This window comes from Phyllobates terribilis, unplaced genomic scaffold, assembly GCF_046119375.1.
Source record: "Phyllobates terribilis strain yellow unplaced genomic scaffold, ASM4611937v1 Scaffold_7__3_contigs__length_470593459, whole genome shotgun sequence".
Taxonomy (NCBI): domain Eukaryota; kingdom Metazoa; phylum Chordata; class Amphibia; order Anura; family Dendrobatidae; genus Phyllobates; species Phyllobates terribilis.
Window position 1 is genome coordinate 311135484 of NW_027362767.1, and position 72089 is coordinate 311207572.

A 72089-nucleotide genomic window follows, 5' to 3' on the forward strand; every position below is an offset into this window, starting at 1 on the left:
GGGTGAATCAATTACCTAAGGAAAAGAAGGCACCAGGAATCACTATAGAAAGAAGGCAATGTTATGCTCTGACAATATTTTGCTGAAAAAGCTTGGTTTTTGACATCTATGTGGATGTTGCTATGACAAGAATCATTGTTGTAGGCCCAGTGAATTAAGGTCAAAAGTATTCCCTAATAATGGTGACATCTTTTAGTACGTTAATGCACCCTGTGACACTGAAAAGAAACAGATCAATAATGATTTGAGTGAGTTCAAAAGTGTTCACTTGGTCCTCAAATTCTCCAGCTTTTGATCAGAAGTCTCATTTGTTGAATATGCCAGAAAAACAAGTCAGATCCATGAAGACCACACTTCTCAGAAGTTCTCAAAGGATCTGCTTTCAAAGTCTTGATGCCAGATATGGAAGCAGGACACCTTCAAAGATATCGGGAAATTCATGTCTCAACAGGTCTGTGCTTTTTTGGTGACACAGTAAAACCACTTCTCCATGTGCATTGTCTTTCACAGGTGCGGTTACATGCTCTTCCATCAACTACCATTTTGAGATAGAGAAAGCTGTACAGTCTATAGTGAGATAGGCTGCAATAACAAGTAGAATTAAAGAGCCCATAAATTAGTAAGTGCCACAAAGTCTTGTTATCACATTTGTTAAATATGTTATTTGTTAAAATCATGGCAAATCTCTTTAAATTAGTTTTCATGGCTGAGGTTCTCCAGTTTCAAGGCGAAAATCATATTGCAACAAAGAATAAAGTAAATGTGGCCTTAGTTAACCCCTTCCAAATTTTTCATTTAATTATTTATGATTGTTATTAAAATGGAGCCAAATACCAATATACAATTCTGCTGTAATAATTATTCTGTAAAACAATTTCATGTGCAATTATGATTACCAGGTAGGAAGCCTTTTTGGAGATGTATGTACAGTAGGTGAGAAGTGACAGTCTAATTTGGCTTAAGATAGACTTCTAGTAAACTAATTAAATGTGGTAATTTCATTGTGAAGGGGGATGACATTAATGCAAATCCAATTTAAAAGCCTAGAAGAAACATGCCTTGTTTTCTGATAGGAAATCCTAAAACTTATAATTTTCACATAAATAATTAAACCGCATCATCAATTTGATAAGTGCGAATTTTATGCTAGTTAACATGATTAGTTATGCAACTCATCTTGAAAAGATAGGTACTGAGAAACCTATTTATATGACAGAAAGACAAAAATGACGATAATTATTTTTAATCAATGCTATACAAGCAAACAGAAGGGGGATTACAAGCATTTCGAAAATTACCACTGGACCATATAAAGAACAGTTGTAGTGCCACTCTGGCTTCTTTACACAGAGCAATACAGTTGGAATTTTTTAAGATATTTACTACTATTACTTCACATCATTTCATAGAATCATAGAATGGTAGAGTTGGAAGGGACCTCCTGGGTCATCTGGTCCAACCCCCTGCTCAAAGCAGGATTCACTAAATCATCTCAGACAGATGTTTGTCCAGCCTCTGTTTGAAGACGTCCATTGAAGGGGAACTCACCACCTCTCGTGGCAGCCTGTTCCACTCATTAATCACCCTAACTGTCAAAAAGTTTTTTCTAATATCTAATCTGTGTCTCCTCCCATTTAGTTTCATCCCATTGCTTCTAGTCGTTCCTTGTGCAAATGAGAATAAAGATGATCCTTCTACAATGTGACAGCCCTTGACATATTTGTAGACAGCTATTAAGTCTCCTCTCAGTCTTCTTTTTTGCAAGCTAAACATTCCCAAATCCTGCAACCGTTCCTCATAGGACATGGTTTGCAGACCAGTCACCATTCTGGTCGCTCTTCTCTGAACTTGCTCCAGTTTGTCTATGTCTTTTTTAAAATGTGGTGCCCAAAACTGTACACAGTATTCCAGATGAGGTCTGACCAAAGAGGAGTAAAGACCGATAATGACTTCACGTGATCTAGACTGTATGCTTCTGTTAATACATCCCAGAATTGTATTTGCCTTTTTTGCTGCTGCATCACACTGTTGACTCATGTTCAGTCTATGATCTATTAGTATACCTAAGTTTTTTTCACATGTACTGTTGCTTAGCTCTATTCCTCCCATTCTGTATATGCTTTTTTCATTTTTATTGCCCAGATGTAGTACTTTGCATTTTTCCCTGTTAAAAACCATTCTGTTGGTTGCTGCCCACTGCTCCAGTTTATTTAGGTCTTTTTGAATCCTCTCTCTCTCTTCTCTAGTATTAGCTATCCCTCCTAGCTTTGTGTCATCAGCAAATTTAATCAGTTTACCCTCAATTCCTTCATCTAAATCATTGATAAATATGTTGAACAATACAGGTCCCAGGACAGAGCCCTGTGGTACCCCACTTGAGACATTCATCCAGCTGGATGTGAAGCCATTTACAACCACCCTTTGAGTCCGATCACTAAGCCAGTTATGAATCCACCTAACAGTTGCCTGGTCCATTGCATACTTGGTCATTTTTTCAATAAGGATGGTGTGAGATACTTTGTCAAATGCTTTGCTGAAGTCAAGATATACTATATCTACAGCATTTCCCTGATCCACCCATTCAGTGATTCTGTCATAGAAGGAAATTAAGTTAGTCTGACATGACTTGTTAGTTACAAACCCATGCTGACTCTGGTTAATCACTTCATTCTTATCCATGTACTTAGATACATATTGTTTAATAATTTGTTCAAAGATCTTTCCTGGTATAGAAGTCAGACTCACCGGCCTATAGTTCCCTGGGTCCACCTTCTTCCCCTTTTTGAAGATAGGAACAACATTTGCTCTTCTCCAGTCTTCTGGGACTTCTCCTGTTCTCCAAGAATTTTCAAAGATTATGGAGAGTGGTTCTAAAATTTCTTCTACGATCTCCTTCAGTACTCTGGGGTGTAATTCATCTGGACCTGGAGACTTGAACTCATTTATGTTAGCTAAATATTCCCTCACAATCTTTCTGTTTACAGATAACTTGGATTCCTCTATTCCTTTAAAAGGACAGTGAAGATCAGTTGATGTTACATTTTCTTTCTGAGAGAAAACAGATGCAAAATAGGAGTTAAAAAATTCGGCCTTCTCAACATCCTCTCTTACCATTTCTCCATTTTCATCCTGTAAAAATCCTATAGCATCTTTGACTTTTTTTTTACTTTTGACATACCCCCAAAATCCTTTTTTATTGCTTTTTACATCTCTTGCAAGCCTTAATTCATTGTCAGCTTTAGCTAACCTGATACGTGCCCTGCAGGATCTGCAGACTGCATTATAATCTTCTTTAGATATGCCTCCCTCTTTCCATTTAATAAACATTTCTTTCTTTCTTTTTAGCATGTGTTTAAGTTCTGTGTTCATCCATCCTGGTTTCCTTAAATGCTTCCCATTCTTCCTACTTTTCGGGATTGTTAACGATTGTGCTTTGAGAATCTCATTTTTAAAAATTTCCCATCCTTCCTGGACATTTTTGTCCTTAAAGACATCCAGCCATTGGATCCCTCCTATTCTCTTTCTGAGTCTCTTAAAATCTGCCTTTCTAAAATCTAACCTTGAGGTTTGAGTCTTCACATGTCTTCCTCCTCTAGTTATCCAAAATTCTATAATAGCATGATCGCTGCCTCCTAGGGTCCCAGCCACCTTTACCTCCTCAACCATTTCCTCCCTGTTTATAAGGATTAGATCCAAAGTAGCAGATCCCCTTGTTTTCTCCCCTACCTTTTGGAAGATAAAGTTGTCAGCAAGAGAGGATAAGAATTTGCTTGACCTGTTAGTTTTACTTGAGAGAGATTCCCAACAAATGTCTGGATAGTTGAAATCTCCCATGACCACTACGTCATATTTTTTGGAGAACTTGGTCATTTGATACATAAAGAGTTCATCCATATCTTCAGCTTGCCCAGGTGGCCTGCAGTAAATGCCTACAATGGTGTCCTTTCCGTTGTTCTCTCCTTGTATTCTTACCCAAACAGTTTCCACAGAACTCCCAGTCTCTGAAGCTTCAATCTCTGTGCAGATATACGCTTTTCTAACATACAATGCGACACCTCCTCCTCGTTTATCAAGTCTGTTTCTTGCAAATAAGTTGTATCCTTTTAGCCTTTTATTCCAATCATGTGTATCGTCCCACCAAGTTTCAGTGATTCCAATGACATCATATTTCTTTTCCTGCATTAGTAGTTCCAATTCTCCTTGTTTGTTGCCCATGCTTTGTGCATTTGTATAAAAACATTTTAGTTTGTGATTGGTTTCTCTTCCTCCCATATTTTTATTATTTAAATTGTTTTGTCTTTGTTCTTCCTTTCCACTTCCAGTAGCAGAAATCTCAATAGTATTTGTCAGCTGTATGGCTTTTTCTGGCCTTTTGCTTCCCTTCCCACATTGTTCTAGTTTAAAGCTCTCCTGATGAGTGTAGCAAGGCAACTTCCAAATACATGTTTTCCAGTCTTCGTAAGGTGCACCCCATCTCTAGCAAGTAGTCCATCGTATAGGTAATTCATTCCGTGATCCAGAAATCCAAATCCTTGTTGACGGCACCATCGACGTAGCCATTTGTTCACCTGTAGAATCTTATTCCACCTCATTGTTCCATGGCCATCCATTGGGAGGTGTAACAAAAAGTATAAACTTTTTGTTACACAGTTGGCAATCCTCTTTTTTACATAAACTACATTGTTTATAAGTGGGATCCATAATCCAATGTTTTTATTTTAAGTAGTAACGATACAGCCATAAAATCTGACCAATATATTATTTTAAGATCAGGCATAACATTTATTGCACAATTTTGGATGGATAACATGAAAGCATTACTACTTGAAAGAGGTTGAATGCTTTCTACAATCCACACTTCTTACTGTAGAATGGTGTTAGGCATCAGGCGTTTGCTGGATTTGAAATGGGTTCAGAACTATCAGTAGATTCTGTGGTCTCCCATTCCAGTCCAGCAAGGGATGATGCTGCTCAACATTGTCAGCAGTCCCAACGCCTTGCTGGTGCACGAGATGTACAAGTTGTCTCTCGGGGGTTTGTTCCTAGCAACATGAAGCATAGGTTGCGGAGGGAAACAGGGCTGCTACAGCTTAAGTCCAGGATTCTCTGTACTGAGCATGCCCGTGACATGGCGGACCGTGATTGGTGGTTTGGGAGTCAGCTGATCCGGTGACCTGGCACCGCCTGATTGGTCACTGGTGACGTCAACAATAGTGCGATGGTGGGCAGGGCTTAATCTTTAAATAGCCTGCCCACAAACATGGCGGTGCGCTGTGATCATTGAGCTGTGATGGTGTTGTTGTGTGGACGCTTGGTCATTTGGGCTCCATGTGTGCTTTAGCTTCAGTCAGGCATTTTTAGCGGGGGATAGGCAGCCTTAGTTGGAGGGAGGCAGGTAGCTTCGTCTGACAGTCTGGCTCCAACAAAGGGGTCGCCATACACCCCGAGCAGTCTGCAGACACCGTATTCCCGGCACCGCCTGTAAGCCACATGGAGAGATACTCCTCAGTCCGATAGCACATTGGCTGGGAGCACGTATATGCCGGCGTGTATCACACACGCATCCTAGCGCCTGCTGTGTAGTCCCTGTGCTGTAAACAGGGCTACAAATACATTGTTTATCGCACATCTCTCGTGCAGTTAACGGAGATAGTGCAAATCCCTATTCCCGTTCCGGTGTGCAGTAACACGGAAGGGATTGTTGTTTCAGTTTGTTGTTTTACCTTCTTACTGGGAAGGTGTTCGGCCGCAGTCCTCCAGGCTGCATCGCGGACCCCGGGTTCGGTTGCTTTCCATTATTTAATAAAGTTGTTTGCAACCGTCCCCTTAACAAAGGGTCTCTAGACAATAAAAAAAATTGCAAAATGTCTTTCCAAGGTAGGACCCTTAGTAAATAGTTACCTAGAAAAAAGCTGTATTACCATCACAGAGGAAACTAAGCATTACACAATGGTTATTCAAATTAAAAGGTCATCTGTGGAATGAAAAAGAGGTCCTCCAGAGTGAGTAAGGTTCATTTTAACTATTCTATATTCTGGCCACGACATGAGGATCACCCTCACTTAGCTGAAAATTCCAAATATGGTATATGAAAAGGAATTTCCTTGAAACCTTTTGAATAAAAAAAACGATTACAATTGTAAGTTAACCTCTTTCCTGCAAATAAACATACCATTAATAATTAAAGGGGTTATCTGAGACATTGCTTATTTTTGGCTATCGGGCTAAGAACTTACAGGCAAATAATTGCTAACTACCTGCCTGTTCTGCCCACAGACCATTCCTGCAGATGATTCTGTCATGGTGACAGAGGAGCTTCTTCTTTCCCACTCTGCTATGTTTACACAGCTCTTCTGGTGATTCGATGCTGTTTGCCTAACTGCAAGGAGCCTCCTGTCAATCAGCATGACATCCACAGTGACTCCCTTTTGCATAACAGACTGGAAGAGTAAAGGCCCCGTCACACATAACGAGATCGCTAGCAACGATCAGGTCCCTGCTGTGAGATTGCTGATCGTTACAAAGCTTCCTGGACCATTCCTGGGTCGTTGCGCTCCCGCTGGGCAGTGTGCATCGCTGTATTTGACACCTTATCAACGACCTCGTTAGCGACTCAGAACTGAGACACGTAGGCTTGCATAAATTGGACTTTTCCGCGCCCCTCGTCCCCGATTAGTGGTCGCTACTGCGTCCTTGTTTTTCAGATCCCACCAGCGTTCTCCGGCTGTGACTCCACTTTGAAGAAATCAGACATCTTTAGCGAGGTATGTATTGTTTGGGGTCTCAAATGAGTTTCCATTTTTACTTCATTTATAGGACATCTACCAATTATCTGCTATCATTGCTCTTCAGGGAGGGAGGGCTTGGCTTCTATCTGTATATATATGCTTTTGCATGGGCAGATATTTTATGGGTCTCGTGCACACACACCCACACAGCACGTTTTCTGACACGCTGTCCTGGCCAACCGCTTCAGAGTTTTTCACACGCCAATTAACATGAAGCTTAAATCAATAGACTCTGTTGTTTTGGCCTGTTGCACGCTTCACAACTTTCTTCGTCGACGTGATGCAATTATGTACTGTCCGCCTGGCTTCGTGGACTCTGTGGACCTAGCCAATGGGGAAGTGGAGCTCGGTGAATGGCGTGCAAACGATCCTGCAATTGCAGGCCTTCAACCAGTGGGACATGGCAGAAACACCCATGATGCGAAGACCTGCCGCGACAACTACTGCCAGTATTTTAACGGTCCTGGTGCTGTTCCTTGGCAGCATCAGAACCTATAGTGGGAAACTATTCATGTTTCTACACTACTGACATTTCTGTACTGATGTGTCTAATAAACTGTGTGTTCTACTATGCAAAAGCTTTGTTTCTCATTCTTTCAGTAGTAGCAGTAGTCACCGCAGTAAGCAGTCCATATATATATATATATATATATACATATGTATACACATGCTTATACAGATACATACATACACACATACATACACGCATATACATTCGTGTACTCGTATGTAAACAGATTCATCCATGTACTCATATATATTTTTAAGTACATAAATATATACACGCACACTCATATACACATACGTATACAGATAACTATATATACACATACAAACATCTCAAATATACAGATATGCATACACATAAATGGCCATTTACATCTCTCTATATATATTCATATAAATATATGGACATCCATACATCTGTACAGGAACAATGCACACACCAGTGTTCCCGTCTGACCGGAGACGCAGTAGCGATATTAAACCAAGGCCACCCAATCAGAATGCAGTAGCGTCCACCAATCGGACATGAGGGGGTGCAGAAAAGTGATTTTATGCACGCCTTTGTGACACAGTACAGTCCCTATCAAGGTGAGGATCGTTGAAATAGCTGCTGTGTGAAAGAGTCCCAACGACCGCCGAGATCGTTAGTTAGATCGCTGGGGCGGCCGAAATCGTTGGGAAGTTCTGCATGTTTGACAGCTCCCCAGCGATCACGAAACGACTCTCCAGCGATCCCAAAACCGTGACACACTAACGATCTCGCTAGCGATCTCGTTATGTGTGACAAGGCCTTAAGAGCTGCTCTGTTGACCTTTGCTCAAATGAAACAATAGAATTATCAGCAAGAGTGATCCATGTCAGCAAAGGTCATCACCGAACAGAATATGCTGGTAGTTTGCAACAGCCTTTAAGATTTTAGACCCATAGCAAATGAAAGCAAAGTTTTGGATTTGCGTATCTAGTGGTTTGCACATGCATGCGAGATATTAGCAATATGTGCCATCCTTAATCAATAGTTATCATTGTGTTTAAAAAGCCATTTCCAATCCCAGCCATTTAACATTTTATATTTTGTGGTCAATACTAACTACAGCACCTAAGAAGTTTAACAGAGGGAGGGACAACTTCTGCTAGTGCATCGACAAGCCCAGAACATTATTGTAGACTATTAGTGGTTTCCATTACAGTCAAAGGATTGAAAAAGTTAAAAGCCATGGCTTAAAATTTGTCCTGTTAGTATATTAAACCGATAAGCAAAATGCATGAAAATGACAAATGTTGCAAAGATTTATGTGAGTGATCAAACTGCCTATCCCAATATGTAGTCGGTGTAATAATAATAATATTAGCAAATACCTCCAATTATAAATATAGTATAGTTCTTCTGATTCGCTATGACGCTTACCCCATATGCAGGGCATTGTAGTAGCTGAGGTATCCATGGTTATGACGACTCATATAGTGACAGTTAGTTAGTTAGCTGTTAGTGGTCGCAACCATGGATACCTAACCCACTGCAAGGCTCTGTGACGCGCCCCCTGGGACATATTCCTTTTTGAGGGGAATACCCGGCACCGGATCAGATGGGGGGTTGTAGTCTCCGAGCGGCTGTGACCCGGCCCGTGCCCAGGGCGTCAAGCTCAGTGTTATGTGGCAGTCCTACAGATGTTATTAAGAGTTCTTTTGTGTCGACTACGCCACCCGTTGTGATGCGGTCACTGTGGCCGCCGCTGCAGCAGGGTCCGCTGAGGCTGATGGTGCAGGTGCAGCTTGAGATGGTATAACCCCCAACGGGTGGGGTATAGCCTCAGGGGGGACAGGTGCAGAGGATGGGGGTTGTGGTGGTGCAGTGCAGACGGCAGTGAAGACAGAGTCGGGTTGTGCAGTTAAGGGTGTTTACTTACTGCAGATGTTGTACTGGTCACTCCAGCTTCGAGTGACCACCCGAGCCGTGCTGCGTCCACCAGGTCCTGGATCCAGCCAACCCCCAAACAAGTCCGGAGCGTGGCCCTGAGCCCTCCTTCTGTCCCGTTCTCTGGCCGTCCCCACCAGTGATCCACCTAGGTCCAGCTCCCTCGGGCCTTCTGTTGGGACACCCTTGGCCTTGGGTTCCCTGACCCTTCATGTGGTGTGCCTTCGGGGTGGATGTGGTGGGTGACCGTGGCAAACGCTGCCCACGGTCTCCGGTCTCTGGCTGGGGAATGTTTTTACCCCCACCAGCTTGGGTTCCGGTACCCTGATGCCGACTCTTCACCTGGGGTTTTAATTTGGGATCTTAGAGTCCTTTTCTTCTGTGCCTCTGGGTCTCTCTCTCTCCTCTCTCACTCTGGGTCTTTCCTTCTCCTCTGCTCGCTGACTTGTTCTCTGCATCTGACCCTGTTCTTAGTTGGTGCCCACCTTATATACACCCTCTATGTGTGAGCTCAGGTGACCAGCACCCAATGAGCTCCTAACTTTACCCAGGCTGCTCCCCCTATCTGCCCCTACACTACTTGGGATGTACCACCCCCCTCCCACTCCAGCCAGGAACAGACTCGGTCGTACCTGCACATTTCTAAGTGGGAGTACCGTCGGTCTGCTCCTCGGAAATGGGATGTGTGTAGTGCATGCAGCCTACCGAGCTCAGTTCCACACTCCATCCTTACCCGGGAGTGGAATATCACACCTCTGGGTTGAGGTGCAATACCCCTGTAGCAGCCGAATCCTCAGGGTGCTACATTCCCCCCTGGTAAATCACAGCACGTCCTCGGGCTGTAAGACATAAAACATCACCAAAACATACAAATTTTTATAAACATATAAAACATATAAAACATTATATAAATAACATATCTTAGCAGATAAAACTTTCTCGTCGTCTCAGGCTCCTGGTTCCTCCTCCTCCGGACACTGTGCAACGTGTGTCCGGGAAAAGTGCGACAGTCTCTTAGAAAAACTGGTTTTCTATAAAACCGGTAGGGGGCGCTTTAGGAAGCGCAACTATATACAGGGGAAGTTGGCCGCTCTCAGTCCTCGGCCAGGTAAGGAGGGAAAGGGAATGGCTGCTCACAGTCCTCAGCCTGTGGGATTTAGGGGTTAAACGGGTGAACAGTTCACTCAGCTGGTCCCAACGGGGACTATATTAGCAACAACAGTTTCAGTTTCTTTATACCCCGATCGGGTAACTATTTACAGCACCTGCTCCGCTGTACTCAACAACGGCGTCCTCCTGCTCTTGCTTTGGGGATCTCAGCTTCAGACCCGTCCGGATCCTCTTGCTCTTCCTCCTCACATCGCAGCTCCTCCTCTGTCAGGCGATGCACATGGAGGGCGTAAGGTCCTTTGGCACACTTGTGCCGGGTAAAGGTGACCTCGTCCCCGATATAAAGGTCACGACCTCTGTGCCCCTCCGGCAGATGGGACTCAACGTCTCTGCGCGTTACAAAAACGTCGCCGGGGGTGTTGTGGTCTCTGATGAAGCCCCACCCATGCTGCATATTGAACTTAATTACAGTCCCGGTGGTGCGGGGACTGTGCGCTGCACGGGGGTCCCTCCTGGTTCGGCTCTTCTGCTCGGCGCTCCTTATTTGGGCCTGTTGTTCCCAGACCCGCCTCTCTCTCCGCTCCCTCGCAAACTCTTCGAGCTGCTGTCGGCAACACTCAGCACGCTCTGCTGCAGCTGCCCTGGTTTCCTGAGTGAACCCCATTAGGTCTTCTCCGGTGGGGTCCCACTCAAATTGGGCTTCTTCCAGAGGAGGCGAGATCCTTATCACGGGCTTCGGAGCCGGAATCAGGGGTGCACACATGGCCCCAACTCTCCTCTGGTGCTCCAGTTCATAATATTTCTGGGGCCAGATGAAAGGCTGCCCGTCCGGCCACGTGTGCTGGGCAAACAAGTCCTCTCCCAGACGCGGCACCCTTGGTTTTACGGGTGCGGGCGCGGTGGTGGTGGCGCCCGGGTTGCCCAGGCCTTGCGGCCAGGCCTGGGGCACCTGGAAGGTGAAGGGCACCGTTAGTACGGCGGCACCCTGGGCTACCTGGCCTTGCGGCCAGGCCGGAGGCTCCGCGGAGGTAGGGGGCGCTGTTGGTGATGCGGCGCCCGGGGGTACTGGGCCTTGCGACCAGGCTGGTGGTACTTCCTGCCTGGTCACGCTCGGGGTCGAGGCGTGTGACGTCACAGGGGTCGCGGCGGCGGCTTCCGGTTGGGGCCCAGTCTGCGTCGGTGACATGGCGTTTTCGGGCACAGCAGGGGGACTTTCGGGCTCTGCGACGGGGAGCTGGGGCAGGTGGGCGGTGTCCCGGCTTGGGGTATAGGCGTCCCCTTTACCTGCCTCCATGCGTTCGGCTCCCTTCTCGGCGCCGTCTCCGGCCTTTGGTCCTCCCGCGCCATCCTCAGAGGCGGTCTGTCTCCTCATCTTGGCTGGCGTGCTCCGGGTCTTGGTTTCAGCTTGCTGGGCCATCTCCCGGCTCCATTCCGCCAATATCTCGCGCTGTACCCGGGCCATCCTCCGTGCGAGGCCCTCCAGGGCAGTCTGTGCACACTCCCGGTCTCGGGGGAGCTGTGCAAGGACCTCCACTAGGCCTAGTGGGGTCGTGGTGTCTAGCAGGCTCCTGACCAACGGGTCGGTGCTGCTCTGCTCTTCTTCCAGCAGGCTCCTGGCCAGCGGGCCGGTGCTGCTCTGCTCTCTGGACATCTCCGGGTGAGCTTCTCTGCTACTCCTCTCCAGGCTTCTTGCCTCCGGGTGCGCTCGCTCCAGACTGCTCCAGGCGGCACCCATCTTCGTTCTTTTCTTTCGTCTCCTCCCACTTCGAGGGCGGTCCCGGGGCAACTCGGTGACTGTCAGCTCCAGGGGTAGTTCTTTCACGCTGACAGACACCTCCAGCATCACAGTCTCTGTTGGTGGGGGCGGTTTCCACTTTTGGCGCCATTTTCTGTCCCGGCCCACGATGGGAGGCGGCCTCTTGCCCTCCTTTGGCACGCCCATAATGGCGTCCGCTGCTCTTCCAAGGCGGGAAATCTTCGGATTTGGCGGGAAGCGTCGCCCAGTGGCGGGAAACTCTGCAGATGGCGGGAACAAGCTGGAAATGGCGGACAATCGGCGGGAAACGACCTGTGATGGGGTCCGATGGCGGGGACCCTCCGGAACCGGCAGGAGACTTCTTTTTGAGGTAAACTCGTTCTTTTCTTCAGGCACGCAGTACCCGGGTGTTGCGGGCACGTAATCCTGCCGACTACGCCAAAGTTGACGCGCCCCCTGGGACATATTCCTTTTTGAGGGGAATACCCGGCACCGGATCAGATGGGGGGTTGTAGTCTCCGAGCGGCTGTGACCCGTCCCGTGCCCAGGGCGTCAAGCTCAGTGTTATGTGGCAGTCCTACAGATGTTATTAAGAGTTCTTTTGTGTCGACTACGCCACCCGTTGTGATGCGGTCACTGTGGCCGCCGCTGCAGCAGGGTCCGCTGAGGCTGATGGTGCAGGTGCAGCTTGAGATGGTATAACCCCCAACGGGTGGGGTATAGCCTCAGGGGGGACAGGTGCAGAGGATGGGGGTTGTGGTGGTGCAGTGCAGACGGCAGTGAAGACAGAGTCGGGTTGTGCAGTTAAGGGTGTTTACTTACTGCAGATGTTGTACTGGTCACTCCAGCTTCGAGTGACCACCCGAGCCGTGCTGCGTCCACCAGGTCCTGGATCCAGCCAACCCCCAAACAAGTCCGGAGCGTGGCCCTGAGCCCTCCTTCTGTCCCGTTCTCTGGCCGTCCCCACCAGTGATCCACCTAGGTCCAGCTCCCTCGGGCCTTCTGTTGGGACACCCTTGGCCTTGGGTTCCCTGACCCTTCATGTGGTGTGCCTTCGGGGTGGATGTGGTGGGTGACCGTGGCAAACGCTGCCCACGGTCTCCGGTCTCTGGCTGGGGAATGTTTTTACCCCCACCAGCTTGGGTTCCGGTACCCTGATGCCGACTCTTCACCCGGGGTTTTAATTTGGGATCTTAGAGTCCTTTTCTTCTGTGCCTCTGGGTCTCTCTCTCTCCTCTCTCACTCTGGGTCTTTCCTTCTCCTCTGCTCGCTGACTTGTTCTCTGCATCTGACCCTGTTCTTAGTTGGTGCCCACCTTATATACACCCTCTATGTGTGAGCTCAGGTGACCAGCACCCAAAGAGCTCCTAACTTTACCCAGGCTGCTCCCCCTATCTGCCCCTACACTACTTGGGATGTACCACCCCCCTCCCACTCCAGCCAGGAACAGACTCGGTCGTACCTGCACATTTCTAAGTGGGAGTACCGTCGGTCTGCTCCTCGGAAATGGGATGTGTGTAGTGCATGCAGCCTACCGAGCTCAGTTCCACACTCCATCCTTACCCGGGAGTGGAATATCACACCTCTGGGTTGAGGTGCAATACCCCTGTAGCAGCCGAATCCTCAGGGTGCTACATCTGCATATGAGGTAAGCGACCTAGCGAATCAAAAGAACTATACTACATTTCTAATTGGAGGTATTTGTTAATATTATTTTTTACACCTACTACATATTGGGATAGGATCTTGGAGATGGAAATACCCCTTTAAGGTTTAATAAAGTCATGTAAAGGAAGAGATTGTAGTTTCATGCGTTAGCCATTTTGAACATACTTGTACTTCTATCATCCAGAATCATGAATATACGAGAGATGGCTGTTTGCCTGAAATGTCAGCTGCTTCCACTGTTTGAATTTATAACACTCTTTTGACTCTGGATTCAGATAAAGGGACATTTGTTTCTGCAGCTACTTGTTATGTGTATTTTTTTGGATGTTACTATTAAGAATGCTATTTTTGAACTAGCAAACTATCATATTAGCAAATGCATTACTGGCTGGCTTGTACTGAAATATGCATCCATAGGGAAACAAAGCTTTGGAAATGTGGGTTGGGTTATTTTCTGTTTCCATTTGGTGGATTAAGTTTAATAAAGACATGTAAAATAAAAAAAGTTTTCCCCAAAATAATGAGACATAAAATAGTGTATTCATATTTTCTTCCACCTAACTTTTAGATGTAGACAATCAAACCCTGCAATGCATTCTTCACTTTCTCATAGCAAAAGTAAAATAGATATAATTTTAGTTTGAATAACTGGATAAACGAGTAGTCAATGGCATAACTAGAGTGCGATAGGCACCAGTGCTAGATTTGGACTCAGGCCTCCTTACCATCCTGGCATATACACTGCTCAAAAAAATAAAGGGAACACTAAAACAACAGAATTTAACTCTAAGTGAATCAAACTTCTGTGAAATCAAACTGTCCACTTAGGAACCAACACTGATTGACAATCAATTTCACATTCTGTTGTGCAAATGGAATAGACAATAGATGGAAATTATTGGCAATTATCAAGACACCCTCAATAAAGGAGTGGTTCTGCAGGTGGGGACCACAGACCACATCTCAGTACAAATGCTTTCTGGTTGTTGTTTTGGTCAATTTTGAATGTTAATTGTGCTTTCACACTCGTGGTAGCATGAAAAGGACTCTACAACCCACAGAAGTTGCTCAGGTAGTGCAGCTCATCCAGGATGGCACATCAATGCGAGCTGTGGCAAGAAGATTTGCTGTGTCTGCCAGCATAGTGTCCAGAGGATCTACCAGGAGACAGGCCAGTACACCAGGAGACGTGGAGGGGGCCGTAGGAGGGCAACAACCCCGCAGCAGGACCGCTACCTCTGCCTTTGTGCAAGGAGGAACAGGAGGAGCTCTGCCAGAGCCCTGCAAAATGACCTCCAGCAGGCCAAAAATGTGCATGAGTCTGCACAAACGATTAGAAACTGACTGCATGAGGGTGGTATGAGGGCCCAACGTCCACAGATGGGGGTTGTGCTCACAACCCAACACCATGCAGGACGCTTGGCATTTGCCACAGAACACCAGGATGGGCAAAGTCACCACTGGCGCCCTGTGCTCTTCACAGATGAAAGCAGGTTCACCCGGAGCACATGTGACAGATGTGACACAGTCTGGAAACTCCATGGAGAGCGATCTGCTGCCTGCAACATCCTTCAGCATGATTGGTTTGGCAGTGGGTCAGTAATGGTGTGGGGTGGCATTTCTTTAGAGGGCTGCACAGCCCTCCATGTGCTCACCAGAGGTAGCCTGACTGCCATTAGGTACCGAGATGAGATCCTCAGACCCCTTGTGAGACCATATGCTGGTGATGTTGGCCCTGGGTTCCTCCTAATGCAGGACAATGCCAGACCTCATGTGGCTGAAGTGTGTCAACAGTTCCTGCAAGATGAAGGCATTGAAGCTATGGACTAACCCCCCTCCATTCCCCAGACATGAATCCGGTTGAGCACATCTGGGACATCATGTCTCACTCCATCCATGCACCACACACTGTCCAGGAGTTGGCAGATGTGTTATGATCTGCAACATGTACTAAGGAAAAATAGGGGAAAGCTGTCCCTTCAGTAAGACTAAGCTGAATCCCTACGATGTAGCGGGCTGCCTGTTCCTAGCGAACAGACCCATCTTAGTTCTCGGTTAGTCTGAACGAAGACCTATAGCATAAGGGGAGGGGTCTCTAAAAGAACTAAGGACTGGGACAAAAATGGGACACCTCCTGAACAGAGAAGTTGTTGCAGAACACAAAAAGACAAACTGACAAAAAAGTACTAGAGGTCCCAGAAGGACCAAGCAAACTGACAGAGAAAGGCACCGAAGCACCTGGCTAGAGAGACAGTCAAACACTGAAGTCCAGCTCAGCCAAAAGGGTGGAGCTGGAATATAAGGCAGATGGTCACGTGACCGCAAAACACAAGATGGAAAAAAACAAACAGGAGGGTTCTAACAGGATGCTTTAGTCCAGGTCTGGGAGGAGATCCTACAGGAGACCATCCGCAACCTCATCAGGAGCATGCCCAGGCGTTGTAGGGAGGTCATACAGGCATGTGGAGGCCACACACAATACTGAGCCTCATTTTGACTTGTTTTAAGGGCATTTCATCAAAGTTAGATCAGCCTCTAGTGTGTTTTTCCACTTTAATTTTGGGGGTGACTCCAAATCCAGGCCTTTATTGGTTAATAAATTTGATTTCCATTGATGATATTTGTGTGATTTTGTTGTCAGCACATTCAACTTTGTACAGAACAAAGTATTCAATGAGAATATTTAATTCATTCAGATCTAGGATGTGTTATTTGAGTGTTCCTTTTATTTTTTTGAGCAGTGTATATATATATATGTCCTCTATCCTGGTATAAATGTCCCTAATCCTGGCCCTATCCTAGTATGTATGTCCCTCATCCTGGCCCTATACTGGTATATATGTCCCTCATCCTGGCCCTATCCTGGTATACAGTGCTGGCCAAAAGTATTGGCACCCCTGCAATTCTGTCAGATAGTACTCAGTTTCTTCCTGAAAATGATTGCAATCACAAATTCTTTGGTATTATTCTCTTCATTTAATTTGTCTTCAATGAAAAAAACACAAAAAGAATTGTCCTAAAGCCAAATTGGATATAATTCCACACCAAACCTAAAAAAGGGGGTGGGCAAAAGTATTGGCACACTTTGAAAAATCATGTGATGCTTCTCTAATTCGTGTAATTAACAGCACCTGTAACTTACCTGTGGCACCTAACAGGTGTTGGCAATAACTAAATCACACTTGCAGCCAGTTAACATGGATTAAAGTAGACTCAACCTCTGTCCTGTGTCCTTGTGTGTACCACATTGAGCATGGAGAAAAGAAAGAAGACCAAAGAACTGCCTGAGGACTTGAGAAACCAAATTGTGAGGAAGCATGAGCAATCTCAAGGCTACAAGTCCATCTCCAAAGACCTGAATGTTCCTGTGTCTTCCGTGCGCAGTGTCATCAAGAAGTTTAAAGCCCATGGCACTGTGGCTAACCTCCCTAGATGTGGACGGAAAAGAAAAATTGACGAGAGATTTCAACGCAAGATTGTGCGGATGGTGGATAAAGAATCTCGACTAACATCCAAACAAGTTCAAGCTGCCCTGCAGTCCGAGTGTACGACAGTGTCAACCCGTACTATCCGTCGACATCTGAATGAAAAGGGACTGTATGGTAGGATACCCAGAAGACCTCACTTGTTACCCCGAGACATAAAAAAGCCAGGCTGGAGTTTACCAAAACTTACCTGAGAAAGCCTAAAATGTTTTGGAAGAATGTTCTCTGGTCAGATGAGACAAAAGTAGAGCTTCTTTGGAAAAAGCATCAACATAGAGTGTACAGGAAAAAAAAAAGAGGCATTCAAAGAAAAGAACGCGGTCCCTACAGTCAAACATGGCGGAGGTTCCCTGATGTTTTGGGGTTGCATTGCTGCCTCTGGCACTGGACTGCTTGACCGTGTGCATGGCATTATGAAGTCTGAAGACTACCAACAAATTTTGCAGCATAATGTAGGGCCCAGTGTGAGAAAGCTGGGTCTCCCTCAGAAGTCATGGGTCTTCCAGCAGAACAATAACCCAAAACACACTTCCAAAAGCACTATAAAATGGTTTGAGAGAAAGCACTGGAGACTTCTAAGGTGGCCAGCAATGAGTCCAGACCTGAATCCTATAGAACACCTGTGGAGAGATCTCAAAATGGCAGTTTGGAGAAGGCACCCTTCAAATATCAGGGACCTGGAGCAGTTTGCCAAAGAAGAATGGTCTACAATTCCAGCAGAGCATTGTAAGAAACTCATTGATGGTTACCGGAAGCGGTTGTTCGCAGTTATTTTGGCTAAAGGTTGTGCAACCAAGTATTAGGCTGAGGGTGCCAATACTTTTGTCCGGCCCTTTTTTGGAGTTTTGTGTGAAATGATCAATGATTGATTTTTGCTTCATTCTCTTTTGTGTTTTTTCCTTGCAAGCAAATTAAATGAAGAGAATAATACCAAAGAATTTGTGATTGCAATTAGTTTCAGGAAGAAACTGAGTATTATCTGACAGAATTGCAGGGGTGCCAATACTTTTGGCCAGCACTGTATATGTCCCTCATCCTGGCCCCATCCTGGTAAATACTGTATATATGACCTCTGCAAACATGATTGTTACGTCCCTGCCAGTGGTAGAAGTTGGTAAAATTCTGGCTTTAAAACTCCCTATATACTTTTAGTACAATACTGTCAAATTTATTTTTAGTCTGAAAAATACCTAAAACTGCAGTTATTAAGAACACACGGTTTGCAAGGTTTTTGTGTTTTACGCCTTCCTTTTTTGCATGAAATCTATCTTTCCATTTGCATTTTTTTAAAGTCTATTTTACAGGTGTTCACCTGTTTCTTTTTCTTTTTTCTTTTTTTTGCCACTGTGGGCATGTTTCAGATTTCCTATTTTTTTTGGTCTAAATCACCATTTGCAACTTTTCATTTGCAAAGTTTGTTGCAAATGAAGCAAATGTACTCCAGTCTCCTCCAAAAAAATTTTTGTGTACACCAGAATTTTAAAGCAATTTTTGTTATATTTTGTAAAACATGGGACTTTTTGATATAGAAAGTTGCAAAAATGATTAAAGACAGAAAAAAAGACCATTTTTGACTTTGTACAAAATTATTGAACAAATCAAAAAATAATATAGGTAGAAGGGGAAGGGAAAATCATCAGCTCACCTGAGTAGGAGGAATGCCAGACAGGGTGCAGTGCACGGATAACTTTGGTCAAATATGTAGGAAAAAAAACTAGTTGATCCAGCAACCGCGTTATGTTAATAGAAAAGCCTTTTGAGGCTACGTTCCAACGATGAGATTTTTGGTGAGTTTTAGAAAATTTGCAGCATCAAAAACTCTTCGAAAGCTTATTGTGGGAACATACCCTAAAACTTCACATTTAATCAATTATAAGTTAAAACTGGGATATGAATAAAACATGAAACTGGATATCAAGACACCGAGCCTATGCGTTTCGAGCAGGAGCTTTTAATCATGACCAATGTGCGCCATGTTGATTAATTTAACGCAAAAAAATGTCAGAGAATGCAAGATATTAAAAGAAAAATTATTTAAAATAATAGCAAATATTGAATCAGGACCACAATGTTTTAGCAAACATACAGCATCATAAAATCTTTAGTAAATGCCTCGATAACATATTTCCAATTTACTATATGACTTTGTATCCATAATTTCTACATGTAGTAATTAAGGTATTATGTAAAAGATTTTTCCTACATGACCTGCAATGATAGCCTAAATTATCATTTATTTTATTTTCCATTTCATTTGTACACAAAACAACACATAATGGAAATATTTGGTAACTTCTGACCTGATAGCACTGAATCCAGTTAAATGCAGGTGAAGCTTGAAAACAAGATCCAGATCTCTGTCAGGCTGTGTCTAGTTTAGACACTGAACCATATAATATATTCTCACAGTAGACTGCACAGAAGACTGTGATGTCCATTTGTATGGAATAAGAACTTACAGATTGTGCATTGCATGAGGCATGATTCAATTGTGTCATATCTCTGATATATTTTGCAGTTTCATAATGTTACTGGTGTATATATTCCTAACATTATATGTCGCACTTGCCATGATTTATTTCTGTACAGAACTATTGATATTGAGAATATAGTTATTATGTGCTTTTATACTACATGTACACAATAATTACACTTATATTCTTATCTGGAATCCATATGCTTATTCAGTATAACTCAACTATACATGTAACACTCTCTTCAAAATATAAATCGACTTTTTGAAAAACCTATGAGCATTAAACCACAAAACTTTATTAAAAAAAAAAATAAAGAAACAATTAAAACTTGTATTTAAATGAAGTGCTTCCAAGAAGGCGAGACAAAGGACATGCATACTAAATTTAAATTGAACTGTGCAATAAAAGACACCTTTATCTTTAATGGCAATTTCATCTGATTAGTATATAACTCAAAAAATAAGTTTTATAAAAGTGTATGATGAAATACATCATTCCCTACACTTCATAGGATTCTGACCACTTCATATGAGAAAAGTGCAATGTGCCATATAAAAGTGCAACACCAGTGCTTGTGAATTCACAAAGTCATTCAGTCAGACATAGAAATCAATAGTAAAGGAGAATAGGGTTAAATGATACTTCTAATCATAATACATGAGTAACTACCTATATTCTCAAAAAGTCTATTTATTTTTTGAAGAGATTGTTACATGTACACAATAATGTATAACTAGAAGGAAGTTCACAAAATTCTGTAAATATTCTAGATGAGTAAAGTAAAGTTGGTGCAAATTAGAGACGCACAGATCGATCCTCAGAGAATCGAGTTTGAGTCCATTTACCAGAAATTCTCTGACCAATGTTTTTCAATGGGTTACATCTCATCTGAGATTTTTTTCTCAGCTGAAATCGGCCTGATGAAAAAATTGCAGCATGTTGCGTATTGCCGCGTATCTTGGATGAGACGCACCAATGCAAGTCAATGGGTGCAAGAAAAAAAATCGCACGGCACTCGAACCATGCGAGTGCCATCCGATTTTTACGCACCTGTTTCCTTGAAAACCCGAGAATTCATCAGCCTTGTACAGTAAAATCACAGAAGGACTGACATTATGGAATAGAGAGAAGAATAGATATATACATAGAATAGATAGTTTGAAAGATGTCAGTGACATATATAATTAGTTCAGTGACTGTGTAATTTACTATACATTTATTTTAGCATTAAATGAATAAATTTCTTACAAAAATGGCATGGGATTCCCCATAATTTTATTAACAAGAAGAGGAAAAGCGGACAGCTATAGGCAGATGTTTATAGCCTGGGAAGGGGGTAAAACACATGGAGCTTCCCAGGCTATTAATTTCAGCTCTCAGCTGCATATTTAACCTTTACTAGTTATTAAAATGAGGTACCCCAAAATAGTTGACGTGTGATGCACCTATTTTAACAACCGGCAAAGTCTAGATAGACAGCTGGGGACAGATATTAATAGCCTTAGGAAGGGGCCCATGAAAATTGGTCACCTCGCAGACTACAAACATCAGCTCTCAGCCGCCCCAGAAAAGGCGTATCCATAATTCTGGCACTTAGCCTCCACTCTTCCCACATACCATGGTTCGGTGGCAAATGGGGTAATAGGGTTGGGGTTGATGTCAGGTTCATATTGGCAGCTGAAATCAAACCCAACGGTTAGAAATGGAGAGTCGTCTATTATATGCTCCCATTACTAACCCCATAGTAAAATAGTGAAATAAAACACCAACACCCAGAATAAAATAATTTATTTGAAATAAACACACAGACTACTTTAATATTACTGACTTTAACCAAAAGCCATCTACTTACTGTTACGGCCATTCCATTGCAGCCCTTGTCACCTGCAATTTAAAAAAAAAAAAAAAAATTTAATATGATTGACATGTACAGTAAACAACACAAGCAGACCATTGAATATATATTTCACTCACATATTTATATCTATGTATAGAGATTTCTGTTTTTATGTATCTATCTATCTATCTATCTATCTACAGTAACTGTATATACAGCTCTGGCAAAAATTAAGAGACCACTGAACAGTTTTCTATTGGAAAGCATGGAAAGACTGATGGAAAGCATGGCAAGACGCATGAAAGCTGTGATTAAAAATCATGGTTAGTCCACCAAATATTGATTTCTGAACTTTCCTGAGTTAAAACATGAGGAATTTGAGGTCTGAAAGCACTGTTTCTTTTCTATTATTTTGATGCTTTATCATTTGCTGCACATAAATACAAAATTTTTAGCTTTGAATTTCGGAGACATGTTGTCAGTAGTTTATAGACTAAAACAACAATGTACATTTTACTCAAAAATATACCTATAAAGGGAAAAATCAGAGAAACTGAAAATTTTGCAGTGGTCTCTTAATTTTTGCCAGAGCTGTATATCTATCATATATATATACATATATATCTATATATAGATATAGATGCAGTGGTGGCCAAAAGTATTGGCACCCCTGCAATTCTGTCAGATAATACTCAGTTTCTTCCTGAAAATGATTGCAATCACAAATTCTTTGGTATTATTATCTTCATTTAATTTGTCTTCAATGAAAAAACACAAAAAGAATTGTCCTAAAGCCAAATTGGAAATAATTCCACACCAAACCTAAAAAAGGGGGTGGAGAAAAGTATTGGCACTGATTGAAAAATCATGTGATGCTTCTCTAATTCGTGTAATTAACAGCACCTGTAACTTACCTGTGGCACCTAACTGGTGTTGGCATTAACTAAATCACACTTGCAGCCAGTTAACATGGATTAAAGTTGACTCAACCTCTGTCCTGTGTCCTTGTGTGTACTACATTGAGCATGGAGAAAAGAAAGAAGACCAAAGAACTGTCTGAGGACTTGAGAAACCAAATTGTGAGGAAGCATGAGCAATCTCAAGGCTACAAGTCCATCTCCAAAGACCTGAATGTTCCTGTGTCTTCCGTGCGCAGTGTCATCAAGAAGTTTAAAGCCCATGGCACTGTGGCTAACCTCCCTAGATGTGGACGGAAAAGAAAAATTGACGAGAGATTTCAACGCAAGATTGTGCGGATGGTGGATAAAGAACCTCGACTAACATCCAAACAAGTTCAAGCTGCTCTGGAGTCTGAGGGTACAACAGTGTCAACCCGTACTATCCGTCGGCGTCTGAATGAAAAGGGACTGTATGGTAGGATACCCAGGAAGACCCCACTTCTTACCCCGATACATAAAAAAGCCAGGCTGGAGTTTGCCAAAACTTACCTGAGAAAGCCTAAAACATTTTGGAAGAATGTTCTCTGGTCAGATGAGACAAAAGTAGAGCTTTTTGGGAAAAAGCATCAACATAGAGTGTACAGGAAAAAAAAAGAGGCATTCAAAGAAAATAACACGGTCCCTACAGTCAAACATGGTGGAGGTTCCCTGATGTTTTGGGGTTGCTTTGCTGCCTCTGGCACTGGACTGCTTGACCATGTGCATGGCATTATGAAGTCTGAAGACTACCAACAAATTTTGCAGCATAATGTAGGGCCCAGTGTGAGAAAGCTGGGTCTCCCTCAGAGGTCATGGGTCTTCCAGCAGGACAATGACCCAAAACACACTTCCAAAAGCACTATAAAATGGTTTGAGAGAAAGCACTGGAGACTTCTAAGGTGGCCAGCAATGAGTCCAGACCTGAATCCCATAAAACATCTGTGGAGAGATCTCAAAATGGCAGTTTGGAGAAGGCACCCTTCAAATATCAGGGACCTTGAGCAGTTTTCCAAAGAAGATATGTCTACAATTCCAGCAGAGCATTGTAAGAAACTCATTGATGGTTACCGGAAGCGGTTGTTCGCAGTTATTGTGGCTAAAGGTTGTGCAACCAAGTATTAGGCTGAGGGTGCCAATACTTTTGTCTGGCCCATTTATGGAGTTTTGTGTGAAATGATCAATGATTTGATTTTTGCTTCATTCTCTTTTGTGTTTTTTCCTTGCAAGCAAATTAAATGAAGATAATAATACTAAAGAATTTGTGATTGCAATCATTTTCAGGAAGAAACGGAGTATTATCTGACAGAATTGCAGGGGTGCCAATCCTTTTGGCCACCACTGTATATGTTTATTTATATATGTAGTGAAGAATACGTCCTTGTAAAACTATGTGTAAATGGAATTCCTCTATGTAAAAGCCCATGTTAAAATCAGATCGCATATGTATGAGAATCGGATCTAGATCAGATGCTAGGTGAGAAAATCGCATGGTACTCACATGAAAATCGCATGATAGTCGCATGACACTCGTTATCAGAACATTTTTTTTCACACATATGGGTATGGGCCCTAAGTCTCTCTCTTTTGTAGTGCTTAAGGTCTTTTGGTCAGTGGGTCATCTCTGTCTCTGAAAGGAGGGTGTAAGCTCTTATGGTCAATGTGGTCCTATCTCCCTTTCTATCATGTAAATCTTGAAAAAACATCATTGAGATACCCCTAAAGTGCAAGTGCAATATATACAAAAAATGAATACGAATGGTAAAGCAAGAAAATAAGAAAACATGAAACCAATATGTGTTACTGACCAATATAAATAATTATTCAAATCAGGTCCATGATACCAAGGTCAGGTCCATTCAAGTACCAAGGTATAAAATAAGCAGGTACAGGCAAGCCACGCGCATATCACTGCTGTAAGGCAGCTTCCTCAGGGCAAATGTATGAAATGCAGAAAGGAGATTAAGTATATATACTATAAAAAAACAAATTAATTAATTACCAGTGGTATGCCAGGCTCTGCGTTATATGTAGTTCATCAAATGGGTAGTGCATTGAAATGGAGACTTGGACATACATAGTTTGTTATTGACAAACTATTGTTCCCATACTTGCATTTGCTATGACATTGATATTATGACGAGTCTTTTGTGTATGCGCAGTTCCCTGATCCTGGTAAATTATGTTGCCCATACCTTACATCATGCACAGGCATGTGCAAGTATGGCACTGGTGGCAACAGAATGGTGTAGTTGACAGTCAACAGAAAGGCAGACATGTGGTATAGCCGACCTAATCATTGACATCAGCCGATGATGCATGAAAGTCTGCACAGATCCATGCCTGATTTATTTAACAAATATCAGGTTTTTCACGCTTGTAGTGAATAACCTGATCCCTTTTGATGTGACAAGTCTGCTGGCCATGATAAACACCCTCTCTGACATTACACTGGGGCTGGACATGTTAGTATGCCCATAGCAAACTGGGCCAATTCTTGCCACTGGTCCAATTTGTTGTCCCAGAAATCAAAGGGATCAGGGCTCATGGTATCGGTTTGAGAAAAGTCACAGTCTAGGTAGGGTTGAACCTGACTGCTCAGGTGGTCCAATTCTGTTTGCTGATGTGCAATAATTTTGCACAAACAGATAAACTATATGGTCCATTATATAAAGTGCTGCACACACGTAGAAGAGTTGACTCTGTAAGGAATGCATAGGTGTTACCTAGGCATTCATGCAGTTTTTAGTTTGGCATGTTCAGCAATGTCATACAAATTTTTATTTAACCAAAGAAAAAACTGTATTGACAAATCCAAGCATAAAACTTTAAGTAGAATTATACGACTAAGAGCGTTAACATCAAAAACTTGTTAGAATCACAATGGCTTTTTAACCTTATTGGATATCCGGTTTTAATCTAATGGAATAAAACATAATGTTTTATGCATGTATGTGCCATTCTAGTTTTTTATTTGGTTCAGTATTCACCATTTGTCAGCAGTATGGATTGATGCACGTACAGATGGGAGCAGCTCTGTGTAAATTCGCACGATGATACTTTCCTTTTTCATTTTGCTTAACTTTAATTTTTATTTATGCTATTGAACTACTATATGTATTGTATGTGATAGAACAAGTTTGCAAGAAATGTGCAATGTGTACTTGTAATAAATTGCATGGTGTAGTAAAGTTATAAGTGGTCATTACATGAGATATTTGTACTGGGTAGAGATGAACAAGTTGCTTTAAGACAAATTTCACAAAAAAATTGGATTCAGAACAATCCAAATATTTAGTAATTTAATTAGTGCAAAACCAGCAAAATGGAGGCTATGTTGATTATTAAGGCTAGAAAGGTTAAGAAAAAGTACTGAACTGACCCTCATGTGTTCACTACGCTGTACCGGTTCAGTCATCTACTTTGGTCCAGGTTTATCAGTAGTAATTAGCTCTCTTCTGTAAGCCCTGGGTGAAGCCACATCCTATTATTATTATTATTTATTATTATAGCGCCATTTACTCCATGGAACTTTACATGTGAAAAAGGGGTATCCACAGCAGATGCACTTACAATAATCTTGAACAAAATGAGTCAGTGACTGGAACATGAGAAGAGAAGACCCTGTCCGCGAGTGCTTTCAATCTACAAGGGATAGGTGAGGATACAGTAGATAAGGGTAGAGCTGGTTGTGCAGTGGTTTGTTGGAAGAGGTGGGTCTTCAGGTTCCTTTTGAAGGTTTCGACAGTAGGCGTGAGTCTGATATGTTGGGGTAGAGAGTTCAAGAGTAAGGGGGATGCACGGGAGAAATCTTGTATGCGATTGTGCAGGGAGACTAGGTCACAGATGTATGCAGGAGACAGGTTGTGGATGGCTTTGTTTGCCAGGGTTAGGGTTTTGAACTTGAGTCTCTGGGCAATGGGGAGCCAGTGAAGAGATTGACAGAGAGGATGGGCCAGGTAGTAGCGGGGGGACAGGTGGATTAGGTGGGCAGAAGAGTTTAGGATAGATTGGAGGGGGTGCGAGAGTGTTAGAAGGGAGGCAACAGAGCAGGGGGTTGCAGTAGTCTGGGCGGGAGATGATGAGGGCATGCACTAGTGTTTTTGCAGAGTCTTTGCTGAGGAATGTGCAGATCCGGGAGATATTATTGAGTTGGAGTCGGAAGGAAGTGGAAAGGTTTTGGATATGTGGTTTGAAGGAGAGGTCAGAGTCCAGGGTTACCCTGAGGCAAGGAGCTTGTGGGACTGGGGAAAGTGGGCACACATTAACTTTGATGGATAGATCAGATGGGGGGTTGAGTGAGTTGGGTGCAAGATGATGAATTCAGTTTTATCCATGTTAAGTTTTAGAAATCTAGCAGAGAAGAAGGATATACACCCCAGCAATATGCTGAAAGTTGTCAGTTGCATGTGTATACTGACCCTGGTCTGCAATTTAGGGAATCTATGCCCCTTATTTTTGCCATAGTTTCTTGTAGCTGACTTTGCTTTGTTTTGACCCCATCCACCTTATGCTTCTATAATTCTGACTCCTGCTTCTCTTCTAACTCAACCCTTTCTGGTTCTGATCTGGCATATCAACTATCCTCTTCCAGCTTTCTCCTTTGGCCAGCAGACACTTCATGAATGAAATTCAGAAGGCCCTGCGTAATTCCAGATCTCTAAATAGGGGTTAAAAGAGTGATGGGTAAGGTACATCTGGAAGCCACTAATAGTGTCAAAGCCTGCCCGTGATATCCATATTAAGGCTGTTGGGATTCCACAGAGAGCTTTACTTTGCACAAATTAAAATTTCAGACTCACTCATCCCTAGTCATGGGTTAAGAAATGCCTATTGTTAGGTGCTGCTGGGTAGTGTTCATTTTGCCTGAAGTATCGCTAGTAGAGTTGAGCTACCCCCGTAGTGTTCGAGTTCGGTTCGGTTCGTCGAACACCCATATGTTCGCCGAACTGTTCGTCGAACTGTTCGTCGAACACCTTCGAACACCGTTAAAACCAATGGCAGGCAAACAAAAACACATAGAAAACACCTTCAAAAGTGTCCAAAAGCTGACAAACTGCTCAGAAGACACATGGAAAAGTGACAAGTACATATAGTCATGCGAAAAGAAAAGAGGTGGAGGAGTCAAAGGAGGGGGAGACACAGATATAGGCATGTCATGCCCTTTTAAAACCAAAAAAGTGCGACGGCCAGCCCCCCTCTCCCAATACTGGTGCATGTCCGCTGGTGGGTCGAGTGAGCCCCCTGCGGTGGAGGCAGGTCTAATCTTTTTAATTTAAATTGTCTCTCTAATTTGAATGAGTACACTTTAAATCCTTTTACAAGGATCTATTGGAGGGCAAGTCTCCTGCCAGCAGCCGTGGTAATTCCAGCTCCAGTAGCGTCCAATAAAGCTGCTGCAGTTAAAAAGCTTTTATAAGGATCGAGCTTGGCGGTCCACCGCAAGGCGTCCTACCGCCAGTCCCAGCCCCTGTGACTTGGGATGCCTCCCCGATGCTCTTCACTGAGTGTCCCGGGGGCCCGGAGCATTTCCTTTGAAAAAATTAAGTGTCCAAACTACAGGTGGTGTAGCTTGCTTAACAGCTGGGATAGTCCGCTGACTAGCAGACACTGCTACTATTCACAAAGCATTTCCTGGGCTAGATGCAGTTAAAAATTTGTAATTAGAAACTCTCGTTGGATGCTGAGAAAGCATTCCATAGAGTCTCCTGGCACGCCATATATTATTCTCTTAAAAAGCTTGGGGTAGGGGTCTAGGGGACCCTTTTATAGGCAAAATCACAGCCCTGTATCGCAATACATCACCTAGGCTGAAGAAAAATGGAACATTTTCATCACCTTTCATAATCACCAATGGGACAAGGCAGGGATGTCCTCTGTCCCCTCTCTTATACATCCTAGTGACGGAGCACCTGCTCTCATCAATTCGCCATAACCCCAATAATAGGTGGATTGAGGTGGGAGGCACCGAGTACAAGTGCTCTGCATTTGCTGATGATGTCCTAGTATATATCACTCAATCACATATATCCATCCCTGCTGTTATGGCTGAAATATATCACTTTGTTACATGGTCAAATTTTAAAATCAATGCAGCGAAGTCTGAGGCCCTCGATGTCTCCCTCCCCAAATCCATACAGGATTCCATCCAGTTCAACTTTCCCTTTGCCTGGCCCTCACAGGGTATCAAATACTTAGGAATTAGAAGTCATAGAGACCTCTCCCTTCTATGTTATCTTAATTTTGGGCCCTTTATTGAACAACTCCATACAGACCACAGTTGGCAAGTTAGAACTGTAAGATTCACTACGTGAACCACTGGTGTTTTTTGGAAAAGCACATGTACACTGTGTTCCAAATTATTATGCAAAAAGTGTTTAGGAGTGATACGGTAAGAATTTTTTGTTTGTCAGTTAAACTCATTGATGGTGATGTGTGTCAGGGCTCTTTATATCACTGAAAGCAATTGCAGACACCTCTGCTAATTAGTTTGGCAGGTGTGTCCAATGAAAGGCAAGACTACTTAAGAAGGCTGTCCCACATTACTAAGCAGCCTACATTTTCTGCCAAAATGGGAAAGAAAAAGGATGTGTCGGCTGCTGAGAAGCAACAATTTGTGGAGTACTTAGGTCAAGGCATGACTACAATCAACATTGCCAAGACACTTCATCCTGATCATCGCACAATCAAGAAGTATGTAGCTGATTCACAGTACACACGTGTGCGTGCTGATAAGGGAAAATTGAGGACTCTTTCCTACAGGCAATTACGTCATGTTAAAAGAGCAGCGCCAAAAAAGCCTTGTCATAGCAGCAGACAAGTTTTTGAAGCTGCTGGTGCCTCCAACGTCCCCCGAACAACAAGATGCAGGGTCCTTCAGAGGTTTGCAGCTGTGCATAAGCCATCCTGTCGACATCCTCTATCCACTGTACACAAGCAGAAACGGCTCCAGTGGGCCAAACAATACATGAAGACTGACTTCAAAACTGTTTTGTTCACCGATGAGTGCCATGCAACGCTCGATGGTCCAGATGGATGGAGTGAAGAATGGCTGGTTGATGGACACCCCATGCAAACACGGCTACGGCGCCAACAAGGAGGAGGTGGAGTAATGTTTTGGGTGGGAATCATGGGGAGAGAGATTGTCGGCCCCTTTAGGATCCCTGAAGGGGTAAAGATGAACTCCATAATGTATGTGGAGTTTCTCAAACAGCACTTCCTGCCATGGTTCAAGAAGAAGAACCGTGTATTCCGCAGCAAGATAATTTTCATGCATGATAATGCACCGTCTCATGCTGCACATAACACATCTGCATCTCTGGCTGATATGGGCATAAAAGGGGACAAACTTATGATGTGACCCCCATGCTCCCCTGACCTCAAACCCATTGAGAACCTCTGGAGCATCATCAAAAGGAGTGTCTATGTTGGCGGGAGGCAGTTCACATCTAAGCAACAGCTCTGGGAGGGTATTCTGTCCTCATGCAAAACAATTGAAGCAGAAACCATCCAAAACCTGTCAAATTCAATGGACGAGAGAGTTAAGAAGCTCCTTTCGAACAAGGGGTCCTATGTGCAAATGTAACATCACCTAGAATAAAGTTTTGAGCTGAAAACTGTTTGATTTCAGTTTCTAATAACCTGCTAATGCTTATAATTTCAAAAATGACCATTTTTTTTATTCTTTATTAAAATGAAAAGGTTGATCGAAGAGTGTGGGGTATCTAAGAGTGTGTCAACCCAGTAGTCAGGATTATTTCGAATTCTGACATTCTGAGGGTCATGTTGCAGGTAGTGCAGCAAGAAGGCACTCATGTGTCTTGCTCATCTAGGAGCCCCAAAATTATTTTCCGGGCTAGATGCAGCTAAAAATTATTATTAATTTGAAAGCTGGTGGAGCTTAGTATAGATGGCCTAATAAAATCAGTACTGCAAACTGCTACAAGGCCCAAATTATTTTCCAGCCAAGATACAGATAAACATGATTATTAATTTTAAATCTGGTGCAGTTTAGTATAGATGGCCTAATAGAATCAGTACTGCAAATTGCTACAAGGCCCAAATTATTTTCTAGCCAAGATACAGATAAACATGATTAGTAATTTGAAAGCTTAAAACGGTTGGTGAGTTGATTTTAACAAATCATCATTCTTTTACTCTCCCCAGGATGACACTGGGGTAGAAAAGTCGTTTCGGATCCATGATTTGTTCATCTTTATGAACGTGAGTCTTTCTACCTTATCAGTGGAGAGCCGCGTGCGCTTATCTGTCAGCACACCACCAGCAGCACTGAACACACGTTCAGACAGAACGCTGGCTGCGGGGCATGACAAGATCTCCAAGGCATAAGTGGCGAGCTCTGCCCATTTATCCAGATTGGAAGCCCAAAAAGAGCAAGGGTCCAGTGACACAGTCATGGCTTCAATGTTTACTTGGAGATACTCCTGTACCATTGTCTCTAGGCGTTGACTATGTGTCAGACTTCTTGTCTCCTGTGGCCTTGCAAAGGATGGGCTAAAAAAGTGGTGTAATGATTCCGCAAAATTGATGTTACCAGCAGATACTGTGTTTCTGTTACGTTTTGAGTGCTGAACCCTCGACGGTCCCATGGTTGGCAAGTTGGAACTGTGAGATTCACTACGTGCACCACTAGTGTTTTGGGGAAAAGCACATGTAAGATTCTGCAACAGTCTCTGCTGACACTCCTGCCTGCGTGCATCTCTTTCTATGGCAGGAATAATTTCTGCAAATTTACTTTTGTACTGGGAATCTAACAGTGCGGCAACCCAGTAGTCAGGATTATTTCTAATTCTCACAATTCGAGGGTCATGTTGCAGGTAGTGCAGCAAAAAGGCACTCATGTGTAGAGATGAGCGGTGTTCGACTAGAACTGTTCGCCAATCTCAAATTTGAGCTGTTTTGGGCGGTGTTCGAGTTGTTCGACGAACCCGAACGATTTGCAAAAAATTTGGCTGTTCAAGGTTATGTTCGATAACTGTTCGTGCACCAAAAGCGTGTCCTGCATGTCTGGCGCTATTTAGAGCACCAATCATGCAGGGATTGTCTGCCACTCACTGTAATGCCACAGCCATGGTGGTTGTGGCATGACAGTGATTGCCCAAATCGATGGGAACAGTGCCAACAGTGAAACATGAAAAGCCGGCAATTCAGCAGCGGCATACACCGGTACCCGACAATTTAGAACCGAAGGAATAGAGCTTCACACATAGATTAGATAGATATAAACATGTCAGCCACATATATACGAAGCACAGTGACAGTGTTGCTTACTGTACTTGTCATTTAGCGTAAAGGATTTATCAAAAAAAATAATAGTGTTTTCATGCACCGTCTCTTTAAAAAAGCCGGCCGGCAATTCAGCAGCGGTACCCGACAATTTAGAATAGAAGGAATAGAGAATCACACATAGATTAGATAGATAGAAACATGTCAGTCACATATATATGAAGTACAGTGACAGTGTTGATTACTGTACTTGTCATTTAGTGTAAAGGATTTATCAAAAAAAATAATAGTGTTTTCATGCACCGTCTCTTTAAAAAAGCCGGCCGGCAATTCAGCATCTGTACCCAACAATTTAGAATAGAAGGAATAGAGAATCACACATAGATTAGATAGATAGAAACATGTCAGTCACATATATATGAAGCACAGTGACAGTGTTGCTTACTGTACTTGTCATTTAGTGTAAAGGATTTATTAAAAAAAATAATAGTGTTTTCATGCACCGTCTCTTTAAGAAAGACGGCCGGCAATTCAGCATCTGTACCCGACAATTTATAACAGACAGAATAGAGCTTCACACATAGATTAGATAGATAGAAACATGTCAGTCACATATATATGAAGTACAGTGATAGTGTTGGTTACTGTACTTGTCATTTAGTATTAAAATAAAGGATTTATTATTAAAAAAAATTGGCGTGGGGTTCCCCTTAATTTTAGGCTCTAGCGGAGGTTAAGCAGACAGCTGGGGCAGATGTTTGAAGCCTGGGAAGGGGGTAATACCCACGGAGCTTCCCAGGCTACTAATATCAGCCCCCAGCTGAATACATAGCCTTTACTAGCTATTAAAATGGGGGACCCCCCCAAAAAAATGACGTGGGGTCCCTCCTAATTTAATAGCTAGCAAAGGCTAGGCAGACAGCTGGGGGCTGATATTAATAGCCCAGGAAGGGAGCCATGAATATTGGCCCCCTCCCAGGCTAGAAACACCAGCCGTCAGCCGCCCCAGAAATGGCGCATTCATAGGATGCGCCAATTCTGGCACTTAGCCTCGCTCTTCCACGCTGCCCTGGTGCGGTGGCAGGGGGTAATAGGGCTGGGGTTGATGTCAGCTTATAATGCCAGCTGACATCAAGCCCAGGTTAGTAATGGAGAGGCGTCTATAAGACACCCCCATTACTAACCCCATAGTCAAAGTTAAAAAAAACACAAACACCCAGAATAAAGTCCTTTAATTGAAATAAAGACACAATTCTTTATTGTTCTAAATTAAACCATACTTACCGTCACGCCAATTCCAGCTGAAGCCAACGATCTCCTGTAATAAAAATAAAATAATAAAGCAACCTCATCCTTACCTTTCCATGGTTCCCACGACAGCTTCAGCTCTGCTACATCGAGATGACAGGCTGGACCGCAGCAGAACGCCGCCATCCAGCCTGTCATCCCGCAGACACTGAGAAGAGCAGGCTTGCTTGCGCTCCACATTGTCTCTCTGTGACGGCATAAAGATGAGCCGAGGTCATGTCCAATGAACTCGGCTCACCTCATGCACGTCACTGACAGCGTGGGAAAATTCTCACGCTGAAGCGCTGAGTGCAGGAGAATTTTCCCACGCTGTCAATGAGGTGCATGAGGTGAGCTGAGTTCATTGGACATGAGCTCACCTCATGCACGTCACTGACAGCGTGGGAGTTTATTATTTTTCTTTTATTGCAGGAGATCGTTGGCTTCAGCTGGAATGGGTGTGATGGTAAGTATGGTTTAATTTAGAACAATAAAGAATTGTGTGTTTATTTCAATTAAAGGACTTTATTCTGGGTGTTGTGTTTTTTTTAAATACTTTACTAGAAATTCATGGCGGTCATGTCTAATACTGGCGTGATCCCATGAATTTTGGGCTTGGGGCCAGCTGATAATACCAAGCTGGCCCTAACCCCTTTATTACCCAGTGAGCCACCGCACCAGGGCCCTGGATGAGTTGGGTACAGCGCCAGAAGATGGCGCTTCTATGAACGCGCCATTTTACGGGGTGGCTGCGGACTGCAAGCTGCCTAGTTGTACCTGGCTGGACACAAAAATAGGGCGAAGCCCCACGTATTTTTTTTTTAATTATTTCATGAAATTCATGAAATAATTAAGAAAAAAAGGCCTTCCCTATATTGTTGTGTCCGGCCAGGTACAAATAGTCAGCTGGTGGTTGGGGGCAGCCCGTTCCTGCCTGCTGTACCTGGCTGGACACAAATATAGTGCGAAGCCCCACTTCAATTTTTTTTAATTATTTCATGAAATTCATGAAATAATTAAGAAAAAAAGGCCTTCTCTATATTGTTGTGTCCGGCCAGGTACAAATAGGCAGCTGGTGGTTGGGGGCAGCCCGTTCCTGCCTGCTGTACCTGGCTGGACACAAATATAGTGCGAAGCCCCACTTCAATTTTTTTAAATTATTTCAGGAAATTCATGAAATAATTAAAAAAAAAATTGACGTGGGGCTTCGCACTATATTTGTGTCCAGTCAGGTGCAGCAGGCAGGAACGGGCTGCCCCCAACCACCAGCTGCCTATTTGTACCTGGCCGGACACAACAATATAGGGAAGCCCTTTTTTTCTTAATTATTTCATGAAATAATTTAAAGAAAATTGACGTGGGGCTTCGCCCTGTTTTTGTGTCCAGCCAGGTACAACTATGCAGCTGGGGGCTGGAATCCGCAGCGCAGGGAGGCCCAAGCTTTCTGGGCAACCCCCGCTGCAAATTGCAGTCCGCAGCCACCCCGGAAAATGGCGCGTTCATAGAAGCGCCATCTTCTGGCGCTGTACCCAACTCATCCAGGGCCCTGATGCGGTGGCTCACTGGGTAATAAAGGGGTTAGGGCCAGCTTGGCATTATCAGCTGGCCCTAAGCCCAAAATTCATGGGGTCACGCCAATATTAGACATGACCACCATGAATTTCTAGTAAAGTATTTAAAAAAAACACAACACCCAGAAAAAAAGTCCTTTAATTGAAATAAACACACAATTCTTTATTGTTCTAAATTAAACCATACTTACCGTCACGCCCATTCCAGCTGAAGCCAACGATCTCCTGAAATAAAAGAAAAATAATAAAGCAACATCATCCTTACCTTTCCATGGTTCCCATGACAGCTTCAGCTCTGCTACATCGAGATGACAGGCTGGACCGCAGCAGAACGCTGCCATCCAGCCTGTCATCCCGCAGACACTGAGAAGCGCAGGCTTGCTTGCGCTCCACAGTGTCTCTCTGTGAGGGCATCCAGATGAGCTGAGTTAATGTCCAATGAACTCGGCTCACCTCATGCACGTCACTGACAGCGTGGGAAAATTCTCCTGCACTCAGCGCTTCAGCGTGGGAGAATTCTCACACTGAAGCGCTGAGTGCAGGAGAATTCTCCCACGCTGTCAGTGACGTGCAGGAGGTGAGCTGAGTTCATTGGACATGAGCTCACCTTATGCACGTCACTGACAGCGTGGGAAAATTCTCCTGCACTCAGCGCTTCAGCGTGGGAGAATTCTCACGCTGAAGCGCTGAGTGCAGGAAAATTCTCCCACGCTGTCAGTGACGTGCAGGTGAGCTGAGTTCATTGGACATGAGCTCACCTTATGCACGTCACTGACAGCGTGGGAGAATTCTCCTGCACTCAGCGCTTCAGCGTGAGAATTTTCCCACGCTGTCAGTGACGTGCATGAGGTGCGCAGAGTTCATTGGACATGAACTCGTCTCATCTTTATGCCGTCACAGCCAGACACTGCAGAGCGCAAGCAAGCCTGCGCTTCTCAGTGTCTGCGGGATGACAGGCTGGATGGCAGCGTTCTGCTGCGGTCCAGCCTGTCATCTCGATGTAGCAGAGCTGAAGCTGTCGTGGGAACCATGGAAAGGTAAGGATGATGTTGCTTTATTATTTTTCTTTTATTGCAGGAGATCGTTGGCTTCAGCTGGAATGGGCGTGATGGTAAGTATGGTTTAATTTAGAACAATAAAGGATTGTGTCTTTATTTCAATTAAAGGACTTTATTCTGGGTGTTTGTGTTTTCTTTTAACTTTGACTATGGGGTTAGTAATGGGGGTGTCTTATAGACGCCTCTCCATTACTAACCTGGGCTTGATGTCAGCTGGCATTATAAGCTGACATCAACCCCAGCCCTATTACCCCCTGCCACCGCTACAGGGCAGCGTGGAAGAGCGAGGCTAAGTGCCAGAATTGGCGCATCCTATGAATGCGCCATTTCTGGGGCGGCTGACGGCTGGTGTTTCTAGCCTGGGAGGGGGCCAATATTCATGGCACCCTTCCTGGGCTATTAATATCAGCCCCCAGCTGTCTGCCTAGCCTTTGCTAGCTATTAAATTAGGGGGGACCCCACGTCATTTTTTTGGGGGGGTCCCCCATTTTAATAGCTAGTAAAGGCTATGTATTCAGCTGGGGGCTCATATTAGTAGCCTGGGAAGCTCCGTGGGTATTACCCCCTTCCCAGGCTTCAAACATCTGCCCCAGCTGTCTGCTTAACCTCCGCTAGAGACTAAAATTAAGGGGAACCCCACGCCAATTTTTTTTAATAATAAATCCTTTATTTTAATACTAAATAACAAGTACAGTAACCAACACTATCACTGTACTTCATATATATGTGACTGACATGTTTCTATCTATCTAATCTATGTGTGAAGCTCTATTCTGTCTGTTATAAATTGTCGGGTACAGATGCTGAATTGCCGGCCGGCTTTTTTAAAGAGACGGTGCATGAAAACACTATTATATTTTTTAATAAATCCTTTACACTAAATGACAAGTACAGTAAGCAACACTGTCACTGTACTTCATATATATGTGACTGACATGTTTCTATCTATCTAATCTATGTGTGAAGCTCTATTCTGTCTGTTATAAATTGTCGAGTACAGATGCTGAATTGCCGGCCGGCTTTTTTAAAGAGACAGTGCATGAAAACACTAATATATTTTTTAATAAATCCTTTACACTAAATGACAAGTACAGTAAGCAACACTGTCACTGTACTTCATATATATGTGACTGACATGTTTCTATCTATCTAATCTATGTGTGAGGCTCTATTCTTTCTGTTGTAAATTGTCGGGTACCGGTGTATGCCGCTGCTGAATTGCCGGCCGGCTTTTTTAAAGAAAACGTCTTCTGAGCAGTTTGTCAGCTTTTGGACACCTTTGAAGGTGTTTTCTATGTGTTTCTATGTGTTTTTGTTTGCCTGCCATTGGCTTTAACGGTGTTCGACGGTGTTCTAAGGTGTTCGACGAACAGTTCGACGAACAGTTCCTCGAACATCCCGGTGTTCGACGAACCGAACCGAACCCGAACACTACGGGGGTGGCTCAACACTACTCATGTGTCTTGCGCATCCAGGAGCACCAAGTCCCTGTTGTGTTGGTGGCGAGGTAACAATCATGCTTCCTTCCTCTGCCCTCTCCCTCCAACCTCGCACAACAGAAATGTGTTCAAGGTCTCCCTCATCTGATGAGTCTTCCATCAGTTCGTCCTCCACTTCTTCCTGGGCTCCTGCACCTTCTTCGCTAGTTTGGCTGCTACCATGCGCCCTGGTAAAACCATCTCCCCCACCCTCACATGTCTGCCGCCTTGTTGCTGCCGACCATCTGGACCTTGCAGATGTTAGCCCTTCCGCATACAACTCCTCCTCCTCTACTTCCTCCACCTCCTCTTGTGCCACCACCTGACTCTGAATTCTGTTTAACATGTGCTCCAGCATGTATCTCACCGGAATAGTCATGCTGATAATGGCATCGTCAGCACTAAACATCTTCGTCGCCATTTCAAAACTGTGCAGAAGGGTGCATAGGTCCCTGATCTGAGACCACTCCTCCAGCGTGATTTACCCCACCTCTGGATCTTGTTGGCCCAGGCTATACGTCAGAACGTATTGCACCAGGGCTTGTCGGTGCTGCCACAGTCGCTGCAACATGTGCAGAGTTAAATTCCACCGGGTAGGCACATCGCATTTTAGCCGGTGAAATGGCAGGCCCAACAACTTCTGTAGAGATGTAAGTCGCTGAGCTGCAGGATGCGAACGGCAGAAGTGAGCACACAGTGACCGTGCCCTCTGCAGAAGGCCATCTAGTCCAGGATAGTGGGCTAAAAATTGCTGGACAACCAGGTTCAACACGTGAGCCATAAGAGGCAGGTGTGTGACATTGCCCCAGCGAAGGGCCACAACCAGGTATGCAGCATTGTCCCTGGTTTCAGGTCCAGTGGAGACAACCATTCATGAAACTGGTTCTCCAGAGCTGACCACAACTCCTCAGCTGTGTGACTCACATTTCCCAGACATTTCAAAATAAAAACCGCCTGATGACGTTGAGCGCTGCTGCCAGCATAGTAAGAAGGTGTGCAGGATCCCTTCTGCGCAGTTAGAAAGCTTGTGGCATGACCAGACAGGCTTTGGGTGCAGGTGGAGGACCGAGAGGAGGTTGAGGAGGCAGAAACAGTGGAGGAACTTCGAGATAAAGAGGATTGACGCACAACTCGTGGGGACGGCAAGACTTGGACAGCAACCCCTTGTCGTGCTGTCACCATAGTTACCCAGTGCCCAGTCAGCAACATGTAACGCCCCTGTCCATGCCTACTCGTCCAAGTGTCTGTGGTGAAATGCACCCTGTCACACACAGAGTTTCTCAAAGAAGCGGTGATGTTGTGTGAGACATGCTGGTGGAGCGCAGGCACACCTTTCTTTGAGAAGTAGTGCCGACAGGGCATCTGGTACTGGGGCACTGCGACGGACATAAGGTCTCAAAAATCCTCTGTGTCCACCAGGTGGAATGGCAGCATTTCTGTAGCCAAGTGCTTGCAGATGGTGAAATTCAACCTCTTAGCTTTCTCATGGCTAAGACGAAATGGTCTTTTACTTGTCCACATCTGAGAGACCGAGGGCTGGCTGTTGTGCTTAGACGGGGTTGAGAAGGGTGTCCCCGGCAAACTGCCGGTCTGTGAGGAAGATGCAGGCGGACATGTTAGGTTGCCTTGATACAAAGGTGGTGCTATCGATGTCGGACAGCGCTCAACACCAGCTGGTGTTTCCATCTGCAAAAAAATGATGACCTGCCAATCAAGCTGGCTGTTGCGGGTAAAGAGGTGGCAGGTCTGCGCCCCAAAACAGGTGTGACTGCTGTCCCCCCAGTCACAGAGGATGAAGAGGCCATGGATGCACAAGATGTGGCAGACGGCGGTTGGCCCGGCCGGCTAGGCCGCATTGTAGCACAGTGAGCTTCCCACTGAAACTTATGCTTCATATCCATGTGCCGGTTCATGCATGAAGTACTCAAACTATGTATTTTTTGGCCTCTACTTAGCTTTTGCTGACAAATGTTACAGATAACACGAGTTGGGTCATCTTTATCGATCTGATAAAATGCCCAGGCTATGCAAGGCTTAGCACCCATGCGACCTGAATAGCCACCACGACTTGTGGTAAGAGGCAGAGTTGTGTTTGAGGATGCATTTGTTGACGTGCTTCCAGTACTACGTCTCTGTCCAGGAAGGCGCAACCTGACCTAGTCGTCACTAGCATCCTCCTCCACCTCCTCTGTTGACCTCATCGACTGGCTGACTGTGGGTTGACAGTAAGTGGGATCTCCAACCTCGTCATCATCACCCTGTGTGTTATCAGACCCGTCGTCCTCAGAGCCAACCTCTTCCTGCCCTGACAAAAAACTAAAGTTGTCCCTCCAATCAGGTATTTGAGTCTCATCATTGTCTTCCTCATTGTCTCCACCAACAGGAGTTACAGTTTCGGAACAACGGTCTACATTATGGTCAGAACCTTCTGCGTCTGGTCCTGGATCCGACTCATAAAGATTCTGGGCATCAGTGCAGATCATTTCCTCGTCTGGATTCACAGAAGCTCTTGAGCCGACCTCTGATTCCCAGGCTATAGTATGAGTAAACAGCTCTGCAGACTCAACCATCTGTTCTACCCCATACTCAGACGGGCAGCTGGAGACTTGGGAGCTGTGAGGAAGCAAGTGCGATTGGGGTGACACCTCTGAGGCCTGGGTATTTGTGAAGTTGAAGTTGAGGTGGAGGAGAGCCCACTAAAAGGAGCACTTGATATCTGTTGAAGCACTTGCTTTTTTTGTGCCTCATCTGGAATTTGTAGCAATTTTTCGTGTCTGTAAGAAAGGGATCTTATCACATTGTCAGCAAAAAGAAGTAGACATGTTAGTTTGGCTGGAAGATGGTCTTTCTTCTGCAGATGTTATTGTTGCTTTAACACCTACCCCACGGACACAACCTTTTATTCCCTTCCCAACACGCCTATTCCCCTTTCCACCAGCAGCAGGCTTTTTTCCACCCATTTTGGTGGTTAACTAATTGACAACTCTGGAGTTGTTTGCACAAAAAACAATGGATGGGAACCGAGCAGAGCTGAGTGGCCAAACTGTGGAATTAGCCCAAAAGTATTGGCTGGGTAAGATGCAGATACAAATTATATTGAATTTGCAACCTGGTGGAGGTTAGTAAAGATGGTCTAAAAGAACAAGTCCCACACACTGCTACAAGCCGAAATATTTTTTCAGAGCTAGATGCAGAAAAAAATTATATTGAATTTGCAACCTGGTGGAGGTTAGTATAGATGGACTAATAGAACAAGTCCCACACACTGCTACAAGCCAAAATATTTTTTCAGAGCTAGATGCAGGAAAAAATGATATTGAATTTGCAACCTGGTGGAGGTTAGTATAGAAGGACTAATAGAACAAGTCCCACACACTGCTACAAGCCGAAATATTTTTTCAGAGCTAGATGCAGAAAAAAATTGTATTGAATTTGAAACCTGGTGGAGGTCAGTATAGATGGACTAATAGAACAAGTCCCACTCACTGCTACAAGCCAAAATATTTTTTCAGAGCTAGATGCAGAAAAAAAATATTTTGAAATTGCAACCTGATGGAGGTTAGTATAGATGGACTAATAGAACAAGTCCCACATACTTCTACAAGCCGAAATATTTTTTCTGAGCTAGATGCAGAGAAAAATTATATTGAATTTGCAACCTGGTGGAGGTTAGTATAGATGGTCTAATAGAACAAGTCCCACACACTGCTACAAGCCAAAATATTTTTTCAGAGCTAGATGCATAAAAAAATTATATTGAATTTGCAACCTGGTGGAGGTTAGTATAGATGGACTAATAGATCAAGTCCCACACACTGCTACAAGCCGAAATATTTTTTCAGAGCTAGATGCAGAAAAAAAATATATTGAATTTGCAACCTGGTGGAGGTTAGTATAGATGGACTAATAGAACAAGTCCCACACACTGCTACAAGCCGAAATATTTTTTCAGAGCTAGATGCAGAAAAAAATTATATTGAATTTGCAACCTGGAGGAGGTTAGTATAGATGGACTAACAGAACAAGTCCCACACACTGCTACAAGCCGAAATATTGTTTCAGAGCTAGATGCAGATAAAAATTATTTTGAATTTGCAACCTGGTGGAGGTTAGTTTAGATGGACTAATAGATTGATGCTATGCCCAAAAGGTTTTACTTCACTAGGTGCAGTAAAAAAATTTGTATTCTATACACAGGTGGTGTAGCTTGCAACACAGATAGGCTACTCCACTGGCTAACACACACTGCAAGAGGCCAAAAAGGATTTGCTTTGCTATATTTAACCAAGTGCTATGAAAAAAACTTGCACAGCACTAAAACAGACCTGCCTGGCAAAAAGTGATAGGAACTGATGTAACCTAGCCCTCAAAAGGACTGTAATTACAATTAGTCTTTACTCCCAACCTATCTATTTAAGAGCACAGACCTGCCTGATAAAAGTGATAGGAACTGATGTAACCTAGCCCTGAAAAGGACTGCAATTACAATTAGTCTTTACTCCCAACCTATCTATTTAAGAGCACAGACGTGCCTGATGAAAGTCGTAGGAAATGACGTAACCTAGTCCTTAAAAGGACTGCAATCACAACTATTCCCTACTCCCAAGTTATCTGTAGATTTGTGTGAAAATTGGCTTGAAATTAACAAAGTATAGCGCACACAGCAACAGCGGTGCCGTCTAACACGCAGCTGCAGCAGTGAGAAAATGGTGGTGACGGTTAAAATGGCTGGGTCTTATAGGGCAAGCACATGTGACATACACTGCCAATGACACATGCCCTTGCTTGTGTGAAAAAAAGCTGTTCGCTCCGTGTGTGCGCTGCTGATAGGCTGACAGATTGCACCTCCCCACTGTAAATGCGGGAAAGAGAAAAAAAAATGGAGATCTTCATTATTCCTGCAGAGATCCATCCCCTGCCCCTCGTCCCACCCCGCTGTACACTCAAACTGCGTATTAACATTAATTTTCAGCATTACAGAGAAAAAATCCAGTTATGATTTTGGTGCACGAACAGTTATCGAACATAACCTCGAACAGCCGAATTTTTTTCAAATTGTTCGTGTTCGCCGAACGGCTCGAACACCGCCCAAAACAGCTCGAATTTGAGATTGGCGAACAGTTCGAGTTGAACACTGCTCATCTCTATTTGTTACATGGTCAAATTTTAAAATCATTGCAGCGATGTCTGAGGCCCTCGATGTCTCCCTCCATAAATCCATACAGGAATCCATCCAGTCCAACTTTCACTTTGCCTGGCCCTCACAGGGTATCAAATACTTAGGAATTCATATTCATAGAGACATCTCCCATCTATTTTATCTTAACTTTGGGCTCTTTATTGAACAACTCCATAAAGATCTTACTTCTTGGACCGTGAAGGATTTTTCCTGGTTCGGCAGAATAAGTATACTAAAAATGAACGTCCTACCTAAACTCTTATACCTCTTCCAAACCATTCCCGTGGTAATTCCCTCAAACTTTTGGAAAAGACTACGTAGTAGCTTTTAGTCTCCCCAGGATGACACAGGTGGGGCAGATGGTGGTTGTCCCGGCCCACTAGGCCGCATTGTAGCACAGTGAGCTTCTCACTGCAACTAATGCTTCATATCCATGTGACAGTTCATGCATGAAGTGCTCAAACTATGGATTTTTTGGCCTCTACTTAGCTTTTGGTGACAAATATTACAGATGACATGAGTTGGGTCATCCTAAGCGATTTGAAAAAATGCACAGGCTATGCAAGGTTTAGAGCCCATGCAACTCTGCTACTAGTTATACTATCAAATGATTGGCTGGGTTTGGTTGGGGGTCCCCACAGTCTGCCTAGGCTAGATGCAGTTAAAAATTCTCATTAGATACACAGGCGGTGGAGCTTGCTTCGCAGCTGGGCTAATACGCCCAAAGTATTAGTAGTCTCTATACTAAATAAGGAAGGATTCACTGACTGTGGTGGCCCCTCCGTGGGCCGTGGTGATTGGTAGAGATTTGGTGGATGATTATAGGAGAAAGCTCCTTAATAGAGAAAGTTGGTGGATTTAAACTTTGAATACACGTGTACCAGCGGGTTTAAACTTCAGACATGATTTGATGTATCATTATGAGTGATCATTTATAGATTATTATTGTTAGGGGGAGCGGTTGCAGACAACTTTATTTAATGGAACGCAACCGACCCCGGGGTCCGCGATGCAGCCTAGAGGACTGCTGCCGAACACTTCCCGGGTGGAAAGGCAAACGACAACTAAATGATAAACCCCTCCGTGTTAATTTCACACTGGACAGGGTATAGCAGTACGCTCTATCTCCGTTTGCTGCACGGAGGAGAGAGCGACCGGCGACGCACCTAACAATAATCTTATCCCTTCATGTTAACGCACACGGAAGGGTAAGACGGTACGCACAATCTCCAAGAACCGCAGGGAGACGTGCGTCCGTGGGAACAGCATTAGCCCTGTCTTTGATACAGGCGCTACGCTATGGGGATTGGCGCTAAAGCGGTTCACACAATCTCCAAGAACCGCAGGGAGACGTGTGACCAGACTATGAACAGTAGCCCTGTCTTCGGTACAGGCGCTGCGCTATAGGAGACGGCGCTAGCTTGCGGGTGATTCCCGCCGGGTATAAGAGCACTCAGCCGGCGTGCTACCGGACTGAGCAAACCCGCTCTATTAAACTCACAGGTGGCTTGGGGTGTAAGGGCGAACCCCCTGGTCAGAGCCAGTCAGCGAAGCAAAGCTACCTGCCTCTATGAAGCTAACCTGCCTCTATGGAGCTAAACCTGCCTAGAGGAAACTATGGCTCTGAGCCCGGAGTCATCGTGCACACCACAAACAGCTAGCTCAAATGATCTGAGCGCACCGCCATGTTTGTGGGCTGGCCTTTTAAAGATTAAGCCCTGCCCCACTGTCGCACCATTGGTGACGACACCCGTGACCAATCAGGCAGTGTCAGGTCACCGGATCAGGTGGGTACCAAACCACCAATCATGATCCGCCAGGTCACGGACATGCTCAGTGCGGCAAATCCTGGACTTAGACTCCACGAGCCCTGTCTCCCTCTGAAGCCTATGCTTAACACTTCTAGGCACAAATGCCTGGGAGACAATCTGCAGGGCTCGTGGAACAGCTAGGCATTGAGGCTGACAACAATGCTGAGCAGTATCAGCCCTGGCTGGCCAGGAATGGGAGACCACAGAAGGTCCTGGACCCATTTCGAATCCAGCCCCAGACCGACGCCTAACATTATCCCCCCTTTAACATCCCCCCCACTTGAAGCTCATTTTCCTCCATGAGCCGAGTGGCAAGGATGTGGTCCAACGGGTCACTGAGAGGATTCACGAAACAGTGACCCCTCCGGTGTACAGGGCACCCTCTTTTAGGTCGGGAAGCAGTGACAAGTGGTTCTCTATGCGTAGGATCCCTCACGGGTGACAGAGAGGAAGGACCCGCCGGACTCTGGCGAAAAGATTTATCTCTCGCACAGACGGGACACGCGAGAACAAAGTCCTTGACGTCCTGGCGCCACCGGGGCCACCAATAGGACCGTAGAAGGGACTTAGTGGTACGTTTGACCCCCAGGTGAGCTCCGGACTTAGGGGCATGAGCCCAGGAGAGCACCATACTCCGTAGATTAGGGAAAACAAACATCCTCCACGACGGAACCGGGTTGGAGGATACTGCAGCCACTCTCTCCTCCTGAGAATTTTTTGTGACATAGTCTGACAAGGACCGGGTCCTGGAAAGTGACAAGGAATCTGTACCGGGTGTCGCAATGATAAGAGGATCAGAGACTACCCTCCGGGTGACTTTGCCCAAACACTGAGATGCACAATTCTCACTCCAGGAAGAAATTCTCCCCGACTTCCAGTCAATGTGTGGAGAATGACAACGTAACCAGGGGAGACACAACAACACCTCGTCTAACCCACCGGGAATAATAAGAAAAGAAATAACCTCCCGGTGGACCTCAGGAAATGACATGGTGAGAGAGATCGACCGATGAGTGATTTGCACATCCAGGAGTGACCCATTGGCAACACTAATGTTCATTGGCCTAGAGAGTGGCTCAGTAGAGATGGCATGTCTCTGGGCAAATGTAGATGACAGAAAATTGCCCTCAGCACCAGAGTCCACCCACGCCTTGGCAGTAACTGCAGATTTACCGAAGGACAAGGTCACCTTATATGATAGGTTGGAGGAAAAGGGCCCAGAATTTAATGTACCCCACCTATGGTGGTAAGACCTACTCGTTTTACCGGCTGCTTGAAACCCTTATTTACGGGGTGCTCCAAAGGATGTGCAGAACGGGAACGAGAGGGACTAGACTCAGTCCGGGATACATCCATAGCCTCAGGCTCCGGGACGGAGGTCTTGGATTTGGGTCTAAAGACGCCTGGTGCCAGCAGGTACTGGGGACTGCCAACCTCTAGCTCTAACCTATGTTCTGCATGACGTAAGTCTATAAGGTCAGCGAGAGATATTAACTCCTCCAGGGTGGTTGGAATCTCTCTGGTAGATAAAGCATATTTAATATGCCCAGCCAGACCCTTCCAGAACACCGGGATAAGCGACCGCTCAGACCAATCCAGTTCAGCCGCTAAGGTTCTGAACTGGACGGCACAGTGACTGGCGGTGGCCGAACCCTGGACCAACGCAAGGAGCTTAAGAGCCGTATCATGCGTGACCTGAGGACCCAGGAAAACACTCTTTAGGGTCTTAAGAAAGAGACCCGCATTTACTACCACCGGGTCGTTCCGCTCCGATAGAGGAGTAGCCCACTCCAGAGCCCTGTGAGAAAGCAATGAGATGATGTATCCCACTTTGGCTCTTTCGGAGGGGAACCGTGCCTCCATCATCTCCAAGTGAATGGAGCATACATTAATAAAACCCCTGCAGAGTTTACTGTCCCCAGAAAATTTCTCCGGGAGAGCAAACCGGGGTAATGGGGCACTTGCAGTGGTTGCAGTATTCACCGCAGCCGAGTTAATAATATTGGCTGCTAAAGTTGCCGCCTGGAACGCTACTGCAGTGATATCAACAGCCGGAGCAGTTTGTTCCAGAGTTCTAAGTCTGGTCTCCAGTTGCTGTATGTAACGCTGCAGTTGCTGGTTGTCGGCCATGTTCGGCAAGACCCTGGCGCTCAGATACTGTTAGGGGGAGCGGTTGCAGACAACTTTATTTAATGGAACGCAACCGACCCCGGGGTCCGCGATGCAGCCTAGTGGACTGCTGCCGAACACTTCCCGGGTGGAAAGGCAAATGACAACTAAATAATAAACCCCTCCGTGTTAATTTCACACTGGACAGGGTATAGCGGTACGCTCTATCTCCGTTTACTGCACGGAGGAGAGAGCGACCGGCGACGCACCTAACAATAATCTTATCCCTTCATGTTAACGCACACGGAAGGGTAAGACAGTACGCACAATCTCCAAGAACCGCAGGGAGACGTGCGTCCGTGGGAACAGCAGTAGCCCTGTCTTTGATACAGGCGCTACGCTATGGGGATTGGCGCTAAAGCGGTTCACACAATCTCCAACAACCGCAGGGAGACGTGTGACCGGACTATGGCGCTACGCTATAGGAGACGGCGCTAGCTTGCGGGTGATTCCCGCCGGGTATACCAGCACTCAGCCGGCGTGCTACCGGACTGAGCAAACCAGCTCTATTAAACTCACAGGCGGCTCGGGGTGTAAGGGCGAACCCCCTGGTCAGAGCCAGTCAGCGAAGCGAAGCTACCTGCCTCTATGAAGCTAACCTGCCTCTATGGAGCTAAACCTGCCTAGTGGAAACTATGGCTCTTTGAGCCCGGAGTCAGCGTGCACACCACAAACAGCTAGCTCAAAAGATCTGACGCACCGCCATGTTTGTGGGCGGTCCTTTTAAAGATTAAGGCCTGCCCCACTGTCGCACCATTGGTGACGACACCCGTGACCAATCAGGCGGTGCCAGGTCACCGGATCAGGTGGGTACCAAACCACCAATCATGATCCGCCAGGTCACGGACATGCTCAGTGCGGCGAATCCTGGACTTCGACTCGAAGAGACCTGTCTCCCTCTGCAGCCTATGCTTAACACTGCTAGGCACAAATTCCTGGGAGACAATCTGCAGGGCTCGTGGAACAGCTAGGCGTTGAGGCTGACAACAATGCTGAGCAGTATCTGGCCTGGAATGGGAGACCACAAAAGGTTCTGGACCCATTTCAAATCCAGCCCCAGACCGACGCCTAACAATTTTTATATATGTTCCTTTTTTCTTCTTTTCTTTTTCTCTTTGATTATTTACATTTATATGCATTGTTTCTATGCTATATGATTTTAACATGGTATGTGTGTTTAAATTTCTGATTAACTCAGCCTTGAACAGGTGCATAGCAAGACATGACATAAATACCACTTCCTTGCTGTTTTTTTGCTATGCAATGATTAAGAACTCGTATAAATATTGTGCATAAAGAAGGGTGAAAGTCCACCCAGGCGGGAGGAAATTGGAGTTTCATAACACATATTTGAACTGGAGAGTTATTAGAGGCCTGCAATGGCCACAGGTACTAATGGAGGTAATCAAGGTAGGGAGAGAGGCAAGAGGTCCGGTCATCTTAGTTATACAGGCCGGGGGAAACGACATAGCTTATCACAAGAGCGCATAAATAATGGCAATAATGAAACTCTACACTGAGCGCTTCAGAGAATTTTTCACAAAACTAACTATAGTATGGTCAGAGATTGTGCCGAGAACGGTATGGCAAGGTGCGTGAGACATCATGGCCATCGAACGGACAAGGCAGGTAATAAATATTCGGATGGCAAAATTTATAAGAGACAGAAGCTGTGTAGTGATACAACACCGACAACTGGAAGGAGAAAAAGCAGGCCTCATACGGCCCAACGGTGTTTACTTTATGGATATTGGACTGGACATATTCCTGTCCGGACTCCAGGACGGAGTGGAACAAGCGTTAAGAGTGATGGATGGGTGTCGGAGTCCTGCATACGAGTAAGCAGGATCGTCCGTGGCCTGGAAATAGAAAGGACATGTTGGAGAGTTACACTTGTTGGCCAACTTGCCGTTGTGGAGACAGGAGACACAGGGCATGCTGCTACAAGCTGAATTATTTTAGAAATAAAATGCATTTCCAATGGAATGAGTATAAACAGTTAACAAAGCTGTGACCCATCCAGTTGTAAGAGTTACATGATTGTATTGTCAATGAAAGGGGGGCATTAGGGGGCTGAGCGTCTGGGTTTGGTTAGGGGTCCCCACAGTTGGCCTAGGCTAGATGCATTTAAAAATCATCATTAGATACACAGGAGGTGCAGCTTGCTTCGCAGCTGGGTTACTACGCTGACTAGCAGACACTGAAGCTTTGGAGCAGACCTCTGAGTAAACAGCTCTTCAGACTCAACCATCTGTGTTACACCAAGCCATAGTGTATGTATTTTCTTAAGGTTAAAAGGGGGGAGGGACCCAACCCACCTCTAATTGACGATGGCAACGTCACGTAAAACAAAGCAAGGGGACTCCAAAAAGAGTCTCCATTTTTTCCAAAAATTTGTGGCACAGACACCACTTAAGTGACATCAATTGCCCCAGAGTTGCTTAAAACGGTTGGTTAAAATGAGTACCACACACTGCTTCTATGCCCAAAATTATTTTCCAGACAAGATGCAGCTAAAAATTATTAGTTATTTGAAAGCTTAATTAAAACGGTTGGTGAGGTGATTTTACGAAATCCTCAAGCTTTTACTCTCCTCAGGATGACACAGGGGTAGAAAAGTCCTTGCGGATCCATGATTTGTTCATCTTTATGAACGTGAGTCTGTCTACATTCTCAGTGGACAGCCGCGTGAGCTTATCTGTCAGCACACCACAAGAAACGCTGAACACACGTTCAGAGGGAACGTTGGCTGCAGGGCATGACAAGATCTCCAAGGCGTAAGTGGCGAGCTCCGGCCATTTATCCAGATTGGAAGGTCAAAAGGAGTAAGGGTCCAGACACAGTCATGGCTTCGATGTTTACTTGGAGATACTCCTGTACCATCGTCTCTAGGCGTTGACTATGTGTCAGACTTCTTGTCTCCTGTGGCCTTGCAAAGGATGGGCTAAAAAAGCTGTGAAATGATTGCGCAAAATTGCTGTTACCAGCAGATACTGTGTTTCTGTTATGGTTTGAGTGCTGAAGACTCGACAGTTCCACGGTTGGCAAGTTAGAACTGTGAGATTCACTACGTGCACCACTGGTGTTTTGTGGAAAAGCGCATGTAAGATTCTGCAACAGTCTCTGCTGATACTCCTGCATGCGAGAATTCATTTCTATGGCAGGAATTATTTTGGCAAATTTACTTTTGTACCAGGGATCTAAGAGTGTGGCAACCCAGTAGTCAGGATTATTTTGAATTCTGACAATTCGAGGGTCATGTTGCAGGTAGTGCAGCAAGAAGGCACTCATGTGTCTTGCGCATCCAGGAGCACCAAGTCCCTGTTGTGTTGGTGGCGAGGTAACAATCATGCTTCCTTCCTCTGCCCTCTCCCCCCAAACCTCGCACAACAGAAATGTGATCAAGGTCTCCTTCATCTGATGAGTCTTCCATCAGTTCGTCCTCCACTTCTTCCTGGGCTCCTGCACCTTCCTCACTAGTTTGGTTGCTACCATGCGCCCTGGTAAATCCATCTCCCCCACCCTCACATGCCTGCCGCCTTGGTGCTGCCGACCGTCTGGACCTTGCGGATGTTAGCCCAACGACTTCTGTAGAGTTGTAAGTCGCTGAGCTGCGGGATGCGATCGATGGTAGTGAGCACACAGCGACCGTGCCCTCTGCAGAAGGCCATCTAGTCCGGGATAGTGGTCTAAAAATTGCTGGACAACCAGGTACAACACTTGAGCGATACAAGGCATATGTGTGACATTGCCCCGGTGAAGGGCCGCACCGAGGTTTGCAGCATTGTCACACACGGCTTTCCCTGGTTTCAGGTCCATTGGAGACAACCATTCATGAAACTGGTTCTCCAGAGCTGACCACAACACCTCAGCTGTGTGACTCACATTTCCCAGACATTTCAAAGTAAAAACCGCCTGATGACGTTGAGTTCTGCTGCCAGCATAGTAAGGAGGTGTGCAGGATCCCTTCTGCGTAGTTAGAAAGCTTGTGGCATGACCAGACAGGCTTTGGGTGCAGGTGGAGGACCGAGAGGAGGTTGAGGAGGCAGAAACAGTGGAGGAACTTCGAGATAAAGAGGATTGACGCATAATTCGTGGGGACAGCAAGACTTGGACATCAGCCCCTTATCCTGCTGTCACCATAGTTATGCAGTGCCCAGTCAGCGACATAAAACGCCCCTGTCCATGCCTACTCGTCCAAGTGACTGTGGTGAAATGCACTCTGTCACACACAGAGTTTCTCAAAGAAGCGGAGATGTTGTGTGCGACATGCTGGTGGAGCGCAGGCACACCTTTCTTTTTGAGAAGTAGCGCCGACTGGGCATCTGGTACTGGGGCACTGCATCGGACTTAAGGTCTCAAAAATCCTCTGTGTCCACCAGGTGGAAATGCAGCATTTCTGTAGCCAAGAGCTTGAAGATGGTGAAATTCAACCTCTTAGCTTTCTCATGACTAGGAGGAAATGGTCTTTTACTTGTCCACATCTGAGGGACCGAGGGCTGGCTGTTGTGCTTAGACGGGGTAGAGTAGGGTGTCCCTGGCAAACTGCTGGTCTGTGAGGAAGATGCAGCCGGAAAAGTTAGGTTGCCTTGATCCAAAGGTGGTTCTCTCGATGTCGGAGAGCACTCAACACCAGCTGGTGTTTCCACTTCCAAATGAAATGATGACCTGCCAATCACACTGGCTGTTGCGGGTAAAGAGGTGGCAGGTCTGCATCCAAAAACATGTGTGACTGCTGTCCCCCCAGTCACAGAGGATGAAGAGGCCACGGATGCACAAGATGGGGCAGACGGTGGTTGGCCCGGCCCACTATGCCGCATTGCAGCACAGTGAGCTTCCCACTGCAACTTATGCTTCATATCCATGTGACGGTTCATGCATGAAGTACTCAAACTATGGATTTTTTGGCCTCTACTTAGCTTTTGGTGACAAAAGTTACAGATAACACGAGTTGGGTCATCCTTATCGATCTGAAAAAATGCCCAGGCTATGCAAGGCTTAGCACCCATGCGACGTGAAGAGCCACCACGACTTGTGGTAAGAGGCAGAGTTGTGTTTGAGGATGCAGTTGTTGACGTGCTTCCAGTACTACGTCTCTGTCTAGGAAGGCGCAACCTGACCTCGTCGTCTCTAGCATCCTCCTCTGCCTCCTTTGCTGACCTCATCGACTGGCTGACTGTGGGTTGACAGTAAGTGGGATCTGCAAACTCGTCATCATCACCCTGTGTGTTTTCACACCCGTCATCCTCAGAGCCAACCTCTTCCTGCCCTGACAAAAAACTCAAGTTGTCGCTCCAATCAGGTATTTGAGTCTCATCATCGTCTTCCTCATTGTCTCCACCAACAGGAGTTACAGTTTGGGAACAAGGGTCTACATTATGGTCAGATCCTTCTGCGTCTGGTCCTGGATCTGACTCATAAAGATTCTGGGCAGATCATTTCCTCATCTGGAATCACAGAAGCTCTGGAGCCGACCTCTGATTCCCAGGCTATAGTATGAGTAAACAGCTCTGCAGACTCAACCATCTGTTCTACCTCATACTCAGACGGGCAGCTGGAGACTTGGGAGCTGTGAGGAAGCAAGTGCGATTGGGGTGACACCTCTGAGGACTGGAGTATTTGTGATGCTGAAGTTGAGGTGGAGGAGAGCCCACTTAAAGGAGCACTTGAAATCCGTTGAAGTACCTGCTGTTTTTGTGCCTCATCTGGAATTTTTAGCGATTGGCGTGGCCGTAAGAAAGGGATCGTATCACATTGTCCGAAAAAGAAGTAGACATCTTAGTTTGGCTGGAAGATGGTCTATCTTCTGCAGATGTTACTGTTGCTTTAACACCTACCCCACGGACACAACCTTTTTTTCCCTTCCAACACGCCTATTCCCCTTTCCACCAGCAGTAGGCCTTTTTCCACTCATTTAAGTGTTTATCTAATTGACAACTCTGGAGTTGTTTGCACAAAAAACGATGGATGGGAACTGAGCAAAGCTGAGTGGCCAAACTTTGGTATTAGCCCAAAAGGATTGGCTGGGTTAGAAGCAGTAAAACAATCTTATTACATACACAGGAGGTGGAGCTTAGTATAGATGGACTAATAGAATGAGTCCCACACACTGCTACAAGCCCAAAATTATTTTCCGAGCTAGATGCAGATAAAAATTATTTGTAATTTGTAAGCTGGTGGAGCTTAGTATAGATGGCCTAATAGAATGAGTACCACACACTGCTAATATGTCCAAAATTATTTTACAGGCAAGATGCAGCTAAAAATTATTATTAATTTCAAAGCTGGTGGAACTTGGTATAGATGGCCTAATACAATGAGTACCACACACTGCTACTATGCCCAAAATTATTTTCCTGGCAAGATGCAGCTAAAAATTATTAGTAAGTTGAAAGCTGATGGAGCTTAGTATAGATGGCCTACTAGAATGAGTACCACACACTGCTAATACGCCCAAAATAATTTTACAGGCAAGATGGAGCTAAAAATTATTATTAATTTGAAAGCTGGTAGAGCTTAGTATAGATGGCCGACTAGAATGAGTATCACACACTGCTAAAATGCCCAAAATTATTTTACAGGCAAGATGCAGCTAAAAATTATTATTAATTTCAAAGCTGGTGGAACTTGGTATAGATGGCCTAATACAATGAGTACCACACACTGCTACTATGCCCAAAATTATTTTCCTGGCAAGATGCAGCTAAAAATTATTAGTAAGTTGAAAGCTGATGGAGCTTAGTATAGATGGCCTACTAGAATGAGTACCACACACTGCTAATACGCCCAAAATAATTTTACAGGCAAGATGGAGCTAAAAATTATTATTAATTTGAAAGCTGGTGGAGCTTAGTATAGATGGCCGACTAGAATGAGTATCACACACTGCTAAAATGCCCAAAAGTATTTTACAGGCAAGATGCAGCTAAAAATTATTATTAATTTCAATGCTGGTGGAGCTTGGTATTGATGGCCTAATACAATGAGTACCACACGCTACTACTATGCCAAAATTATTTTCCAGGCAAGATGCGGCTAAAAATTATTATTAATTTCAAAACTGGTGGAGCTTGGTATAGATGGTCTAATACAATGAGTACCACACACTACTACTATGCCCAAAATTATTTTCCAGGCAAGATGCAGATAAAAATTATTAGTAATTTCAAAACTGGTGAAGCTTGGTATAGATGGCCTAATATAATGAGTACCACACTGCTACTATGCCCAAAATTATTTTCCAGGCAAGATGCAGCTAAAAATTATTAGTAATTTGAAAGCAGGTGGAGCTTAGTATAGATGACCTAATAGAATGAGTACCACACACTGGTAATATGGCCAAAATTATTTTCTGAGCTAGATGCAGATAAAAATTATTTGTAATTTGCAAGCTGGAGGAGCTTAGTATAGATGGACTAAGAATAAGTCCCACACACTGCTACAAGCCCAAAATTATTTTCCTAGCTTGATGCAGATAAAAATTATTACTAATTTGCAAGCTGGTGGAGCTTAGTATAGATGGCCTAATAGAATGATGCTATGCCCAAAAGGTTTTACTTGGCTAGATGCAGTAAAAAAAATTGTATTCTATACACAGGTGGTGTAGCTTGCAACACAGATACTCTACTCCACTGACTAACACACACTGCAAGAGGACAAAAAGGATTTGCATAGCTAGATTTAGCCAAATGCTGTGAAAAACACTTGCACAGCACTGGCACAGACCTGCCTGGCAAAAGTCCTAGGAAATGCTGTAAAACAGTCCTCAAAAGGACTGCAATTACAATTAGTCCCTACTCCCAACCTATCTATTTAAGAGCACAGATCTGCCTGCTAAAAGTCGTAGGAAATGCAGTAACCTAGTCCTCAAAATGACTGCAATAACAACTATTCCCTACTCCCAAGCTATCTGTATATTTCAGAGAAAATTGGCTTGAAATTAACTCTGAAAGTATAATGCACACAGCAACAGCGGCTCAAACATCGCTCAAAACAGCTCGAATTTGAGATTGGCGAACAGTTCGAGTCGAACAGCGCTCATCTCTAATCGCTAGTAGGAGAGAGGGATTTTACTGTCCTTAAAAAGTCAATGTGGTGATGACCTAGTGTTGACATTGCTGGCTCAAGGGTCAGCTCCATTAGTGTCCTCATGCCCAATAAGATCATAAAATGAAGATTTTAAGCATTAGCAGAGGTCAGGGAAAGGGAGAGGATGGGAAGCTGTTCAGAAGAGTTAAAAATGGCTGCTCCATTTTTAACTAGCACTAACTATTCAGATACAACAAACTAGGGCTTTGGGAGGATCACAGGAGGAAAGTAAAAATAAGCTTCACCCTGAGATACAGATGGTGATTTTGGTTCCACGTGGAAGAGACCAGACCAAATGAATGAAAGTGTACTGCTATTAAATAAGTAATCTATGCCACAGCAAAGATTATTCCTGCATCGGAAGAGTGTGTCCAAGAGTAAGTGTCAAGGAATTACCCAGCCAAGAGGATTGAGCAGTTTGCCACACCAAAAAGGTCTGAAATCAGATACCTGCTGTGAAAGACAGTGTGACACTGGAGATGGTTAGGAAACTGATGTCTTTGTGTGAGGGACTGTGACATGGTAATTGTGCAGTGTAGGCCATTGAGGTATGCAAAGTGCCAGACAAGCTACTGCAAGACATTGCTTCTCTGAGATGGATGACTGTGAGAGAGGTTGAAACAAGCAATGAGTGTGCCCGCTGAGCTTCTAAATAATTGACACAGAGACTGTTGCAGAGGGAAGGAGATGCTTCTGAGGAGGATACTAGAAGATGATCACAACTGTTTTCCACCGAGTTTCAAATGTAAACTAATTGCAATTGGCAATTATCTTCTATTATGAGACTGTTAAAACTATCAAGACTTTTGTCTTAAGACTCTGTTACTCCCTAACCTTCAAGCTTGTTCACTACTTGTGAGATACATTTTTCAACTGATACCTGTATATACTTATATCCTTCCACCATTCTTGAGTGGGTAACCACTACTTTATAATCCTATTTGGATACAACATGTTAATCAACTGGAACAATATGTCAGTACACCAGTCGTTTTCCCATTTATGGCTGTGAATTTAGTCCGTATAACTTTCTACGGGCATGTTCAAAACAGTCAGGCCCAGGTCCTGCTCTGCCCCCATTTGCTGAAGTTTTTTGGCACATAGAAGGGTTTAATACTAGATATAGGACCAACCTGATTTGGTACACCTAGTTGTAGCGGGATAGTGGTTATGCTTTTTTGATCAAAATAGTGGCAACTAAGTACCCTATGTTATTTACATGTCTTAAACTATTAACATATTTACTTACTGCACGATGTTTGCTCATTTTTTTTATCATAGGTTATGTTTAAAAAATGGCCACAGTGTGACTATGCATTTACACATTGCATCTATACCAACATGTGTTCTAGCTCATTTATTTGGTTTTGCTTTAGTTTTTTTGTACTTTGTAAACAAAGGTGTGTGGCTCCCCCTTTTTTGGGCTGTGCTTTAAGTCTATATAGCTTTTCGATCGGCAGGTGCAAAACAGTCAGGACAGTCATCTTCTGCCCTCATCTATTGATGTCTGCTGGCACATAGAGAGGTTTAATACTCCAGCTAGGAACATCCTGATTGGCCACACCTTGCTGCGGTGAGATGGCTTTTACACTTTTTTGATCAAAATAGTGTCAACTAAGTATTCTATGCTACGAATGATCAATTAGTATTTATTTTTTCTTACTGCAGGGTATTTGATTGCTTTGTTTTTATCCTTGGTTACATCTTATCAATTTTGCCTTTGTTCGCCCTTACTGACTTGGCTATTTTTTTTTTCAATTCTATCTGGCCAAAAAACTCAGAGAATAATGCAGAATTTTTACTGTCTTGAAGGCGCTGCAGTGCATTCTCTCTTGCAGGTGCCTTCTTCAGAACAATGCATGGACCAGGGGGCTGTCTTTACCCTCTTACCAGTTTTGCTGTGAAATTTTAATTTTGTGCAGTCCTTCTATTCCAAGCACTGGAGTACTGTGGTTTATTTTAAATATATATTCCTTGACTAAGGCATACCATTGAGCATCGAGAGCCTAGACCAGAATGCTAACCGCAGGCTTTGAATTGGCTCTTATATCTGATATGCCAAGACATAAAGATTTCTTGTTAATTACTGACTCTAACATCTAATACAAAGTTTATAAGCAGCAATGCATGCAATAGTGATAAAAAGTATGAGTACTCCCATGTAACAGTTTAAAAAATCTTTACGATTTTCCTGCTTCTGCAACAGAAAAGGCTGGCATTATAATTGCAAATTAATTAAAAAAAATATGAATGACATTCTGTGTGGCAGTGACATCAGAGGATTCATTTATATTTTTAATTTTGAATCTGCAGTTGATATGCAATTATTGAGGTTGGGTAAGAATCAGAATATCCTCTGCAAATGTTTTGTAGGCTGAATATTAATTTGACATTTGAAATGTAATATCGCTGGTATTCAAGCTGCGTACGCACTGTATGCTATTAGGACAAATATTATGTGCCCTATGGGGAATTCTATGTTCAAGTGTTCTTCATAACAGCTGCCAACATTTATCAAATCTATACTAATTATTAAGGCAAAAGGGTAATGTATAGCAACATAACACTACAAATGGGCAATATAGTTTAATGGAAAACCTTCTATTAAAGGTTTAGCCACTGGCAGTTCCAGAACATAGGCATTATTAAAAATCACCAATGGATAAGATTAGAGAAAGACAATTTTAATTATTTACTTGTATAACAAACCCAGATATAAAATATAATCTTTACACACTTTATCTGATATTTTATATATATTTTTTAATAATAAATTAGCTGATGGATTGGATTATAAACGTGTAATTTTCCAAAAGTGTAATTGTTCAGACTGGTTTTGAATATCTGAGTATATTTTAAGTGGTACACTTGATGTCTAATATTTGTGATGAATACTTAGATTAGTCATAGCCATACAATTCACCTTTTGTTTTTTGAACTCCAATACAAAAGATCCTATTGCCTTTTTTCCTGTTCAAGTGAAACTGCCACGGGAGAAGATAACAGCTACTTGTGGGGGTGCCTGTTGTAGATGCCACAGATGAAACCATTAACCATTCAACCTTCGTAATATTGTAAAATATTAGTCATCAATGTCTAATCCATCCACGGCATTAAATAATTTAAACCACTAAGCCATAACAACTGCAGACCACTACACATGCTATCAGGAATCATATGCCCAACCCTTCACCCATTTGATACACCATCAATATGAGCACATTCAATGTTTAGATATAAGTCTTACTGATTAAAACTCCATGTTACAATGACTAATATGGCAGGTAAATTTTACTGCTGTAAAAATCTTCAGAAAATTCTAATTCAGATTTTTTATTCCAAATTAAAGCTTTTCTCTTCTACTAGAAATTGCTTCTTTGTTAGTGCATGTTGTATTTATCAGCATCAATACTTTATACCATGAGGAGCAGAAAATTTAGCCACTTCAATAATATGTCCTTTTGCAGAGGAGTAAAATATTAGTAAATATATATTCAATTTTTTATATTTTTTTTCCAAAAAAAAAGGCAAAAGCATTTAGCATTTCTTGCCTTCTACAGTATAACAAAGGAAATAACCTCCAGGTTTTGTTAATGCTGGCGCTGAAGCTGCAGCTTGTCAGTACTCTTGAGCAATGCGTGTGAAGCATGGCTTGAGCTTGGCACGAATGCACTGATGAAAGACCTTGGATGTAAAGAGCTATCATCAGCCTAAAGAGAGCAACCAGTCCACATTTCTCCTTGTTGTTTAAGCTTCTTAGAATTTATTATTCCTTTCTGTTGTATGCCCTCCCTGGGTTGTTCATTTTTTCAAGGAGACAGCGCAGCCCTCGCACTCTTAATCCTAAATTTACTTTATATTAATTGTAATGTTAAAAAAAATTAACAAGTAAATGTTCTGGGGAGTCAAGGGAAAATGTTCTAAATACAATGTTTTACATTGAATAGCTGTAGATGAATTTCACAATTTCAAATGAAAATGTATGAATATTCTTAAAGTGAATAGTTTAATAAAAACCTTCTATTAATGGTTTTGCCACTGGCAATTCCAGAAAGTAGTCATGATGAAAAGTCACCAATGGATAAGATGAGAAAAAGACAATTTGAAATATTTGCTTGCATAATGTACCCAGATATAAAAAATGATCTTTACACACATTTACTGATATTACTGATATTACAGTTATAGGTGTGTGTTATGAAAGTAGTAATAAAAATATTGTAATTAATTGATTAATAAATGGTATTAGAAGACAAGTATATTCATAAAAATGCACTTATAATTCAGAGTGGTTCTGAATATCTGTATGAATTTTAAATTGTACACTTGATGGTTAGTATATGTGATAAATATTCAGATTTGGCATATTATACACGATTGTTATTCTGTTTTTGAACTCCAATATGGGTGATTGCAATGAGCTATACATTTAAAGCACTACTCGGGTTTTTTCTTTTTTTATTTTATTGCTTGAATAGTGCCACGATTCTAAGTGCACTGTTGATAACTGTCACTAATCAAAGTTCAACTAGTATTATACTTACAAGTTGCTGTCTTTATCTGTTCTCTGTGACACTCGGGTCATCTTTTGCAGTTTGCGACCTGCCAGATCGCTCCAGTGTTTTCTGGGCTATTCAGAGGTCACTACTCAACATAAGTCTATGAGAGACAGAACAAGGCCAGAATGAGGCTTTCATAGATTTACTGAGATACACTGAGAACTTTCAGCCATTATCTCTGACTTCTCATCAGCCAGAAGTTGTGGTCACAAGATGGCGGTGTGGAAACAGAGCGGCACTGGGAAGAGCTGAAGACGGTGATTGGTCAGAGAACTTACATTAGTGGCATGGCTCCAGCATTGAAATAAAAAAAAATGCTGGCGTGTTGCTTTAAGGCTACCTTTCCATTTACATCTGTTCCAAGATGAATGAAAGGTCTGAAAAGACTGATTTTCTTAGTACTGTAATAACTTCATTATTTGAATCGCTCAGTAGCATGACATATATTTCCCTAAGAGAACACTAAAAATCTTTAAACTAATAAACTATATTTAGTAAAAAGTCAAATTGTTGAAAAGTGCAAGAGCTAATATTTCATTCCTTATAATGCTTTTGATGGAATAGGCACCCCCATAACCACTTGCACCATCTGTCAGGGCAGTAGTATTAACAAGCACAGGACAAAATAGGACACCTTTCCTACAACAAATATATTAGTGGAAAAGAAGAACAGGCCATATATAGAATATATGGCACATCATTAATCTCAATCACAGCAGGATAATGGTACCTCTGACAGTGACAATGTCAGTTTGAGTCATCATTCTGCAAAGAATTATCTGCCTGATCACCAATTACTAAGAGGCACATTTTGGACCATATTTTAATAAAAAACACATGAAAAGGATTTCAGTACATTGTGTTAATAAATGGGCTGCTGGTTACTACTGGGTTAACATTCATTTCCATGGTGAGGTCCATTTGACATTTCTAAAGCAGTTAAACAGGTTGAAAGTTGTTGTATACAGTAATAGATGACCTCAAACATGTAGATAAGGAATATATTAAAGTGGAAATTAATTCAACAAATATTAAAAAAAAAATGTAGGATGTCATTTTACTGAAACATAAAGAATCTTCAAAATGAAAAAACATAAAAGAATACTTTTACTCACTTAACCACTCAACTCTCTGACCCCTCCTCTCTGCACCATCCCCCATGTGGTCCTTGGTACATTTCCTTATCACTGTCTTAAGCACTGAATCCCTTTGTCTTTTTACCCTAGGACATGACTTCTGGCTCTGATGAGGCCTGGAAAGTTTCCGCATATGCGTGAGTAATCTCGTACCTCAATAGAGCCGGAAGTTTTATGTTACACGCACGCCACTAGGTTCAGATGGGGGCGAAACTGGTTACATGAATTCTTTGGAATCCTGGGGGAACCGTTACTCAGGGCGACCATAGACCATGTGCTGCAGCTTCTCTCAGGCACACAGGGGTATTGACCCTCAGGCACAGACATGTAGGTTGCTTCACTTTCTGACCAGACACACTTGATAAGAGTCCTCATAAACTGTAGAACAGTAGCATTTAATAAGAAGCCACACAGCCAGTGCAAGTTAAGTCTTATGAGCAACAGGCTTCAGTGATAAACAGTACAGTTTCTTTAGCAACACAGCAGTTCACAGTCTTCCCAGTAGTACAGGACAGCACAGTTCTAATGAAAAGGCACATTAATGAACACAGCATTCTTTACAGCACAGTGAGATGGAGGAGGGGAGGGTTTGCTGAGGGAGATGATCCCTGTGACACCATTTCTTCCAGTCCTTACTTTTTGCCTGACAATACTCTGCACTGCTAGTTCAGGAACTCTACCTGACCTGTGTTTGGCTTCACTCCTGACTTGAATCATTTTCACTTGCTGGAGCGCTTCTGTGAGATACAGAACACACATACTACCTTTCTCTTCGGCTCCAGCCAGATAGTAAACAACTTCCCTACAATCTCCCTGGGACTCTGCTAAAACCCTCCCTGTCTCCTGTGACTGTGTTAACCGCTCTAGTTGCTGGATGCTTCTGAAGCACAACACTTCCTGTCTCCTATGCTTTTGTTACTTCTAATAGTTACATAGTTACATAGTTTATAAGGCCGAAAAAAGACAAGCGTCCATCCAGTTCAGCCTATTTCTTGTGCACTGCAGCTATTCCGCAGCATTGATCCAGGGGGAGGCAAAAAAAAAACATGCGGTATAGGCCAATTTACATCATTGAGGAAAAATTCACTTCCCGACACCAATCTGGCAGTCAGATTAAATCCCTGGATTAATTAACTATCACTAAGCATAAGATGTAATTTTATTGTTCTCAAGAAAGGCGTCCAGGCCTCTCTTGAACTCATTAAGTGAGTTGGACATCACCACTTCCTCTCCCAGAGAGTTCCAGAGTCTCACGGCTCTGACCGTAAAGAATCCCCTTCTATGCTGGTGCAGGAACCTCCTTTCCTCCAGACGCATAGTGTGCCCCCTCGTCTTTGTCACCATCCTTGGTATAAACAGGTCATGGGAGAGATCTCTGTTCTGCCCCCTGATGTATTTATACATGTTTATGAGGTCTCCCCTAAGCCTTCTCTTTTCCAGCGTAAATAGGCCTAAATTTGACAACCTCTCTGGGTATTCTAGTCCCTCCATTCCCTTTATTACCTTAGTCGCCCTCCTTTGTACCCTCTCTAGCTCCAATATGTCTTTCCTGAGCACCGGAGCCCAGAACTGTGCACAATATTCTAAGTGCGGCCTTACCAGAGCTTTATACAGAGGAAGAACAATGTTCTCATCATATGCCCCTATTCCTCTTCTGATGCATGCCATGACTCTATTTGCCTTCGCAGCTGCTGCCTGACACTGGGCACTCCAATTTAATTTGCTATTAACCAAGACGCCCAGGTCCTTCTCCATGTCAGATTTCCCCAACGGTTTCCCATTTAATATGTATGGGTGACTGCTGTTTTTCTTTCCCATGTGCATAACCTTACATTTATCGGCATTGAACCCCATTTGCCATTTTTTGGCCCAACTCCCCAATTTATCTAAATCCTCCTGTAGCTGTGCCCTATCCTCATCTGTATTAGCGACTTTACAAAGTTTAGTATCATCTGCAAATATTGCTATTTTACTATGCAACCCTTCCACTAGATCATTAATAAATATATTAAATAATATAGGGCCCAAGACAGACCCTTGAGGCACCCCGCTAGTAACCCTGACACACCCTGAGCTTACTCCATTGATAACCACCCTCTGCTTTCTATCACTCAGCCAGCTATTTACCCACTTGCACACATTATCCCCCAGACCATGCATTCTCATTTTATATACCAACCTTTTGTGTGGCACGGTATCAAACGCTTTGGAGAAGTCAAGGTATACAACATCCACTGACTCTCCCCGGTCCAGCTGTGAGCTCACCTCCTCTTAGAAGGCCATCAGGTTTGTTTGGCAGGAGCGATCCCTCATGAATCCATGTTGATATGGAGTTAGACAATTATTATCATTAAGATATTCTACAATAGCATCTCTAAGAAATCCTTCAAACAATTTACCCACAACAGACATTAAGCTTACTGGTCTATAGTTCCCAGGGTCACTTTTACACCCCTTTTTGAATATTGGTACCACATTTGCTTGGCGCCAGTCTAGTGGGACAGTCCCTGTCCATATAGAGTGCTTGAATATAAGATACAGCGGTCTGTCTATCACATTACTTAATTCTTTTAGTACCCGGGGGTGTATGCCATCTGGGCCTGGTGACTTGTCTATTTTGATATTATTTAGTCGTTTCTGAACTTCCTCCTGGGTTAGGTGGGTGATATTTAGCGGAGGGTTTACTTCATCACTCTGCATTTCCTCCGATAAATTGTTTTCTTTTGTGAAAACAGTGAAGAAGAAGCTATTGAGTAGGTTTGTTTTACCCTCATCGCCCTCTATGATTTTACCCAGGTTATTTTTCAATGGGCCAACTCCATCAGTTTAAATCCTTTTACTGTTTATATAGTTAAAGAACAGTTTGGGATTCATTTTACTTTCCTTGGCAATTAGTCTCTCTCTCTCCTCTTTTGCTATTCTTATTTGTTTCTTACAGATTTTTTTTTTTCCCTATAAGATATTAGCGCTTCCTCGCTGCCTTCTTGTTTAAGTTTACCAAAAGCCCTTTTTTTGTTTTTCATTGCCCTCTTGACTTCCTTATTTAGCCACTTTGGCTTCCTCCTATTCCTAGCCCTTTTATTCCCATAAGGTATGTACCTTCTACAGTGACTATGTAGGACTGTTTTGAAAATTTCCCATTTTCTATCCGTGCTCCTATTACTAAAGATACTATCCCAGTCTATAAGGTGAAGGGCATCTCTTAGCTGATCAAACTTTGCCCTCCTGAAGTTCAGTGTTTTTGTGACTCCCTTGCTGGGCACCCTACTGAAGCACATGTGGAATTGTATAATGTTGTGGTCACTATTTCCCAGGTGCCCCCCGACCGGCACCTCAGTTATTCTGTCTGGCCTGTTAGTTAATATTAAGTCTAAAAGGGCCGACCCTCTAGTTGGTTCCTGCACAAGTTGTGACAAATAATTGTCTTTGATAATTGACAGAAACCTGTTTCCTTTCTGAGATCTACAGCTTTCGGTTTCCCAGTCTATATCGGGGTAGTTGAAGTCCCCCATAATAATCACCTCGTTATTTTTTGCTACTTCGTCTATTTGTCTCATTAATAGACTTTCCATGGCTTCTGCTATATTTGGTGGTTTATAACAGGCTCCTATGATAATTTTATTATTGTTTTTTGCCCCATGTATCTCCACCCATAAGGACTCGACCTCCTCATTTCCCTCCCATACATCCTCCCGTATTGTAGGCTTTAGACACGTCTTTACATATAGACAGACTCCACCCCCTTTCTGACTTCTTCGATCCCTTCTAAACAGACTGTAACCCTGTAAGTTAACTGCCCAGTCACAGCTTTCATCTAACCATGTCTCGGTTATTCCCACTATGTCATAGTTACCTGTAGATATTTCTGCTTCCAGTTCATCCATCTTGTTTGTCAGGCTCCTGGCATTTGCTAGCACGCAGTTTACACGATTTTGTTTTGTTCCAATCTTCTCCCTGTGGATTGTATTAGAAATTTTCTTACCTCCCTTCCAAGTATCTTGTCTTGGACCTTCTTTGTCGCACTTCATATCTTTCATTAGTATGTTCTCTGGTTGCATGTTCGTGTCCGGTGTTTTTCTTCCCATTCCCTCTTCTTCTAGTTTAACATCCTCCTGATGAGTGTTGCGAGTCTCCTGGCGATTGTGTGTTTCCCGGATTTGTTGAGGTGTAGTCCGTCTCTGGCAAGGAGCCCATCATAGAGGTAATTCACACCGTGGTCCAGGAATCCAAATCCTTGTTGTCTGCACCATCGTCTCAGCCAGTTGTTCACATCAAGGATCCTGTTCCATCTCCTGACGCCATGCCCATCTACTGGAAGGATAGAAGAAAAAACTACCTGCGCATCCAGTTCTTTTACTTTCTTCCCCAATGCTTCAAAGTCCTTGCAGATTGTCAGTAGGTCCTACTTTGCCGTGTCATTGGTGCCAACATGTATCAGAAGAAATGGGTGGACATCCTTGGAACTGATGAGCTTCGGTATCCTATCGGTAACATCCTTGATCTTCGCCCCTGGGAGGCAGCATACTTCTCTTGCGGTTATGTCCGGTCTGCAGATAGCTGCTTCTGTTCCTCTCAGTAATGAGTCTCCCACCACCACCACTCTTCTTCCCTTCTTGGCTGTCCTTTTTCTTGTCGCTTCTGGGTGTTTCTGGGTACTCTTTTCTTTTTTGCTTGCTGGTAGTTCCTCATCTTTAGGTGTGCCATCTTCGTCCTCCACAAGTCCTTGGAATCTGTTTCTCAGTTGTGTGGTTGGTGGTGTCTCCATGGTCTTCTTGCTTCTTTTGGTCTCTTGCCTCCACTTGTCTGCCTCTGGAGGTTCTCTGACGCTTCCTTCACTTTCCGTGACCAGTAGTGACGCTACTGTTCTGTCCAGGAAGTCTTCATTTTCCTTGATGAGTTTTAATGTCGCAATTCTTTCCCCCAGTCCCCGCACCTTTTCTTCTAAAAGAGCCAGTAGTCTACACTTCTGGCAGGAGAAGTTGGTTTCAGCTTCTGGTCGATCTGTGAACATGTAGCACATGTTGCAGCTCACCATGTAGGTTGTCACATCTGCAATGCTGCTCCTTGTCCCTGCTGACTTGATGTCTCTCTTCTTTCTTGTGATACCCTAGGATAAACAAATTAAGCAAATTGCGGTTTGGCGATGCTTTCCAAGCAGCTGGTCCCGGCTGTACCCAACGATCTTCTAGCTGAAGGAGACTCTTTGCTTTTCCCAGAAGGCACCTGGAATATGCAAATTGTCCTCTTCAAGCTTCAATCCCTGTTTTGGCGATGCTTTCCAAGCAGCTGGTCCTGGCTGTACCCAACGATCTTCTAGCTGAAGGAGACTCTTTGCTTTTCCCAGAAGGCACCTGGAATATGCAAATTGTCCTCTTCAAGCTTCAATCCCTGGTTTGGCGATGCCTTCCAAGCAGCTGGTCCCGGCTGTACCCAACGATCTTCTAGCTGAAGGAGACTCTTTGCTTTTCCCAGAAGGCACCTGGAATATGCAAATTGTCCTCTTCAAGCTTCAATCCCTGGTTTGGCGATGCTTTCCAAGCAGCTGGTCCCGGCTGTACCCAACGATCTTCTAGCTGAAGGAGACTCTTTGCTTTTCCCAGAAGGCACCTGGAATATGCAAATGGTCATCTTCAAGCTTCTATCCCTGGTTTGGCGATGCTTTCCAAGCAGCTGGTCCCGGCTGTACCCAACGATCTTCTAGCTGAAGGAGACTCTTTGCTTTTCCCAGAAGGCACCTGGAATATGCAAATTGTCCTCTTCAAGCATCAATCCCTGGTTTGGCGATGCTTTCCAAGCAGCTGGTCCCGGCTGTACCCAACGATCTTCTAGCTGAAGGAGACTCTTTGCTTTTCCCAGAAGGCACCTGGAATATGCAAATTGTCCTCTTCACGCTTCAATCCCTGGTTTGGCGATGCTTTCCAAGCAGCTGGTCCCGGCTGTACCCAACAATCTCCTAGCTGAAGGAGACTCTTTGCTTTTCCTAGAAGGCACCTGGAATATGCAAACTGTCCTCTTCAAGCTTCAATCCCTTGTTTGGCGATGCTTTCCAAGCAGCTGGTCCCGGCTGTACCCAACGATCTTCTAGCTGAAGGAGACTCTTTGCTTATCCCAGAAGGCACCTGGAATATGCAAATTGTCCTCTTCAAGCTTCAATCCCGGGTTTGGCGATGCTTTCCAAGCAGCTGGTCCCGGCTGTACCCAACGATCTTCTAGCTGAAGGAGACACTTTGCTTTTCCCAGAAGGCACATGGAATATGCAAATTGTCCTCTTCAAGCTTCAATCCCTGGTTTTGCTGGATGCTTTTAAAGCAACAGTGCTACTTCTGCATGTCACACTCAGTCTAGTGTGAAGAAGCCCAGAGAATCAGAACTAGGTGGCAGAAATACTAAGATGGACTGAGGATGAGGGACTGTGAAGAGCAGATGGGGCCAGAGAGATGAGCAGTGAGGTGAGTATAAGTATTTTTTTTTATTTTCATCATCTTATGTTTCGTTATGCTCTGGACTCTGGAGAGATCACATAGCATAATAAGGGGCATTCAATTTGCGGTGAATAACTTTGTTGCAAATCGAATTTACTGGAAAAACCCATGAGATTTGGAGAATTCAATTTTTTTCAAAGATTCTCATCTCTACTGAAAGGATTAAATGTGTGTTTGATGCGCCCCCAGAGCCGTGGAGTACTTGGCAGCCGGGCCTTTGGATGCTGGTGAGGGATATCACGGTGGCTGGCCCGGTCCATGGCCCAGGGCGGTCAACAAAAAGGGGAATTATTTATAGGGGATTTGTCAAGTTCGTGATGCCACCTGTGGAATGCGGCCAAAGGGAGCCGCCGCTGCGGAGCAGTCCTCTGAAGCTGATGTTACTGCAGCAGGGATGGTGTGGCTCTCCACAGGAAGAGCTAGCTCCAGGGCAGTGAAGGTGTTGTTGGTTGTGCTGGGCATTGTAGTGCAGGGGGAAAGAGAGCGCAGCAGAAATAATGGACGGAGGCAGTGCAGTGCAGTCATCCGAGTCTTTACTCACAGTTCTTATGTAAGTTCCACAAGTGCACTGTATGGGTGTTAGCCTCCCCTGTCGTGCTGCGTTCACCAGAACAGGGTTCAGCTCTTCCTAAGGTAGGTTAGGAGCACCTGACAGAACCCCGCTTTCTTGTGTTCCTCTCTAGACCAACTTCACACTTGGTCTTCTCCCTCCTGCCCTGCGCTTCCCCACTCTCAGTCCCGCTCGGGTGCTCTGAAGTCCCTCCTGTCAAACTGGAGTTCCCGGACCTGCTTGACCCTCATGGTGATTAGAATGAGGCTTTGGCAACTGAACTATAAAAGCCAGAAGCCTCCGGTTTTTCCAGCCGAGACCTGGAGTAACACGGCTGGTTTCAGGTGCCAGTCCTCTTCTTGCGGCCTACGATCCCTCTGTCTTCTGACAGATTTGGGGCGTACGGGTGCCGTCCTGCACTCGCCGTACCCCCTGGGATCCCTTTAACAGAATGGAGCCTACTCCTCTGCTCCCCTCCTGGGCCACTAGCACTAGGCCCCAACTTGTGGGGCAGAGCTCCTAAGGAGACTCTGCTCCCAGACTGACTTCTCTCACTCCACTCACTACTCTGGACTGCCACCCTAAGATGGCCTCCCATTATATACCTACTACTATGGTGCTCCCCTAAACTGCTTCCTCCACCCACACCCACTTCTGGTTCCCCCTACCTTTGGTTCCCCCCACTCCAGCCAGGGACAGGGCTCAGCAGGAAAACACATTGCATCTTGCCCTTCCTGCCAGCCTGGATCAGCGTAGTGTTGAATGTGAGTGTTGCGGTTCCGGGCAGCACTCCCACCTTACCTGAGAGAAGGAGACATCACACCTCTGGGTGAGGTGCAGTACCTCTGTGGCGACTGAATCCTCAGGGGCGCCACATGTTTACAGTACAGTCAGAGGTTTTACAGTATTGCGATTCACGACAAATCAGATTTTTTTAAAAAAATTGATAAATCCTACAAATTTGAATTTCAAAATGTTTGATGATCTTTATTGAGCGCCAATTGTTATTATTAGGGCAGTTTGAGGGGTTTTAATCATCAGCGGGATCTGACACCCATCTCCAATAGGCTCAAGTACTAATCATTTTAATAAATTGGGATAAGGTCACATATTTTCTCTTTCGCTTTGGAGGTCTGTAATTTGCCTTACCACTGAGATATGGTTGATAGTATAGCAGGAAGTATGCATCTCCAAGTATTTGTTTAGATCACCAGATCTTTCCTCTCTTGGATGGTGCTATCGGAAAAAATATTTTGTAATCATATTTGAATTTGTAAGTAGTCATGAACCACTAAAACAAGAAACTGGAATAGTAGTGCTTACCTTACATACTAATATTTCATGTGGGAGATCTCATGGGTCCATGCTATCCACGGTTCTCTAATTCTGGAAATTTATTGTTGAATCAAGAGACATGTACTAATGCAATCATTTTACCACTTATCTAACCTAAATGGCATCATAGCTATTTCCAAGCTGTCATACATTGCATGCTAGCTTACATGTGGACGTAATTGGTTGTGATAGTCAAATGATTTCATTGCAATTTAAAAAATACATGACAAATGCACATGAAATATTTTGTTCAGCACAATGATATAAAAAAAAATCGATGTTCTTCTTATAGATAGGCATAAATCTTACCCTACTGCTAGGCCTAGAAGATATTAATATATACATACGTGTACGAGAATCACAAATTAATGCCTCATCTGTTAGTAATTATAAAGACATATGAACATTGAATTGCTTTTCTACAATATCTAATAATAAGGACATATATTCCCATTTGGACAAGCACTTAGGCAAAATCATTTTTGATTCTAGGGCAATTTATAATTTTGTAGAACTCACATAAAGTACATTTTCAATGATTGCCTTTTCTCTATCCTTTCTGAGAATAAAGATCATTAACCTTTAACCTATAGCAAAGGAGGTAAAATATCAGCAAAACTTTATTTATTTGCTTTTATATTGATTCTTCTTTTATACAGTATTACAAATCCTTAATTCACTTTGCAAAGCTATTAAACCATTCTCATCTTATTGATTGTGTCTATGATGGAATAATCTGTCCACAATATTCAGATACTTGGAATAAGAGAAGCTTTCTGAGTATAAATGTGTATGATCTGGGTAAGATAGTGAATATTTGCCCTTTCAAAGAATTGTATTGATGGATGTGCTGAGAAACTGTATTGTAGAATTCATATCTATTACTTCCCAAAAATTTTCTAGAACATTACACAAATGCAGTAGAAATAACTTTATAATCAAAGGGCAAGTTCACAGGAAACAAGTTTGCTGTGGCTTTTTCTGCAGCGTATTTGTAGCAAAAGTTACTGCAGACTAAATTGCAGATTTGCCACAAATTTCATTCTTAAGCTATGTGCGCAAATTCAGTATTTGATTGCAGAAATTTCTGCACGGTTTCTGCATCTCTTGGCGGCAAAAACAACGCGGCAAAAACACGCGTTTTGCAGCGATTCTGATGCATTATTGAAGTGCTTTTTGATGCTTTTTTTGATGCGATTTTGTACAGCAGTAAATGCTTTTTGGAGCTAAATAAAGATATTTGAAAAAATAAACGTGGGACAACGCTTTAACCCTTGGATTACCATCCAACCTGGAGTAAGTATATTGGTTAATTTAAATAATTAAAGAATGTGTCTATTGTATTTCAAATAAAGCGTTTTATTTTTACTGTGTGTTTATTTAACTCTTAACTTACAGGTTTGTTAAACGCTTTACTTACAGACTAGAGTTTCTGCTACAGAAATTGACATGCTGCAGGTGAGTTTGTTACGTGCCCATGATCAGGAAATGGTGCTGGTTTGACGCATTGATGTAGCGTCAAACCCGCAGTTGCCAGATGTTACAGAATAGTGGATGAGATTTTTAGAAATCCCATGTCCACTATTCATGCAATTAAAGCTGTAGATCAGCTGTGGATACTGAGATATGGCACGTCTTTTAGGACCGCAGCATGTCAATGTCTCTTGCTGAGTCACTAGTCTCCATAACAGAAATTTGACCACTAGAATGTATTGAATGTGGTAAATCCTCATGGTTCAGTGAACACATGCGGATTTACATGCGTTCAAAAGAATACAGCTTTTTGGACACAGCAAAAATATGCTGCGTCCAAAGCACTGCTACGCCGGATCGTGGGCACATAGCCTAAAATTAAAAAATTGCGTGGGCTCTTGCGTCATTTTCATAACCAGCAGAGGTAAAGCCAACCACTGAGGGCAGATATTACTAGCCGGAGAAGGGGACATTAGCCAAAAATGTTCCCTGGCTACTAATAACAGCCCACAGCTGTTTGCTTAGCCTTCAGTGGCTAGATTACAGGGGGACCCCATATAAAAATTGATGTAGGGTTCCACTATAAAATCTAAATAGCAAAGCTAGACATACAGGTGCGGACTGGTGATAATAATGGCCAGGGAAGGTGCCATGGATCTTGGCCCCCTCCGTAACTAATAATATCAGCTCTCAGTGGCCCCAGAAATGGCGCATCCATAAGATGCGGTAAATCTGGCACTTAGCCTTCTCTCTTTCCACTTGCCAGGTGATAAGTGGGGTAATAGGATTGCTCTTCATGTTAAAAAAATGCAAAACTGTTGTCGGTCAGCACTTGGGTCAGTGAGACCATGATTAAGACTTAAACGTCGAAATGCGTAGGTCCTGATCCTTGTAGTGCACCATATGGACAATTGTTGTGGAGTAATGTTTTAATGGGCACAATAAAAGTTATGTTTTATTTTAAGAAACTAGCCTGATACGCTGGATCATCCTTTCCTTTTTTCTCATCTGCTGTTCATGTTAGCCTTGTATTGGCAGCTGACATGAAGCCCAAATTAGAAATGGAGGGAGTCTATAAGACTCCCCCATAACTAATCCCATAGTAAAGGTTTGGAAATAAACACACAACAAGAATAAAGTCTTTTATTTTAAATACAATTCCACATGGTTTTAATTATTTATTTAAAAATAAAAAACACTGTTATACTCACCTAACACCTAATCTGCCAAAGCCATTGTTATCTGTAAAAAAACAAAAATAAAAAACAACCATATCCCTCACATGCTGACGAGATAATTCTCACGCAGCACCAGTGCCGTAAGTGAGGTCACCTGACCTCGTCAGCTGATCATCAGCTGATTGAACTCCAGCGACTTCACTCCCGGCAGCTTAGCGCTATATACTGCCGAGAGAGATCGCGCTCTTGTCAGTGTATAGAAATGGAGGAAAAATACTGCAAAAACGCACAAAGAATTGACATGCTGATTTAAATTCAATGACAATCCTGACAGGAAAATTCCTGATCATGTGCACAGCACTTCAGGATTGTCATTGCATTAGCTGGCACAAGGATTCTCGGCAGCAATTTTATCAAGTGTCATGTGCCTAAAAAGATGCTGTCACGCAAGATGAGGGAAGGAACAAGTGTATAACGATGGGAAGTGGGGGAAGGGAGTCCAACAACTAGGGAAAGGGGAAGTGGAGACCTCTAGGTAGATCTAATATCACCCTGACTACCCTATCGTTCCAATATAGGTTCCGCACCTTTTGTCAAGCAGGAAACCGAATCCCTGAATGTCGTCCCTAGAGCTAGACCCTAGGTAGGGAGAGGATGGCGTGTACACTAGTCAATTCCCACTGTAACTAAAGACAAAAAGGTAAACAAACAAAGGGAATACACTTAGCTTGAGAAGACAACAGAGAGATAACTCCAACTGTCCTCCAAGGGAAGTACAAGAAGAAACTAGTACTAGTACTCCATGCATGGACAGAGGAACATAGAATTATCACCGGCGACTCTTTGGAGACACTGAGAGTTTTTAACTACCAAACAAGTGTGTGTTGATTAGCAGCACAAGGTGGAGGTCGCTGCTGGGTCCTAAAGGAAGAAGGATATCACTAAACTACAGAGATGAGAGGATCAAAAGGTGTCTGCAATGCCAAGTGCAATGACCTTCTACAGCCGGATCCA